This window comes from Eleutherodactylus coqui, unplaced genomic scaffold, assembly GCF_035609145.1.
Source record: "Eleutherodactylus coqui strain aEleCoq1 unplaced genomic scaffold, aEleCoq1.hap1 HAP1_SCAFFOLD_318, whole genome shotgun sequence".
NCBI classification, from domain to species: Eukaryota; Metazoa; Chordata; class Amphibia; order Anura; family Eleutherodactylidae; genus Eleutherodactylus; species Eleutherodactylus coqui.
This window is the reverse complement of record NW_027102142.1, coordinates 4,866-76,954: the sequence shown is the minus strand read 5'-3', so window position 1 is coordinate 76,954 and position 72,089 is coordinate 4,866. Positions and strand designations below refer to the sequence as shown.

General features: G+C 28.7%; 1 long non-coding RNA gene across 1 annotated transcript; it reads right to left on the bottom strand.

Annotated features, from left to right (window-relative positions):
* Positions 1–26,944: 26,944 nt before the first annotated feature.
* LOC136598620 (uncharacterized) lies at positions 26,945–30,922 on the bottom strand. The gene is made up of 3 exons (XR_010788809.1): positions 30,698–30,922; positions 29,439–29,604; positions 26,945–27,075 (listed from the first exon to the last, which is right to left on the bottom strand). It is a non-coding gene; the product is annotated as an uncharacterized lncRNA (long non-coding RNA).
* Positions 30,923–72,089: the final 41,167 nt, after the last annotated feature.

Sequence of the window (72,089 nt, the reverse complement as noted above, 5' to 3'; positions counted from 1 at the left end):
GTCATAATGCAAAATTCCATTGTGGGGTCATAATGTAAAATTCGATTAAGATGTCATAATGTAACATTCCATTATGATGTCATAATGTAACATTCCATTATGAAGTCATAATGTAACATTCCATTATGATGTCATAATGCAGAATTCCATTATGATGTCATAATGTAACACTCCATTATGATGTCATAATGTAGAATTCCATTATGATGTCATAATGTAACACTCCATTATGATGTCATAATGTAACATTCCATTATGATGTCATAATGCAAAATTCCATTATGATGCCATAATGCAAAATTCCATTATGATGTCATAATGTAACATTCCATTATGATGTCATAATGCAAAATTCCATTATGATGTCATAATGTAAAATTCCATTATGATGTCATAATGCAAAATTCCATTATGATATCATAATGTAACATTCCATTACGATGTCATAATGCAAAATTCCATTACGATGTCATAATGTAAAATTCCATTATGATGTCATAATGTAACATTCCATTATGATGTCATAATGCAAAATTCCATTATGATGTCATAATGTAAAATTCCATTATGATGTCATAAAGCAACATTCCATTATGATGTCATAATGCAAAATTCCATTATGATGTCATAATGTAAAATTCCATTATGATGTCATAATGCAAAATTCCATTATGATGTCATAATGCAACATTCCATTAGGATGTCATAATGCAAAATTCCATTATGATGTCATAATGCAACATCCCATTATGATGTCATAATGCAAAATTCCATTATGATGTCATAATGCAAAATTCCATTATGATATCATAATGTAAAATTCCATTATGATGTCATAATGCAAAATTCCATTACGATGTCATAATGTAAAATTCCATTATGATGTCATAATGTAACATTCCATTATGATGTAATAATGCAAAATTCCATTATGATGTCATAATGTGAAATTCCATTATGATGTCATAAAGCAACATTCCATTATGATGTCATAATGCAACATTCCATTATGATGTCATAATGCAACATTCCATTATGATGTCATAATGCATCATGCCATTATGATGTCATAATGCAAAATTCCATTATGATGTCATAATGCAAAATTCCATTATGATGTCATAATGTAAAATTCCATTATGATGTCATAATGTAAAATTCCATTATGATGTCATAAAGCAACATTCCATTATGATGTCATAATGCAAAATTCCATTATGATGTCATAATGTAAAATTCCATTATGATGTCATAATGCAACATTCCATTATGATGTCATAATGTAACATTCCATTATGATGTCATAATGCAAAATTCCATTATGATGTCATAATGTAAAATTCCATTATGTCATAATGTAAAATTCCATTATGATGTCATAATGCAACATTCCATTATGATGTCATAATGAAAATTCCATTATGATGTCATAAAGCAACATTCCATTATGATGTCATAATGCAAAATTCCATTATGATGTCATAATGATACATTCCATTATGATGTCATAATGTAACATTCCATTATGATGTCATAATGTAACATTCCATTATGATGTCATAATGCAACATTCCATTATGATGTCATAATGTAACATTCCATTATGATGTCATAATGCAACATTCCATTATGATGTCATAATGCAAAATTCCATTATGATGTCATAATGTAAAATTCCATTATGATGTCATAATGTAAAATTCCATTATGATGTCATAATGCAACATTCCATTATGATGTCATAATGTAACATTCCATTATGATGTCATAATGTAAAATTCCATTATGATGTCATAATGTAAAATTCCATTATGATGTCATAATGCAAAATTCCATTATGATGTCATAATGTAAAATTCCATTATGTCATAATGTAAAATTCCATTATGATGTCATAATGCAACATTCCATTATGATGTCATAATGCAAAATTCCATTATGATGTCATAATGTAACATTCCATTATGATGTCATAATGCAAAATTCCATTATGATGTCATAATGCAACATTCCATTATGATGTCATAAAGCAACATTCCATTATGATGTCATAATGCACAATTCCATTATGATGCCATAATGCAAAATTCCATTATGATGTCATAATGCAACATTCCATTATGATGCCATAATGCAAAATTCCATTATGATGTCATAATGTAACATTCCATTATGATGTCATAATGCAAAATTCCATTATGATGTCATAATGCAAAATTCCATTATGATGTCATAATGTAAAATTCCATTATGATGTATTAATGCAACATTCCATTATGATGTCATAATGCAAAACTCCATTATGATGTCATAATGTAACATTCCATTATGATGTCATAATGCAAAATTCCATTACGATGTCATAATGCAAAATTCCATTAAGATGTCATAATGTAAAATTCCATTATGATGTCATAAAGCAACATTCCATTATGATGTCATAATGCAAAATTCCATTATGATGTCATAATGCATCATTCCATTATGATGTCATAATGCAAAATTCCATTATGATGTCATAATGTAAAATTCCATTATAATGTCATAATGTAACATTCCATTATGATGTCATAATGTATCATTCCATTATGATGTCATAATGCAAAATTCCATTATGATGTCATAATGGAAAATTCCATTATGATGTCACAATGTAACATTCCATTATGATGTCATAATGCAAAATTCCATTATGATGTCATAATGTAACATTCCATTATGTTGTCATAATGCAAAATTCCATTATGATGTCATAATCCAAAATTCCATTATGATGCCATAATGTAAAATTCCATTATGATGTCATAATGCAAAATTCCATTATGATGTCATAATGCAAAATTCCATTATGATGTCATAATGCAAAATTCCATTATGATGTCATAATGCAAAATTCCATTATGATGTCATAGTGTAAAATTCCATTATGATGTCATAGTGTAAAATTCCATTATGATGTCATATTGCAAAATCCCATTATGATGCCATAATGCAAAATTCCATTATGATGTCATAATGTAAAATCCCATTATGATGTCATAATGCAAAATTCCATTATGATGTCATAATGCATCATTCCATTATGATGTCATAATGCAAAATTCCATTATTATGTCATAATGCAAAATTCCATTATGATATCATAATGTAAAATTCCATTATGATGTCATAATGCAAAATTCCATTATGATGTCATAATGTAACATTCCATTATGATGTCATAATGCAAAATTCCATTACGATGTCATAATGTAAAATTCCATTATAATGTCATAATGTAAAATTCCATTATAATGTCATAATGCAAAATTCCATTATGATGTCATAAAGCAACATTCCATTATGATGTCATAATGCAAAATTCCATTATGATGTCATAATGTAACATTCCATTATGATGTCATAATGCAAAATTCCATTATGATGTCATAATGTAAAATTCCATTATGATGTCATAAAGCAACATCCCATTATGATGTCATAATGCAAAATTCCATTATGATGTCATAATGTAACGTTCCATTATGATGTCATAATGCAAAATTCCATTATGATGTCATAATGTAACATTCCATTATGATGTCATAATGCAACATTCCATTATGATGTCATAATGCAACATTCCATTATGATGTCATTATGCAAAATTCCATTATGATGTCATAATGCATCATTCCATTATGATGCCATAATGCAAAATTCCATTATGATGTCATAATGCAAAATTCCATTATGATGTCATAATGTAACATCCCATTATGATGTCATAATGTAACATCCCATTATGATGTCATAATGTAACATTTCATTATGATGTCATAATGCAACATTCCATTATGATGTCATAATGCAACATTCCATTATGATGTCATAATGCATCATGCCATTATGATGTCATAATGCAAAATTCCATTATGATGTCATAATGCAAAATTCCATTATGATGTCATAATGCAAAATTCCATTATGATATCATAATGTAAAATTCCATTATGATGTCATAATGCAACATTCCATTATGATGTCATAATGCAAAATTCCATTATGATATCATAATGTAACATTCCATTATGATGTCATAATGTAACATTCCATTATGATGTCATAATGTAACATTCCATTATGATGTCATAATGCAAAATTCCATTACAATGGCATAATGTAAAATTCCATTATGATGTCATAATGTAACATTCCATTATGATGTCATAATGTAAAATTCCATTATGATGTCATAATGTAACATTCCATTATGATGTCATAATGTAAAATTCCATTATGATGTCATAAAGCAACATTCCATTATGATGTCATAATGCAAAATTCCATTATGATGTCATAATGTAACATTCCGTTATGATGTCATATTGCAAAATCCCATTACGATGTCATAATGCAACATTCCATTATGATGTCATAATTCAAAATTCCATTATGATGTCATAATGCATCATTCCATTATGATGTCACAATGCAAAATTCCATTATGATGTCATAATGTAAAATTCCATTATGATGTCATAATGCAAAATTCCATTATGATGTCATAATGCAACATTCCATTAGGATGTCATAATGCAAAATTCCATTATGATGTCATAATGCAACATCCCATTATGATGTCATAATGCAAAATTCCATTATGATGTCATAATGCAAAATTCCATTATGATATCATAATGTAAAATTCCATTATGATGTCATAATGCAAAATTCCATTATGATGTCATAATGCAACATTCCATAATGATGTCATAATGTAAAATTCCATTATGATGTCATAATGTAACATTCCATTATGATGTCATAATGTAAAATTCCATTATGATGTCATAATGCAAAATTCCATTACGATGTCATAATGTAAAATTCCATTATGATGTCATAATGTAACATTCCATTATGATGTAATAATGCAAAATTCCATTATGATGTCATAATGTGAAATTCCATTATGATGTCATAAAGCAACATTCCATTATGATGTCATAATGCAACATTCCATTATGATGTCATAATGCAACATTCCATTATGATGTCATAATGCATCATGCCATTATGATGTCATAATGCAAAATTCCATTATGATGTCATAATGCAAAATTCCATTATGATGTCATAATGTAAAATTCCATTATGATGTCATAATGTAAAATTCCATTATGATGTCATAAAGCAACATTCCATTATGATGTCATAATGCAAAATTCCATTATGATGTCATAATGTAAAATTCCATTATGATGTCATAATGCAACATTCCATTATGATGTCATAATGTAACATTCCATTATGATGTCATAATGCAAAATTCCATTATGATGTCATAATGTAAAATTCCATTATGTCATAATGTAAAATTCCATTATGATGTCATAATGCAACATTCCATTATGATGTCATAATGAAAATTCCATTATGATGTCATAAAGCAACATTCCATTATGATGTCATAATGCAAAATTCCATTATGATGTCATAATGTAACATTCCATTATGATGTCATAATGTAACATTCCATTATGATGTCATAATGTAACATTCCATTATGATGTCATAATGCAACATTCCATTATGATGTCATAATGCAACATTCCATTATGATGTCATAATGCAAAATTCCATTATGATGTCATAATGTAACATTCCATTATGATGTCATAATGCAACATTCCATTATGATGTCATAATGCAAAATTCCATTATGATGTCATAATGTAAAATTCCATTATGATGTCATAATGTAAAATTCCATTATGATGTCATAATGCAACATTCCATTATGATGTCATAATGTAACATTCCATTATGATGTCATAATGTAAAATTCCATTATGATGTCATAATGTAAAATTCCATTATGATGTCATAATGCAAAATTCCATTATGATGTCATAATGTAAAATTCCATTATGTCATAATGTAAAATTCCATTATGATGTCATAATGCAACATTCCATTATGATGTCATAATGCAAAATTCCATTATGATGTCATAATGTAACATTCCATTATGATGTCATAATGCAAAATTCCATTATGATGTCATAATGCAACATTCCATTATGATGTCATAATGCAAAATTCCATTATGATGTCATAATGCAAAATTCCATTATGATGTCATAATGCAATATTCCATTATGATGTCATAATGCAAAATTCCATTATGATGTCATAATGCAAAATTCCATTATGATGTCATAATGCAACATTCCATTATGATGTCATAATGCAAAATTCCATTATGATGTCATAATGCAACATCCCATTATGATGTCATAATGCAAAATTCCATTATGATGTCATAATGCAAAATTCCATTATGATATCATAATGTAAAATTCCATTATGATGTCATCATGTAACATTCCATTATGATGTCATAATGCAAAATTCCATTATGATGCCATAATGCAAAATTCCATTATGATGTCATAATGTAACATTCCATTATGATGTCATAATGCAAAATTCCTTTATGATGTCATAATGTAAAATTCCATTATGATGTCATAATGCAAAATTCCATTATGATATCATAATGTAACATTCCATTATGATGTCATAATGCAAAATTCCATTACGATGTCATAATGTAAAATTCAATTACGATGTCATAATGTAACATTCCATTATGATGTCATAATGCAAAATTCCATTATGATGTCATAATGTAAAATTCCATTATGATGTCATAAAGCAACATTCCATTATGATGTCATAATGCAACATTCCATTATGATGTCATAATGCAACATTCCATTATGATATCACAATGTAAAATTCCATTATGACGTCACAATGCAAAATTCCATTATGATGTCATAATGCAAAATTCCATTATGATATCATAATGTAAAATTCCATTATGATGTTATAATGCAAAATTCAATTATGATGTCATAATGCAAAATTCCATTATGATGTCATAATGTAACATTCCATTATGATGTCATAATGTAAAATTCCATTATGATGTCATAATGTAAAATGCCATTATGATGTCATAATGCAAAATTCCATTATGATGTCATAATGCATCATTCCATTATGATGTCATAATGCAAAATTCCATTATTATGTCATAATGCAAAATTCCATTATGATATCATAATGTAAAATTCCATTATGATGTCATAATGCAAAATTCCATTATGATGTCATAATGTAACATTCCATTATGATGTCATAATGCAAAATTCCATTACGATGTCATAATGTAAAATTCCATTATAATGTCATAATGTAAAATTCCATTATAATGTCATAATGCAAAATTCCATTATGATGTCATAAAGCAACATTCCATTATGATGTCATAATGCAAAATTCCATTATGATGTCATAATGTAACATTCCATTATGATGTCATAATGCAAAATTCCATTATGATGTCATAATGTAAAATTCCATTATGATGTCATAAAGCAACATCCCATTATGATGTCATAATGCAAAATTCCATTATGATGTCATAATGTAACGTTCCATTATGATGTCATAATGCAAAATTCCATTATGATGTCATAATGTAACATTCCATTATGATGTCATAATGCAACATTCCATTATGATGTCATAATGCAACATTCCATTATGATGTCATTATGCAAAATTCCATTATGATGTCATAATGCATCATTCCATTATGATGCCATAATGCAAAATTCCATTATGATGTCATAATGCAAAATTCCATTATGATGTCATAATGTAACATCCCATTATGATGTCATAATGTAACATCCCATTATGATGTCATAATGTAACATTTCATTATGATGTCATAATGCAACATTCCATTATGATGTCATAATGCAACATTCCATTATGATGTCATAATGCATCATGCCATTATGATGTCATAATGCAAAATTCCATTATGATGTCATAATGCAAAATTCCATTATGATGTCATAATGCAAAATTCCATTATGATATCATAATGTAAAATTCCATTATGATGTCATAATGCAACATTCCATTATGATGTCATAATGCAAAATTCCATTATGATATCATAATGTAACATTCCATTATGATGTCATAATGTAACATTCCATTATGATGTCATAATGTAACATTCCATTATGATGTCATAATGCAAAATTCCATTACAATGGCATAATGTAAAATTCCATTATGATGTCATAATGTAACATTCCATTATGATGTCATAATGTAAAATTCCATTATGATGTCATAATGTAACATTCCATTATGATGTCATAATGTAAAATTCCATTATGATGTCATAAAGCAACATTCCATTATGATGTCATAATGCAAAATTCCATTATGATGTCATAATGTAACATTCCGTTATGATGTCATATTGCAAAATCCCATTACGATGTCATAATGCAACATTCCATTATGATGTCATAATTCAAAATTCCATTATGATGTCATAATGCATCATTCCATTATGATGTCACAATGCAAAATTCCATTATGATGTCATAATGTAAAATTCCATTATGATGTCATAATGCAAAATTCCATTATGATGTCATAATGCAACATTCCATTAGGATGTCATAATGCAAAATTCCATTATGATGTCATAATGCAACATCCCATTATGATGTCATAATGCAAAATTCCATTATGATGTCATAATGCAAAATTCCATTATGATATCATAATGTAAAATTCCATTATGATGTCATAATGCAAAATTCCATTATGATGTCATAATGCAACATTCCATAATGATGTCATAATGTAAAATTCCATTATGATGTCATAATGTAACATTCCATTATGATGTCATAATGTAAAATTCCATTATGATGTCATAATGCAAAATTCCATTACGATGTCATAATGTAAAATTCCATTATGATGTCATAATGTAACATTCCATTATGATGTAATAATGCAAAATTCCATTATGATGTCATAATGTGAAATTCCATTATGATGTCATAAAGCAACATTCCATTATGATGTCATAATGCAACATTCCATTATGATGTCATAATGCAACATTCCATTATGATGTCATAATGCATCATGCCATTATGATGTCATAATGCAAAATTCCATTATGATGTCATAATGCAAAATTCCATTATGATGTCATAATGTAAAATTCCATTATGATGTCATAATGTAAAATTCCATTATGATGTCATAAAGCAACATTCCATTATGATGTCATAATGCAAAATTCCATTATGATGTCATAATGTAAAATTCCATTATGATGTCATAATGCAACATTCCATTATGATGTCATAATGTAACATTCCATTATGATGTCATAATGCAAAATTCCATTATGATGTCATAATGTAAAATTCCATTATGTCATAATGTAAAATTCCATTATGATGTCATAATGCAACATTCCATTATGATGTCATAATGAAAATTCCATTATGATGTCATAAAGCAACATTCCATTATGATGTCATAATGCAAAATTCCATTATGATGTCATAATGTAACATTCCATTATGATGTCATAATGTAACATTCCATTATGATGTCATAATGTAACATTCCATTATGATGTCATAATGCAACATTCCATTATGATGTCATAATGCAACATTCCATTATGATGTCATAATGCAAAATTCCATTATGATGTCATAATGTAACATTCCATTATGATGTCATAATGCAACATTCCATTATGATGTCATAATGCAAAATTCCATTATGATGTCATAATGTAAAATTCCATTATGATGTCATAATGTAAAATTCCATTATGATGTCATAATGCAACATTCCATTATGATGTCATAATGTAACATTCCATTATGATGTCATAATGTAAAATTCCATTATGATGTCATAATGTAAAATTCCATTATGATGTCATAATGCAAAATTCCATTATGATGTCATAATGTAAAATTCCATTATGTCATAATGTAAAATTCCATTATGATGTCATAATGCAACATTCCATTATGATGTCATAATGCAAAATTCCATTATGATGTCATAATGTAACATTCCATTATGATGTCATAATGCAAAATTCCATTATGATGTCATAATGCAAGATTCCATTATGATGTCATAAAGCAACATCCCATTATGATGTCATAATGCAAAATTCCATTATGATGTCATAATGTAACGTTCCATTATGATGTCATAATGCAAAATTCCATTATGATGTCATAATGTAACATTCCATTATGATGTCATAATGCAACATTCCATTATGATGTCATAATGCAACATTCCATTATGATGTCATTATGCAAAATTCCATTATGATGTCATAATGCATCATTCCATTATGATGCCATAATGCAAAATTCCATTATGATGTCATAATGCAAAATTCCATTATGATGTCATAATGTAACATCCCATTATGATGTCATAATGTAACATCCCATTATGATGTCATAATGTAACATTTCATTATGATGTCATAATGCAACATTCCATTATGATGTCATAATGCAACATTCCATTATGATGTCATAATGCATCATGCCATTATGATGTCATAATGCAAAATTCCATTATGATGTCATAATGCAAAATTCCATTATGATGTCATAATGCAAAATTCCATTATGATATCATAATGTAAAATTCCATTATGATGTCATAATGCAACATTCCATTATGATGTCATAATGCAAAATTCCATTATGATATCATAATGTAACATTCCATTATGATGTCATAATGTAACATTCCATTATGATGTCATAATGTAACATTCCATTATGATGTCATAATGCAAAATTCCATTACAATGGCATAATGTAAAATTCCATTATGATGTCATAATGTAACATTCCATTATGATGTCATAATGTAAAATTCCATTATGATGTCATAATGTAACATTCCATTATGATGTCATAATGTAAAATTCCATTATGATGTCATAAAGCAACATTCCATTATGATGTCATAATGCAAAATTCCATTATGATGTCATAATGTAACATTCCGTTATGATGTCATATTGCAAAATCCCATTACGATGTCATAATGCAACATTCCATTATGATGTCATAATTCAAAATTCCATTATGATGTCATAATGCATCATTCCATTATGATGTCACAATGCAAAATTCCATTATGATGTCATAATGTAAAATTCCATTATGATGTCATAATGCAAAATTCCATTATGATGTCATAATGCAACATTCCATTAGGATGTCATAATGCAAAATTCCATTATGATGTCATAATGCAACATCCCATTATGATGTCATAATGCAAAATTCCATTATGATGTCATAATGCAAAATTCCATTATGATATCATAATGTAAAATTCCATTATGATGTCATAATGCAAAATTCCATTATGATGTCATAATGCAACATTCCATAATGATGTCATAATGTAAAATTCCATTATGATGTCATAATGTAACATTCCATTATGATGTCATAATGTAAAATTCCATTATGATGTCATAATGCAAAATTCCATTACGATGTCATAATGTAAAATTCCATTATGATGTCATAATGTAACATTCCATTATGATGTAATAATGCAAAATTCCATTATGATGTCATAATGTGAAATTCCATTATGATGTCATAAAGCAACATTCCATTATGATGTCATAATGCAACATTCCATTATGATGTCATAATGCAACATTCCATTATGATGTCATAATGCATCATGCCATTATGATGTCATAATGCAAAATTCCATTATGCTGTCATAATGCAAAATTCCATTATGATGTCATAATGTAAAATTCCATTATGATGTCATAATGTAAAATTCCATTATGATGTCATAAAGCAACATTCCATTATGATGTCATAATGCAAAATTCCATTATGATGTCATAATGTAAAATTCCATTATGATGTCATAATGCAACATTCCATTATGATGTCATAATGTAACATTCCATTATGATGTCATAATGCAAAATTCCATTATGATGTCATAATGTAAAATTCCATTATGTCATAATGTAAAATTCCATTATGATGTCATAATGCAACATTCCATTATGATGTCATAATGAAAATTCCATTATGATGTCATAAAGCAACATTCCATTATGATGTCATAATGCAAAATTCCATTATGATGTCATAATGTAACATTCCATTATGATGTCATAATGTAACATTCCATTATGATGTCATAATGTAACATTCCATTATGATGTCATAATGCAACATTCCATTATGATGTCATAATGCAACATTCCATTATGATGTCATAATGCAAAATTCCATTATGATGTCATAATGTAACATTCCATTATGATGTCATAATGCAACATTCCATTATGATGTCATAATGCAAAATTCCATTATGATGTCATAATGTAAAATTCCATTATGATGTCATAATGTAAAATTCCATTATGATGTCATAATGCAACATTCCATTATGATGTCATAATGTAACATTCCATTATGATGTCATAATGTAAAATTCCATTATGATGTCATAATGTAAAATTCCATTATGATGTCATAATGCAAAATTCCATTATGATGTCATAATGTAAAATTCCATTATGTCATAATGTAAAATTCCATTATGATGTCATAATGCAACATTCCATTATGATGTCATAATGCAAAATTCCATTATGATGTCATAATGTAACATTCCATTATGATGTCATAATGCAAAATTCCATTATGATGTCATAATGCAACATTCCATTATGATGTCATAATGCAAAATTCCATTATGATGTCATAATGCAAAATTCCATTATGATGTCATAATGCAATATTCCATTATGATGTCATAATGCAAAATTCCATTATGATGTCATAATGCAAAATTCCATTATGATGTCATAATGCAACATTCCATTATGATGTCATAATGCAAAATTCCATTATGATGTCATAATGCAACATCCCATTATGATGTCATAATGCAAAATTCCATTATGATGTCATAATGCAAAATTCCATTATGATATCATAATGTAAAATTCCATTATGATGTCATCATGTAACATTCCATTATGATGTCATAATGCAAAATTCCATTATGATGCCATAATGCAAAATTCCATTATGATGTCATAATGTAACATTCCATTATGATGTCATAATGCAAAATTCCTTTATGATGTCATAATGTAAAATTCCATTATGATGTCATAATGCAAAATTCCATTATGATATCATAATGTAACATTCCATTATGATGTCATAATGCAAAATTCCATTACGATGTCATAATGTAAAATTCAATTACGATGTCATAATGTAACATTCCATTATGATGTCATAATGCAAAATTCCATTATGATGTCATAATGTAAAATTCCATTATGATGTCATAAAGCAACATTCCATTATGATGTCATAATGCAACATTCCATTATGATGTCATAATGCAACATTCCATTATGATATCACAATGTAAAATTCCATTATGACGTCACAATGCAAAATTCCATTATGATGTCATAATGCAAAATTCCATTATGATATCATAATGTAAAATTCCATTATGATGTTATAATGCAAAATTCAATTATGATGTCATTATGTAAAATCCCATTATGATGTCATAATGCAAAATTCCATTATGATGTCATAATGTAACATTCCATTATGATGTCATAATGTAAAATTCCATTATGATGTCATAATGTAAAATGCCATTATGATGTCATAATGCAAAATTCCATTATGATGTCATAATGTAACATTTCATTATGATGTCATAATGCAAAATTCCATTATGATGTCATAATGCAAAATTCCATTATGATGTCATAATGCAAAATTCCATTTTGATGTCATAATGTAACATTCCATTATGATGTCATAATGCAAAATTCCATTATGATGTCATAATGCAAAATTCCATTTTGATGTCATAATGTAACATTCCATTATGATGTCATAATGCAAAATTCCATTATGATGTCATAATGTAAAATTCCATTATGATGTCATAATGCAAAATTCCCTTTTGATGTCATAATGTAACATTCCATTATGATGTCATAATGCAAAATTCCCTTTTGATGTCATAATGTAACATTCCATTATGATGTCATAATGCAAAATTCCATTGTGGGGTCATAATGTAAAATTCGATTAAGATGTCATAATGTAACATTCCATTATGATGTCATAATGTAACATTCCATTATGAAGTCATAATGTAACATTCCATTATGATGTCATAATGCAGAATTCCATTATGATGTCATAATGTAACACTCCATTATGATGTCATAATGTAGAATTCCATTATGATGTCATAATGTAACACTCCATTATGATGTCATAATGTAACATTCCATTATGATGTCATAATGCAAAATTCCATTATGATGCCATAATGCAAAATTCCATTATGATGTCATAATGTAACATTCCATTATGATGTCATAATGCAAAATTCCATTATGATGTCATAATGTAAAATTCCATTATGATGTCATAATGCAAAATTCCATTATGATATCATAATGTAACATTCCATTACGATGTCATAATGCAAAATTCCATTACGATGTCATAATGTAAAATTCCATTATGATGTCATAATGTAACATTCCATTATGATGTAATAATGCAAAATTCCATTATGATGTCATAATGTAAAATTCCATTATGATGTCATAAAGCAACATTCCATTATGATGTCATAATGCAAAATTCCATTATGATGTCATAATGTAAAATTCCATTATGATGTCATAATGCAAAATTCCATTATGATGTCATAATGCAACATTCCATTAGGATGTCATAATGCAACATTCCATTATGATGTCATAATGCATCATGCCATTATGATGTCATAATGCAAAATTCCATTATGATGTCATAATGCAAAATTCCATTATGATGTCATAATGTAAAATTCCATTATGATGTCATAATGTAAAATTCCATTATGATGTCATAAAGCAACATTCCATTATGATGTCATAATGCAAAATTCCATTATGATGTCATAATGTAAAATTCCATTATGATGTCATAATGCAACATTCCATTATGATGTCATAATGTAACATTCCATTATGATGTCATAATGCAAAATTCCATTATGATGTCATAATGTAAAATTCCATTATGTCATAATGTAAAATTCCATTATGATGTCATAATGCAACATTCCATTATGATGTCATAATGAAAATTCCATTATGATGTCATAAAGCAACATTCCATTATGATGTCATAATGCAAAATTCCATTATGATGTCATAATGTAACATTCCATTATGATGTCATAATGTAACATTCCATTATGATGTCATAATGTAACATTCCATTATGATGTCATAATGCAACATTCCATTATGATGTCATAATGCAACATTCCATTATGATGTCATAATGCAAAATTCCATTATGATGTCATAATGTAACATTCCATTATGATGTCATAATGCAACATTCCATTATGATGTCATAATGCAAAATTCCATTATGATGTCATAATGTAAAATTCCATTATGATGTCATAATGTAAAATTCCATTATGATGTCATAATGCAACATTCCATTATGATGTCATAATGTAACATTCCATTATGATGTCATAATGTAAAATTCCATTATGATGTCATAATGTAAAATTCCATTATGATGTCATAATGCAAAATTCCATTATGATGTCATAATGTAAAATTCCATTATGTCATAATGTAAAATTCCATTATGATGTCATAATGCAACATTCCATTATGATGTCATAATGCAAAATTCCATTATGATGTCATAATGTAACATTCCATTATGATGTCATAATGCAAAATTCCATTATGATGTCATAATGCAACATTCCATTATGATGTCATAAAGCAACATTCCATTATGATGTCATAATGCACAATTCCATTATGATGCCATAATGCAAAATTCCATTATGATGTCATAATGCAACATTCCATTATGATGCCATAATGCAAAATTCCATTATGATGTCATAATGTAACATTCCATTATGATGTCATAATGCAAAATTCCATTATGATGTCATAATGCAAAATTCCATTATGATGTCATAATGTAAAATTCCATTATGATGTATTAATGCAACATTCCATTATGATGTCATAATGCAAAACTCCATTATGATGTCATAATGTAACATTCCATTATGATGTCATAATGCAAAATTCCATTACGATGTCATAATGCAAAATTCCATTAAGATGTCATAATGTAAAATTCCATTATGATGTCATAAAGCAACATTCCATTATGATGTCATAATGCAAAATTCCATTATGATGTCATAATGCATCATTCCATTATGATGTCATAATGCAAAATTCCATTATGATGTCATAATGTAAAATTCCATTATAATGTCATAATGTAACATTCCATTATGATGTCATAATGTATCATTCCATTATGATGTCATAATGCAAAATTCCATTATGATGTCATAATGGAAAATTCCATTATGATGTCACAATGTAACATTCCATTATGATGTCATAATGCAAAATTCCATTATGATGTCATAATGTAACATTCCATTATGTTGTCATAATGCAAAATTCCATTATGATGTCATAATCCAAAATTCCATTATGATGCCATAATGTAAAATTCCATTATGATGTCATAATGCAAAATTCCATTATGATGTCATAATGCAAAATTCCATTATGATGTCATAATGCAAAATTCCATTATGATGTCATAATGCAAAATTCCATTATGATGTCATAGTGTAAAATTCCATTATGATGTCATAGTGTAAAATTCCATTATGATGTCATATTGCAAAATCCCATTATGATGCCATAATGCAAAATTCCATTATGATGTCATAATGTAAAATCCCATTATGATGTCATAATGCAAAATTCCATTATGATGTCATAATGCATCATTCCATTATGATGTCATAATGCAAAATTCCATTATTATGTCATAATGCAAAATTCCATTATGATATCATAATGTAAAATTCCATTATGATGTCATAATGCAAAATTCCATTATGATGTCATAATGTAACATTCCATTATGATGTCATAATGCAAAATTCCATTACGATGTCATAATGTAAAATTCCATTATAATGTCATAATGTAAAATTCCATTATAATGTCATAATGCAAAATTCCATTATGATGTCATAAAGCAACATTCCATTATGATGTCATAATGCAAAATTCCATTATGATGTCATAATGTAACATTCCATTATGATGTCATAATGCAAAATTCCATTATGATGTCATAATGTAAAATTCCATTATGATGTCATAAAGCAACATCCCATTATGATGTCATAATGCAAAATTCCATTATGATGTCATAATGTAACGTTCCATTATGATGTCATAATGCAAAATTCCATTATGATGTCATAATGTAACATTCCATTATGATGTCATAATGCAACATTCCATTATGATGTCATAATGCAACATTCCATTATGATGTCATTATGCAAAATTCCATTATGATGTCATAATGCATCATTCCATTATGATGCCATAATGCAAAATTCCATTATGATGTCATAATGCAAAATTCCATTATGATGTCATAATGTAACATCCCATTATGATGTCATAATGTAACATCCCATTATGATGTCATAATGTAACATTTCATTATGATGTCATAATGCAACATTCCATTATGATGTCATAATGCAACATTCCATTATGATGTCATAATGCATCATGCCATTATGATGTCATAATGCAAAATTCCATTATGATGTCATAATGCAAAATTCCATTATGATGTCATAATGCAAAATTCCATTATGATATCATAATGTAAAATTCCATTATGATGTCATAATGCAACATTCCATTATGATGTCATAATGCAAAATTCCATTATGATATCATAATGTAACATTCCATTATGATGTCATAATGTAACATTCCATTATGATGTCATAATGTAACATTCCATTATGATGTCATAATGCAAAATTCCATTACAATGGCATAATGTAAAATTCCATTATGATGTCATAATGTAACATTCCATTATGATGTCATAATGTAAAATTCCATTATGATGTCATAATGTAACATTCCATTATGATGTCATAATGTAAAATTCCATTATGATGTCATAAAGCAACATTCCATTATGATGTCATAATGCAAAATTCCATTATGATGTCATAATGTAACATTCCGTTATGATGTCATATTGCAAAATCCCATTACGATGTCATAATGCAACATTCCATTATGATGTCATAATTCAAAATTCCATTATGATGTCATAATGCATCATTCCATTATGATGTCACAATGCAAAATTCCATTATGATGTCATAATGTAAAATTCCATTATGATGTCATAATGCAAAATTCCATTATGATGTCATAATGCAACATTCCATTAGGATGTCATAATGCAAAATTCCATTATGATGTCATAATGCAACATCCCATTATGATGTCATAATGCAAAATTCCATTATGATGTCATAATGCAAAATTCCATTATGATATCATAATGTAAAATTCCATTATGATGTCATAATGCAAAATTCCATTATGATGTCATAATGCAACATTCCATAATGATGTCATAATGTAAAATTCCATTATGATGTCATAATGTAACATTCCATTATGATGTCATAATGTAAAATTCCATTATGATGTCATAATGCAAAATTCCATTACGATGTCATAATGTAAAATTCCATTATGATGTCATAATGTAACATTCCATTATGATGTAATAATGCAAAATTCCATTATGATGTCATAATGTGAAATTCCATTATGATGTCATAAAGCAACATTCCATTATGATGTCATAATGCAACATTCCATTATGATGTCATAATGCAACATTCCATTATGATGTCATAATGCATCATGCCATTATGATGTCATAATGCAAAATTCCATTATGATGTCATAATGCAAAATTCCATTATGATGTCATAATGTAAAATTCCATTATGATGTCATAATGTAAAATTCCATTATGATGTCATAAAGCAACATTCCATTATGATGTCATAATGCAAAATTCCATTATGATGTCATAATGTAAAATTCCATTATGATGTCATAATGCAACATTCCATTATGATGTCATAATGTAACATTCCATTATGATGTCATAATGCAAAATTCCATTATGATGTCATAATGTAAAATTCCATTATGTCATAATGTAAAATTCCATTATGATGTCATAATGCAACATTCCATTATGATGTCATAATGAAAATTCCATTATGATGTCATAAAGCAACATTCCATTATGATGTCATAATGCAAAATTCCATTATGATGTCATAATGTAACATTCCATTATGATGTCATAATGTAACATTCCATTATGATGTCATAATGTAACATTCCATTATGATGTCATAATGCAACATTCCATTATGATGTCATATTGCAAAATCCCATTATGATGCCATAATGCAAAATTCCATTATGATGTCATAATGTAAAATCCCATTATGATGTCATAATGCAAAATTCCATTATGATGTCATAATGCATCATTCCATTATGATGTCATAATGCAAAATTCCATTATTATGTCATAATGCAAAATTCCATTATGATATCATAATGTAAAATTCCATTATGATGTCATAATGCAAAATTCCATTATGATGTCATAATGTAACATTCCATTATGATGTCATAATGCAAAATTCCATTACGATGTCATAATGTAAAATTCCATTATAATGTCATAATGTAAAATTCCATTATAATGTCATAATGCAAAATTCCATTATGATGTCATAAAGCAACATTCCATTATGATGTCATAATGCAAAATTCCATTATGATGTCATAATGTAACATTCCATTATGATGTCATAATGCAAAATTCCATTATGATGTCATAATGTAAAATTCCATTATGATGTCATAAAGCAACATCCCATTATGATGTCATAATGCAAAATTCCATTATGATGTCATAATGTAACGTTCCATTATGATGTCATAATGCAAAATTCCATTATGATGTCATAATGTAACATTCCATTATGATGTCATAATGCAACATTCCATTATGATGTCATAATGCAACATTCCATTATGATGTCATTATGCAAAATTCCATTATGATGTCATAATGCATCATTCCATTATGATGCCATAATGCAAAATTCCATTATGATGTCATAATGCAAAATTCCATTATGATGTCATAATGTAACATCCCATTATGATGTCATAATGTAACATCCCATTATGATGTCATAATGTAACATTTCATTATGATGTCATAATGCAACATTCCATTATGATGTCATAATGCAACATTCCATTATGATGTCATAATGCATCATGCCATTATGATGTCATAATGCAAAATTCCATTATGATGTCATAATGCAAAATTCCATTATGATGTCATAATGCAAAATTCCATTATGATATCATAATGTAAAATTCCATTATGATGTCATAATGCAACATTCCATTATGATGTCATAATGCAAAATTCCATTATGATATCATAATGTAACATTCCATTATGATGTCATAATGTAACATTCCATTATGATGTCATAATGTAACATTCCATTATGATGTCATAATGCAAAATTCCATTACAATGGCATAATGTAAAATTCCATTATGATGTCATAATGTAACATTCCATTATGATGTCATAATGTAAAATTCCATTATGATGTCATAATGTAACATTCCATTATGATGTCATAATGTAAAATTCCATTATGATGTCATAAAGCAACATTCCATTATGATGTCATAATGCAAAATTCCATTATGATGTCATAATGTAACATTCCGTTATGATGTCATATTGCAAAATCCCATTACGATGTCATAATGCAACATTCCATTATGATGTCATAATTCAAAATTCCATTATGATGTCATAATGCATCATTCCATTATGATGTCACAATGCAAAATTCCATTATGATGTCATAATGTAAAATTCCATTATGATGTCATAATGCAAAATTCCATTATGATGTCATAATGCAACATTCCATTAGGATGTCATAATGCAAAATTCCATTATGATGTCATAATGCAACATCCCATTATGATGTCATAATGCAAAATTCCATTATGATGTCATAATGCAAAATTCCATTATGATATCATAATGTAAAATTCCATTATGATGTCATAATGCAAAATTCCATTATGATGTCATAATGCAACATTCCATAATGATGTCATAATGTAAAATTCCATTATGATGTCATAATGTAACATTCCATTATGATGTCATAATGTAAAATTCCATTATGATGTCATAATGCAAAATTCCATTACGATGTCATAATGTAAAATTCCATTATGATGTCATAATGTAACATTCCATTATGATGTAATAATGCAAAATTCCATTATGATGTCATAATGTGAAATTCCATTATGATGTCATAAAGCAACATTCCATTATGATGTCATAATGCAACATTCCATTATGATGTCATAATGCAACATTCCATTATGATGTCATAATGCATCATGCCATTATGATGTCATAATGCAACATTCCATTATGATGTCATAATGCATCATGCCATTATGATGTCATAATGCAAAATTCCATTATGATGTCATAATGCAAAATTCCATTATGATGTCATAATGTAAAATTCCATTATGATGTCATAATGTAAAATTCCATTATGATGTCATAAAGCAACATTCCATTATGATGTCATAATGCAAAATTCCATTATGATGTCATAATGTAAAATTCCATTATGATGTCATAATGCAACATTCCATTATGATGTCATAATGTAACATTCCATTATGATGTCATAATGCAAAATTCCATTATGATGTCATAATGTAAAATTCCATTATGTCATAATGTAAAATTCCATTATGATGTCATAATGCAACATTCCATTATGATGTCATAATGAAAATTCCATTATGATGTCATAAAGCAACATTCCATTATGATGTCATAATGCAAAATTCCATTATGATGTCATAATGTAACATTCCATTATGATGTCATAATGTAACATTCCATTATGATGTCATAATGTAACATTCCATTATGATGTCATAATGCAACATTCCATTATGATGTCATAATGCAACATTCCATTATGATGTCATAATGCAAAATTCCATTATGATGTCATAATGTAACATTCCATTATGATGTCATAATGCAACATTCCATTATGATGTCATAATGCAAAATTCCATTATGATGTCATAATGTAAAATTCCATTATGATGTCATAATGTAAAATTCCATTATGATGTCATAATGCAACATTCCATTATGATGTCATAATGTAACATTCCATTATGATGTCATAATGTAAAATTCCATTATGATGTCATAATGTAAAATTCCATTATGATGTCATAATGCAAAATTCCATTATGATGTCATAATGTAAAATTCCATTATGTCATAATGTAAAATTCCATTATGATGTCATAATGCAACATTCCATTATGATGTCATAATGCAAAATTCCATTATGATGTCATAATGTAACATTCCATTATGATGTCATAATGCAAAATTCCATTATGATGTCATAATGCAACATTCCATTATGATGTCATAATGCAAAATTCCATTATGATGTCATAATGCAAAATTCCATTATGATGTCATAATGCAATATTCCATTATGATGTCATAATGCAAAATTCCATTATGATGTCATAATGCAAAATTCCATTATGATGTCATAATGCAACATTCCATTATGATGTCATAATGCAAAATTCCATTATGATGTCATAATGCAACATCCCATTATGATGTCATAATGCAAAATTCCATTATGATGTCATAATGCAAAATTCCATTATGATATCATAATGTAAAATTCCATTATGATGTCATCATGTAACATTCCATTATGATGTCATAATGCAAAATTCCATTATGATGCCATAATGCAAAATTCCATTATGATGTCATAATGTAACATTCCATTATGATGTCATAATGCAAAATTCCTTTATGATGTCATAATGTAAAATTCCATTATGATGTCATAATGCAAAATTCCATTATGATATCATAATGTAACATTCCATTATGATGTCATAATGCAAAATTCCATTACGATGTCATAATGTAAAATTCAATTACGATGTCATAATGTAACATTCCATTATGATGTCATAATGCAAAATTCCATTATGATGTCATAATGTAAAATTCCATTATGATGTCATAAAGCAACATTCCATTATGATGTCATAATGCAACATTCCATTATGATGTCATAATGCAACATTCCATTATGATATCATAATGTAAAATTCCATTATGATGTTATAATGCAAAATTCAATTATGATGTCATTATGTAAAATCCCATTATGATGTCATAATGCAAAATTCCATTATGATGTCATAATGTAACATTCCATTATGATGTCATAATGTAAAATTCCATTATGATGTCATAATGTAAAATGCCATTATGATGTCATAATGCAAAATTCCATTATGATGTCATAATGTAACATTTCATTATGATGTCATAATGCAAAATTCCATTATGATGTCATAATGCAAAATTCCATTATGATGTCATAATGCAAAATTCCATTTTGATGTCATAATGTAACATTCCATTATGATGTCATAATGCAAAATTCCATTATGATGTCATAATGCAAAATTCCATTTTGATGTCATAATGTAACATTCCATTATGATGTCATAATGCAAAATTCCATTATGATGTCATAATGTAAAATTCCATTATGATGTCATAATGCAAAATTCCCTTTTGATGTCATAATGTAACATTCCATTATGATGTCATAATGCAAAATTCCCTTTTGATGTCATAATGTAACATTCCATTATGATGTCATAATGCAAAATTCCATTGTGGGGTCATAATGTAAAATTCGATTAAGATGTCATAATGTAACATTCCATTATGATGTCATAATGTAACATTCCATTATGAAGTCATAATGTAACATTCCATTATGATGTCATAATGCAGAATTCCATTATGATGTCATAATGTAACACTCCATTATGATGTCATAATGTAGAATTCCATTATGATGTCATAATGTAACACTCCATTATGATGTCATAATGTAACATTCCATTATGATGTCATAATGCAAAATTCCATTATGATGCCATAATGCAAAATTCCATTATGATGTCATAATGTAACATTCCATTATGATGTCATAATGCAAAATTCCATTATGATGTCATAATGTAAAATTCCATTATGATGTCATAATGCAAAATTCCATTATGATATCATAATGTAACATTCCATTACGATGTCATAATGCAAAATTCCATTACGATGTCATAATGTAAAATTCCATTATGATGTCATAATGTAACATTCCATTATGATGTCATAATGCAAAATTCCATTATGATGTCATAATGTAAAATTCCATTATGATGTCATAAAGCAACATTCCATTATGATGTCATAATGCAAAATTCCATTATGATGTCATAATGTAAAATTCCATTATGATGTCATAATGCAAAATTCCATTATGATGTCATAATGCAACATTCCATTAGGATGTCATAATGCAAAATTCCATTATGATGTCATAATGCAACATCCCATTATGATGTCATAATGCAAAATTCCATTATGATGTCATAATGCAAAATTCCATTATGATATCATAATGTAAAATTCCATTATGATGTCATAATGCAAAATTCCATTATGATGTCATAATGCAACATTCCATAATGATGTCATAATGTAAAATTCCATTATGATGTCATAATGTAACATTCCATTATGATGTCATAATGTAAAATTCCATTATGATGTCATAATGCAAAATTCCATTACGATGTCATAATGTAAAATTCCATTATGATGTCATAATGTAACATTCCATTATGATGTAATAATGCAAAATTCCATTATGATGTCATAATGTGAAATTCCATTATGATGTCATAAAGCAACATTCCATTATGATGTCATAATGCAACATTCCATTATGATGTCATAATGCAACATTCCATTATGATGTCATAATGCATCATGCCATTATGATGTCATAATGCAAAATTCCATTATGATGTCATAATGCAAAATTCCATTATGATGTCATAATGTAAAATTCCATTATGATGTCATAATGTAAAATTCCATTATGATGTCATAAAGCAACATTCCATTATGATGTCATAATGCAAAATTCCATTATGATGTCATAATGTAAAATTCCATTATGATGTCATAATGCAACATTCCATTATGATGTCATAATGTAACATTCCATTATGATGTCATAATGCAAAATTCCATTATGATGTCATAATGTAAAATTCCATTATGTCATAATGTAAAATTCCATTATGATGTCATAATGCAACATTCCATTATGATGTCATAATGAAAATTCCATTATGATGTCATAAAGCAACATTCCATTATGATGTCATAATGCAAAATTCCATTATGATGTCATAATGTAACATTCCATTATGATGTCATAATGTAACATTCCATTATGATGTCATAATGTAACATTCCATTATGATGTCATAATGCAACATTCCATTATGATGTCATAATGCAACATTCCATTATGATGTCATAATGCAAAATTCCATTATGATGTCATAATGTAACATTCCATTATGATGTCATAATGCAACATTCCATTATGATGTCATAATGCAAAATTCCATTATGATGTCATAATGTAAAATTCCATTATGATGTCATAATGTAAAATTCCATTATGATGTCATAATGCAACATTCCATTATGATGTCATAATGTAACATTCCATTATGATGTCATAATGTAAAATTCCATTATGATGTCATAATGTAAAATTCCATTATGATGTCATAATGCAAAATTCCATTATGATGTCATAATGTAAAATTCCATTATGTCATAATGTAAAATTCCATTATGATGTCATAATGCAACATTCCATTATGATGTCATACAAGTAATACGGGAACAGCACTCACCACAGAACCAATAAGGTAGGACCCACAGATACAGAGCTGCCAGCTACAGCAGGAGTCTGGATCAATAGACTCCACAAAAGTGTCATCCAAGTTGTAGATATGTTGTAGCAGCAATAATGATGCAGGAGTTATGCCAAAAAAGTCTTTATTCCTCTGTGCAACGTTTCGATCATTCAATGATCTTTGTCAAGCATACCACAAACCCAAAGTGCATGACTTATATAACAAACATAATTAAAATATACAGAACAGCTGGTAATTAACACATATGTTACCAATAAACATGCAAGCTGCCGATCTCCATGGCGTCCGGCTTCCTGTGTCTCTCCTATGTCCTTAGCTGGATACTGAGCATGTGCGGGAGTACAGAAATCTCGCGAGATTACATGTTCTGCAGTGTCACAGCACAGAGTTCACATCCCTATAGCTAGCATAGTGTGGGTGATGTCATAATCACGTTCTCATACTCAAATATCGCGGGATTTCGTGTTCAACAGTGTCCAAGCACAAAGTTCTCATCCCTATAGCTAGCATAGTGTGGGTGATGTCATAATCACGTTCTCATACCCAAGTATCGCGAGATTTCGGATTGCAGCTAAAGACAACCCAAAGCATCTCTTTAAAGAAGAGTATAATACTTATTGCATAATATATACCCAGGACTGATCCATGGTACATAAATATAGCCTCCGCATATGTCATATAGTAGTCAAAACAGCACTCAGACACACAGTAAATGTCTATGTAAATATCTACAATATCTCCTACTGCAGAGAATCACATAGAAGACCCTAAGTAGAGCAGGAGATCAACCATAATGCGCCCCTTAGTCCTATGCCAGAAGGTCATGATGCAGAAAATCTGCTTAAAAGGGCAAGGGGCTCATTGTATGACAAAATAGTACTGCCAGGCTAAATCAGCCTAAAGTACAATTAATCTAACTATGTTTTTATGGTCAATTAGTCTGATCTAATAGACATAGTGCTTATCACAATGCATCACCCAACCCATAAAGGATGATTATAACAACAGAATCTCCGTATATTTGTTCGTGAGAAATAGTTTTATTGAATTACATAAAGAAATAATGTCGAGTCAAAAAGGAACAAAGCTGCATGAATTTAAAGTGACAGCCGGACACCAAGGAAACGGAACGCCAGACATTACCACTGTATCTGTAAAAAATACAAAAAAGAGACATGTGAGTTAAAATCAATACATAACCGTGGATAGAGGCTATATCAGAGTATATATACAGTCTAGAAAAAATGATTTAGAGAAATGGGGTCACCGGATATTCCATGTTCAAACCCCTGGGAGCAAGAGTATCCAATTCGTGAATCCATCTGAGTTCTTTACGTTTAAGCTGATTGACACGATCCCCTCCTCTAGGGAGTGGGGCGACCCAGTCGATTACCCTAAACCTTAATTGATTTACTGCATGTCCTTTATCAAGAAAGTGTTTAGGGATAGGTAGATCAGTTTTTTTGGTTCTTATTGTACTCTTATGATTTGTGATCCGACTGCGTACTTCCAACGTGGTCTCTCCTACATACCCTAGACCGCAGGGACATGTAATGAGGTAAATTACAAAGGATGAGGTGCAGGTAAATCTCTCTCTTAGCTGATATTTTTTGGCAGTGTAGGGATGTCGGAAATGATCACCTTTCAGCATGTTGTTACAGCAAGTGCATGTTAAGCACGGAAAATTGCCTTTCTTAAAGGGAAGGAATGTGTGTTGAATCAAACCACCTCTAGGGGGCACCAAAGGGCTCACTAAACTATCTCTCAGGTTACGACCCCTTTTATACGCTAACATCGGAGGTCGTTCGAATTCAGGAATACCCTTACAAAAATCGCTAATAATGGGCCAATGCCTCAAAAGGATGTTTTTAATCTTCCCACTCGCTGGACCGAATGTGGAGATGAAGGGGATTCTAGATTGTTTAGGTGCCTGGGTTTTATCCATTAGGAGATCACTCCTATTGACATTCTTAATTCTATCACGTGCTGATTTTAGCAATGTAGCGGGGTACCCTCTCTGTATAAACTTAGTACACATTTCCTCAAGCCGGATATCAATCCTTGAATCATTTGTGATGCGCCGGACACGTAAAAGTTGTGACCATGGTAGGGAATTGAGCATTTGCCTCGGATGGTTACTATTGTAGTACAGCAATGAGTTTCTATCAGTCTCTTTAACAAATAAATCAGTAGTCAGTCTAGCGCCCTCCTTCAGGACCATAACATCCAGAAAATTTATGCTAACATATGAATGCACCATCGTGAATTTGAGTTCCGGGAAAATGTTATTAATAAAGCACTCAAAAGCTTCCAATTCTAACACAGAACCTTTCCATAGCATAAAGATATCGTCAATGTAGCGGTACCAGCACTCCACTCTATGCCAATGTTCAGAGGTGTAGATGAATTGTTCCTCACAGAATCGCATGAACATATTGGCATAGGTGGGCGCTACATTCGAGCCCATCGCGGTGCCCTGTCGCTGCCGGTAGTACACCCCCGCAAACAAAAAATAATTGTTAGCAAGGATGTACTCCAGCAGCGACAGGGCAAACCGCTGGCTTCCTACAGACAGAGTAGATTTATCAAGAAAATGTTTTACAGCCAAGAGGCCACGAGTGTGCATGATAGAAGTATATAGACTGACTACGTCAAAGGTGACGAGAATGGTAGACTCAGTAATAGTGGAGTTGTTCAATTTTCTCATAAAGTCACCAGTGTCTTTGAGGTATGATGTAGCTTCTTCGGCGAAATGTCTAAGAATTTTGTCTAAGAAACGTGCACTCGGGGAAAAAAGAGAGTCACAACCTGCCACAATGGGCCTGCCAGGAGGATGGGATAAGTCCTTGTGAATCTTTGGTAACGTATAAAATGCTGGGGTGATAGGATGTGCCACATCCAAAAATTTCCGTAGGGGACTGTCAATTATCCCTTCTATCAATGCATCCTCTAGCATGATGCGCAGTTGTACTTGAAACCTGGGGGTGGGGTCACCTCCCAGCTTCTCGTACACTTGCGCATCCATCAATTGGCGGTCAATCTCTGAGCAGTAGTAGGTGGCATCCATTATGACCACCGCCCCACCTTTATCCGCAGGTTTAATTACTACGGATTTGTCTTTAGACAGATTACACAGGGCTTGGAATTCAGATCTAGTAAGATTAGAACCAATCCTGGATCTAGATTTCAAGGTTTCTGACTTCAGTCGTGAAATATCCCTTAGGACAAGAGCTGAATAAGTATCAATAGCATGATTCGTTGTTGGCGGTGAAAAGTAACTCTTATTACGTAAACCTATGTTATTAAGGGAAAAATACTCAGTGGGAGATGGAGTAACTAGAGAAGATACATTAGATTGTGATCCAAAGTAATGTTTCAGATTAAGTGTCCTGAAGAACCGACGTAGTTGGAGATCCAACTCAAACCAGTCCGTGTCATTAGACGGGCAGAAGGACAAGCCTTTTGCTAGAATAGAGATCTCAACATCAGATAGTATTTTAGAAGAAATATTTACCACGATTTCCTGATTCACATTTTCTTCTGTGCCGGCGGAAGCTGCCAATGGGGAGGGCGCATAGTTGTATCCCTGCTTCTTCCTAGTCCTGGAGTGTCTCTTCCCCCCTCTGCGCCGGACGGGCCGGGGGCCTCCTTTCTCTTGAAACGTGTCCTTGAATGGATTCCTAAAAAAGAAGAAGATGTAGAAGCAGGTGGATCAGTTAGGGCTCCTCCCCTAGATGTATCGTCTGTGGAGTCAGAGCCAGCCGTTGAGAAATCAGGTCCCATCCTCTGTTTAGGGAAACGTCTTTTTGATCTTATTCTCCGCGGTGCGTTACCAGAATACAACGTATCCCTTTGTTTGGTGTACTGCCAATTAAAAACTCTTTTCTGAGTGTAGTCGTCTAGGTCACGGAACCATTTAGTACGTTTCGAATTCTCCAGATCTTCTTTATATTTAGACAGTATTGGTGCTTTACTCATGTAAAACGCATCACAGTCCTGTGGAGGCATTTTATCAGATAGTATCTTCTCTGTTTCAGCGATTCTTTTTTTATAGGTCTCAATCTCAATTTGCAAAAACTCCAGATTGAGCAAAATAATATCAAAAGCGAACTTATTCACTATAGCTGTAAATTTCGTACAGAAAGCCTCATTGCCCGGCATCAGAGTGGGGCGAACATGAGGACGTAGACCTCGCGGAATACGTTTTACTCTATAGTATTCGCTTAATGTTGATAGATGTAATGAAAGAGAAATCGCTTTCTTCTTATCTGCTTCCCAGCGTTTGCATAGATTATCAATAGAAGGTGTACTTAAAAAAGCAGTATCACATCTCAAATTTATCATGATGTTACTTGCCTCATCCTCAGTGTATGTAAAAGTAGTCGAGGAACCCGGTGCATCATCCGGAAAAATCTCCATTGTATCGGGTCAACTTTAGGGGGTGCACGTACCCTAGATCCAAAGAACTGCATACAAGTAATACGGGAACAGCACTCACCACAGAACCAATAAGGTAGGACCCACAGATACAGAGCTGCCAGCTACAGCAGGAGTCTGGATCAATAGACTCCACAAAAGTGTCATCCAAGTTGTAGATATGTTGTAGCAGCAATAATGATGCAGGAGTTATGCCAAAAAAGTCTTTATTCCTCTGTGCAACGTTTCGATCATTCAATGATCTTTGTCAAGCATACCACAAACCCAAAGTGCATGACTTATATAACAAACATAATTAAAATATACAGAACAGCTGGTAATTAACACATATGTTACCAATAAACATGCAAGCTGCCGATCTCCATGGCGTCCGGCTTCCTGTGTCTCTCCTATGTCCTTAGCTGGATACTGAGCATGTGCGGGAGTACAGAAATCTCGCGAGATTACATGTTCTGCAGTGTCACAGCACAGAGTTCACATCCCTATAGCTAGCATAGTGTGGGTGATGTCATAATCACGTTCTCATACCCAAGTATCGCGAGATTTCGGATTGCAGCTAAAGACAACCCAAAGCATCTCTTTAAAGAAGAGTATAATACTTATTGCATAATATATACCCTGGGTATATATTATGCAATAAGTATTATACTCTTCTTTAAAGAGATGCTTTGGGTTGTCTTTAGCTGCAATCCGAAATCTCGCGATACTTGGGTATGAGAACGTGATTATGACATCACCCACACTATGCTAGCTATAGGGATGAGAACTTTGTGCTTGGACACTGTTGAACACGAAATCCCGCGATATTTGAGTATGAGAACGTGATTATGACATCACCCACACTATGCTAGCTATAGGGATGTGAACTCTGTGCTGTGACACTGCAGAACATGTAATCTCGCGAGATTTCTGTACTCCCGCACATGCTCAGTATCCAGCTAAGGACATAGGAGAGACACAGGAAGCCGGACGCCATGGAGATCGGCAGCTTGCATGTTTATTGGTAACATATGTGTTAATTACCAGCTGTTCTGTATATTTTAATTATGTTTGTTATATAAGTCATGCACTTTGGGTTTGTGGTATGCTTGACAAAGATCATTGAATGATCGAAACGTTGCACAGAGGAATAAAGACTTTTTTGGCATAACTCCTGCATCATTATTGCTGCTACAACATATCTACAACCATTATGATGTCATAATGCAAAATTCCATTATGATGTCATAATGTAACATTCCATTATGATGTCATAATGCAACATTCCATTATGATGTCATAATGCAACATTCCATTATGATGTCATAAAGCAACATTCCATTATGATGTCATAATGCACAATTCCATTATGATGCCATAATGCAAAATTCCATTATGATGTCATAATGCAACATTCCATTATGATGCCATAATGCAAAATTCCATTATGATGTCATAATGTAACATTCCATTATGATGTCATAATGCAAAATTCCATTATGATGTCATAATGCAAAATTCCATTATGATGTCATAATGTAAAATTCCATTATGATGTATTAATGCAACATTCCATTATGATGTCATAATGCAAAACTCCATTATGATGTCATAATGTAACATTCCATTATGATGTCATAATGCAAAATTCCATTACGATGTCATAATGCAAAATTCCATTAAGATGTCATAATGTAAAATTCCATTATGATGTCATAAAGCAACATTCCATTATGATGTCATAATGCAAAATTCCATTATGATGTCATAATGCATCATTCCATTATGATGTCATAATGCAAAATTCCATTATGATGTCATAATGTAAAATTCCATTATAATGTCATAATGTAACATTCCATTATGATGTCATAATGTATCATTCCATTATGATGTCATAATGCAAAATTCCATTATGATGTCATAATGGAAAATTCCATTATGATGTCACAATGTAACATTCCATTATGATGTCATAATGCAAAATTCCATTATGATGTCATAATGTAACATTCCATTATGTTGTCATAATGCAAAATTCCATTATGATGTCATAATCCAAAATTCCATTATGATGCCATAATGTAAAATTCCATTATGATGTCATAATGCAAAATTCCATTATGATGTCATAATGCAAAATTCCATTATGATGTCATAATGCAAAATTCCATTATGATGTCATAATGCAAAATTCCATTATGATGTCATAGTGTAAAATTCCATTATGATGTCATAGTGTAAAATTCCATTATGATGTCATATTGCAAAATCCCATTATGATGCCATAATGCAAAATTCCATTATGATGTCATAATGTAAAATCCCATTATGATGTCATAATGCAAAATTCCATTATGATGTCATAATGCATCATTCCATTATGATGTCATAATGCAAAATTCCATTATTATGTCATAATGCAAAATTCCATTATGATATCATAATGTAAAATTCCATTATGATGTCATAATGCAAAATTCCATTATGATGTCATAATGTAACATTCCATTATGATGTCATAATGCAAAATTCCATTACGATGTCATAATGTAAAATTCCATTATAATGTCATAATGTAAAATTCCATTATAATGTCATAATGCAAAATTCCATTATGATGTCATAAAGCAACATTCCATTATGATGTCATAATGCAAAATTCCATTATGATGTCATAATGTAACATTCCATTATGATGTCATAATGCAAAATTCCATTATGATGTCATAATGTAAAATTCCATTATGATGTCATAAAGCAACATCCCATTATGATGTCATAATGCAAAATTCCATTATGATGTCATAATGTAACGTTCCATTATGATGTCATAATGCAAAATTCCATTATGATGTCATAATGTAACATTCCATTATGATGTCATAATGCAACATTCCATTATGATGTCATAATGCAACATTCCATTATGATGTCATTATGCAAAATTCCATTATGATGTCATAATGCATCATTCCATTATGATGCCATAATGCAAAATTCCATTATGATGTCATAATGCAAAATTCCATTATGATGTCATAATGTAACATCCCATTATGATGTCATAATGTAACATCCCATTATGATGTCATAATGTAACATTTCATTATGATGTCATAATGCAACATTCCATTATGATGTCATAATGCAACATTCCATTATGATGTCATAATGCATCATGCCATTATGATGTCATAATGCAAAATTCCATTATGATGTCATAATGCAAAATTCCATTATGATGTCATAATGCAAAATTCCATTATGATATCATAATGTAAAATTCCATTATGATGTCATAATGCAACATTCCATTATGATGTCATAATGCAAAATTCCATTATGATATCATAATGTAACATTCCATTATGATGTCATAATGTAACATTCCATTATGATGTCATAATGTAACATTCCATTATGATGTCATAATGCAAAATTCCATTACAATGGCATAATGTAAAATTCCATTATGATGTCATAATGTAACATTCCATTATGATGTCATAATGTAAAATTCCATTATGATGTCATAATGTAACATTCCATTATGATGTCATAATGTAAAATTCCATTATGATGTCATAAAGCAACATTCCATTATGATGTCATAATGCAAAATTCCATTATGATGTCATAATGTAACATTCCGTTATGATGTCATATTGCAAAATCCCATTACGATGTCATAATGCAACATTCCATTATGATGTCATAATTCAAAATTCCATTATGATGTCATAATGCATCATTCCATTATGATGTCACAATGCAAAATTCCATTATGATGTCATAATGTAAAATTCCATTATGATGTCATAATGCAAAATTCCATTATGATGTCATAATGCAACATTCCATTAGGATGTCATAATGCAAAATTCCATTATGATGTCATAATGCAACATCCCATTATGATGTCATAATGCAAAATTCCATTATGATGTCATAATGCAAAATTCCATTATGATATCATAATGTAAAATTCCATTATGATGTCATAATGCAAAATTCCATTATGATGTCATAATGCAACATTCCATAATGATGTCATAATGTAAAATTCCATTATGATGTCATAATGTAACATTCCATTATGATGTCATAATGTAAAATTCCATTATGATGTCATAATGCAAAATTCCATTACGATGTCATAATGTAAAATTCCATTATGATGTCATAATGTAACATTCCATTATGATGTAATAATGCAAAATTCCATTATGATGTCATAATGTGAAATTCCATTATGATGTCATAAAGCAACATTCCATTATGATGTCATAATGCAACATTCCATTATGATGTCATAATGCAACATTCCATTATGATGTCATAATGCATCATGCCATTATGATGTCATAATGCAAAATTCCATTATGATGTCATAATGCAAAATTCCATTATGATGTCATAATGTAAAATTCCATTATGATGTCATAATGTAAAATTCCATTATGATGTCATAAAGCAACATTCCATTATGATGTCATAATGCAAAATTCCATTATGATGTCATAATGTAAAATTCCATTATGATGTCATAATGCAACATTCCATTATGATGTCATAATGTAACATTCCATTATGATGTCATAATGCAAAATTCCATTATGATGTCATAATGTAAAATTCCATTATGTCATAATGTAAAATTCCATTATGATGTCATAATGCAACATTCCATTATGATGTCATAATGAAAATTCCATTATGATGTCATAAAGCAACATTCCATTATGATGTCATAATGCAAAATTCCATTATGATGTCATAATGTAACATTCCATTATGATGTCATAATGTAACATTCCATTATGATGTCATAATGTAACATTCCATTATGATGTCATAATGCAACATTCCATTATGATGTCATAATGCAACATTCCATTATGATGTCATAATGCAAAATTCCATTATGATGTCATAATGTAACATTCCATTATGATGTCATAATGCAACATTCCATTATGATGTCATAATGCAAAATTCCATTATGATGTCATAATGTAAAATTCCATTATGATGTCATAATGTAAAATTCCATTATGATGTCATAATGCAACATTCCATTATGATGTCATAATGTAACATTCCATTATGATGTCATAATGTAAAATTCCATTATGATGTCATAATGTAAAATTCCATTATGATGTCATAATGCAAAATTCCATTATGATGTCATAATGTAAAATTCCATTATGTCATAATGTAAAATTCCATTATGATGTCATAATGCAACATTCCATTATGATGTCATAATGCAAAATTCCATTATGATGTCATAATGTAACATTCCATTATGATGTCATAATGCAAAATTCCATTATGATGTCATAATGCAACATTCCATTATGATGTCATAAAGCAACATTCCATTATGATGTCATAATGCACAATTCCATTATGATGCCATAATGCAAAATTCCATTATGATGTCATAATGCAACATTCCATTATGATGCCATAATGCAAAATTCCATTATGATGTCATAATGTAACATTCCATTATGATGTCATAATGCAAAATTCCATTATGATGTCATAATGCAAAATTCCATTATGATGTCATAATGTAAAATTCCATTATGATGTATTAATGCAACATTCCATTATGATGTCATAATGCAAAACTCCATTATGATGTCATAATGTAACATTCCATTATGATGTCATAATGCAAAATTCCATTACGATGTCATAATGCAAAATTCCATTAAGATGTCATAATGTAAAATTCCATTATGATGTCATAAAGCAACATTCCATTATGATGTCATAATGCAACATTCCATTATGATGTCATAATGCAAAATTCCATTATGATGTCATAATGTAACATTCCATTATGATGTCATAATGCAAAATTCCATTATGATGTCATAATGCAACATTCCATTATGATGTCATAAAGCAACATTCCATTATGATGTCATAATGCACAATTCCATTATGATGCCATAATGCAAAATTCCATTATGATGTCATAATGCAACATTCCATTATGATGCCATAATGCAAAATTCCATTATGATGTCATAATGTAACATTCCATTATGATGTCATAATGCAAAATTCCATTATGATGTCATAATGCAAAATTCCATTATGATGTCATAATGTAAAATTCCATTATGATGTATTAATGCAACATTCCATTATGATGTCATAATGCAAAACTCCATTATGATGTCATAATGTAACATTCCATTATGATGTCATAATGCAAAATTCCATTACGATGTCATAATGCAAAATTCCATTAAGATGTCATAATGTAAAATTCCATTATGATGTCATAAAGCAACATTCCATTATGATGTCATAATGCAAAATTCCATTATGATGTCATAATGCATCATTCCATTATGATGTCATAATGCAAAATTCCATTATGATGTCATAATGTAAAATTCCATTATAATGTCATAATGTAACATTCCATTATGATGTCATAATGTATCATTCCATTATGATGTCATAATGCAAAATTCCATTATGATGTCATAATGGAAAATTCCATTATGATGTCACAATGTAACATTCCATTATGATGTCATAATGCAAAATTCCATTATGATGTCATAATGTAACATTCCATTATGTTGTCATAATGCAAAATTCCATTATGATGTCATAATCCAAAATTCCATTATGATGCCATAATGTAAAATTCCATTATGATGTCATAATGCAAAATTCCATTATGATGTCATAATGCAAAATTCCATTATGATGTCATAATGCAAAATTCCATTATGATGTCATAATGCAAAATTCCATTATGATGTCATAGTGTAAAATTCCATTATGATGTCATAGTGTAAAATTCCATTATGATGTCATATTGCAAAATCCCATTATGATGCCATAATGCAAAATTCCATTATGATGTCATAATGTAAAATCCCATTATGATGTCATAATGCAAAATACCATTATGATGTCATAATGCATCATTCCATTATGATGTCATAATGCAAAATTCCATTATTATGTCATAATGCAAAATTCCATTATGATATCATAATGTAAAATTCCATTATGATGTCATAATGCAAAATTCCATTATGATGTCATAATGTAACATTCCATTATGATGTCATAATGCAAAATTCCATTACGATGTCATAATGTAAAATTCCATTATAATGTCATAATGTAAAATTCCATTATAATGTCATAATGCAAAATTCCATTATGATGTCATAAAGCAACATTCCATTATGATGTCATAATGCAAAATTCCATTATGATGTCATAATGTAACATTCCATTATGATGTCATAATGCAAAATTCCATTATGATGTCATAATGTAAAATTCCATTATGATGTCATAAAGCAACATCCCATTATGATGTCATAATGCAAAATTCCATTATGATGTCATAATGTAACGTTCCATTATGATGTCATAATGCAAAATTCCATTATGATGTCATAATGTAACATTCCATTATGATGTCATAATGCAACATTCCATTATGATGTCATAATGCAACATTCCATTATGATGTCATTATGCAAAATTCCATTATGATGTCATAATGCATCATTCCATTATGATGCCATAATGCAAAATTCCATTATGATGTCATAATGCAAAATTCCATTATGATGTCATAATGTAACATCCCATTATGATGTCATAATGTAACATCCCATTATGATGTCATAATGTAACATTTCATTATGATGTCATAATGCAACATTCCATTATGATGTCATAATGCAACATTCCATTATGATGTCATAATGCATCATGCCATTATGATGTCATAATGCAAAATTCCATTATGATGTCATAATGCAAAATTCCATTATGATGTCATAATGCAAAATTCCATTATGATATCATAATGTAAAATTCCATTATGATGTCATAATGCAACATTCCATTATGATGTCATAATGCAAAATTCCATTATGATATCATAATGTAACATTCCATTATGATGTCATAATGTAACATTCCATTATGATGTCATAATGTAACATTCCATTATGATGTCATAATGCAAAATTCCATTACAATGGCATAATGTAAAATTCCATTATGATGTCATAATGTAACATTCCATTATGATGTCATAATGTAAAATTCCATTATGATGTCATAATGTAACATTCCATTATGATGTCATAATGTAAAATTCCATTATGATGTCATAAAGCAACATTCCATTATGATGTCATAATGCAAAATTCCATTATGATGTCATAATGTAACATTCCGTTATGATGTCATATTGCAAAATCCCATTACGATGTCATAATGCAACATTCCATTATGATGTCATAATTCAAAATTCCATTATGATGTCATAATGCATCATTCCATTATGATGTCACAATGCAAAATTCCATTATGATGTCATAATGTAAAATTCCATTATGATGTCATAATGCAAAATTCCATTATGATGTCATAATGCAACATTCCATTAGGATGTCATAATGCAAAATTCCATTATGATGTCATAATGCAACATCCCATTATGATGTCATAATGCAAAATTCCATTATGATGTCATAATGCAAAATTCCATTATGATATCATAATGTAAAATTCCATTATGATGTCATAATGCAAAATTCCATTATGATGTCATAATGCAACATTCCATAATGATGTCATAATGTAAAATTCCATTATGATGTCATAATGTAACATTCCATTATGATGTCATAATGTAAAATTCCATTATGATGTCATAATGCAAAATTCCATTACGATGTCATAATGTAAAATTCCATTATGATGTCATAATGTAACATTCCATTATGATGTAATAATGCAAAATTCCATTATGATGTCATAATGTGAAATTCCATTATGATGTCATAAATAGAGATGAGCGAACGTGTTCTTAACGAACACTTACGCACCCAGACACCGGCTTATCCGAGGACTTCAGTGTCCGCGCGTAAGTATTCGGCCGGCGCCGGGCGGCGGGGGGAGGTGCGGCGGCGCGGGCGGCAGCAGCGGGGAACAGGGGGGAGCCCTCTCTCTCTCCCTCTCCCCCCCACTCCCCGCCGCACCCCCCCGCGCTGCCACGGCGACCCCCGAACTTTTTTCGCCCGAGCACGGAATTGCTCGCAAAGTTCGGTGCTCGGGTGAAAAGGGGCGGAGCCGAACACGTTCGCTCATCTCTAGTCATAAAGCAACATTCCATTATGATGTCATAATGCAACATTCCATTATGATGTCATAATGCAACATTCCATTATGATGTCATAATGCATCATGCCATTATGATGTCATAATGCAACATTCCATTATGATGTCATAAAGCAACATCCCATTATGATGTCATAATGCAAAATTCCATTATGATGTCATAATGTAACGTTCCATTATGATGTCATAATGCAAAATTCCATTATGATGTCATAATGTAACATTCCATTATGATGTCATAATGCAACATTCCATTATGATGTCATAATGCAACATTCCATTATGATGTCATTATGCAAAATTCCATTATGATGTCATAATGCATCATTCCATTATGATGCCATAATGCAAAATTCCATTATGATGTCATAATGCAAAATTCCATTATGATGTCATAATGTAACATCCCATTATGATGTCATAATGTAACATCCCATTATGATGTCATAATGTAACATTTCATTATGATGTCATAATGCAACATTCCATTATGATGTCATAATGCAACATTCCATTATGATGTCATAATGCATCATGCCATTATGATGTCATAATGCAAAATTCCATTATGATGTCATAATGCAAAATTCCATTATGATGTCATAATGCAAAATTCCATTATGATATCATAATGTAAAATTCCATTATGATGTCATAATGCAACATTCCATTATGATGTCATAATGCAAAATTCCATTATGATATCATAATGTAACATTCCATTATGATGTCATAATGTAACATTCCATTATGATGTCATAATGTAACATTCCATTATGATGTCATAATGCAAAATTCCATTACAATGGCATAATGTAAAATTCCATTATGATGTCATAATGTAACATTCCATTATGATGTCATAATGTAAAATTCCATTATGATGTCATAATGTAACATTCCATTATGATGTCATAATGTAAAATTCCATTATGATGTCATAAAGCAACATTCCATTATGATGTCATAATGCAAAATTCCATTATGATGTCATAATGTAACATTCCGTTATGATGTCATATTGCAAAATCCCATTACGATGTCATAATGCAACATTCCATTATGATGTCATAATTCAAAATTCCATTATGATGTCATAATGCATCATTCCATTATGATGTCACAATGCAAAATTCCATTATGATGTCATAATGTAAAATTCCATTATGATGTCATAATGCAAAATTCCATTATGATGTCATAATGCAACATTCCATTAGGATGTCATAATGCAAAATTCCATTATGATGTCATAATGCAACATCCCATTATGATGTCATAATGCAAAATTCCATTATGATGTCATAATGCAAAATTCCATTATGATATCATAATGTAAAATTCCATTATGATGTCATAATGCAAAATTCCATTATGATGTCATAATGCAACATTCCATAATGATGTCATAATGTAAAATTCCATTATGATGTCATAATGTAACATTCCATTATGATGTCATAATGTAAAATTCCATTATGATGTCATAATGCAAAATTCCATTACGATGTCATAATGTAAAATTCCATTATGATGTCATAATGTAACATTCCATTATGATGTAATAATGCAAAATTCCATTATGATGTCATAATGTGAAATTCCATTATGATGTCATAAAGCAACATTCCATTATGATGTCATAATGCAACATTCCATTATGATGTCATAATGCAACATTCCATTATGATGTCATAATGTAAAATTCCATTATGATGTCATAATGTAAAATTCCATTATGATGTCATAATGCAAAATTCCATTATGATGTCATAATGTAAAATTCCATTATGTCATAATGTAAAATTCCATTATGATGTCATAATGCAACATTCCATTATGATGTCATAATGCAAAATTCCATTATGATGTCATAATGTAACATTCCATTATGATGTCATAATGCAAAATTCCATTATGATGTCATAATGCAACATTCCATTATGATGTCATAAAGCAACATTCCATTATGATGTCATAATGCACAATTCCATTATGATGCCATAATGCAAAATTCCATTATGATGTCATAATGCAACATTCCATTATGATGCCATAATGCAAAATTCCATTATGATGTCATAATGTAACATTCCATTATGATGTCATAATGCAAAATTCCATTATGATGTCATAATGCAAAATTCCATTATGATGTCATAATGTAAAATTCCATTATGATGTATTAATGCAACATTCCATTATGATGTCATAATGCAAAACTCCATTATGATGTCATAATGTAACATTCCATTATGATGTCATAATGCAAAATTCCATTACGATGTCATAATGCAAAATTCCATTAAGATGTCATAATGTAAAATTCCATTATGATGTCATAAAGCAACATTCCATTATGATGTCATAATGCAACATTCCATTATGATGTCATAATGCAAAATTCCATTATGATGTCATAATGTAACATTCCATTATGATGTCATAATGCAAAATTCCATTATGATGTCATAATGCAACATTCCATTATGATGTCATAAAGCAACATTCCATTATGATGTCATAATGCACAATTCCATTATGATGCCATAATGCAAAATTCCATTATGATGTCATAATGCAACATTCCATTATGATGCCATAATGCAAAATTCCATTATGATGTCATAATGTAACATTCCATTATGATGTCATAATGCAAAATTCCATTATGATGTCATAATGCAAAATTCCATTATGATGTCATAATGTAAAATTCCATTATGATGTATTAATGCAACATTCCATTATGATGTCATAATGCAAAACTCCATTATGATGTCATAATGTAACATTCCATTATGATGTCATAATGCAAAATTCCATTACGATGTCATAATGCAAAATTCCATTAAGATGTCATAATGTAAAATTCCATTATGATGTCATAAAGCAACATTCCATTATGATGTCATAATGCAAAATTCCATTATGATGTCATAATGCATCATTCCATTATGATGTCATAATGCAAAATTCCATTATGATGTCATAATGTAAAATTCCATTATAATGTCATAATGTAACATTCCATTATGATGTCATAATGTATCATTCCATTATGATGTCATAATGCAAAATTCCATTATGATGTCATAATGGAAAATTCCATTATGATGTCACAATGTAACATTCCATTATGATGTCATAATGCAAAATTCCATTATGATGTCATAATGTAACATTCCATTATGTTGTCATAATGCAAAATTCCATTATGATGTCATAATCCAAAATTCCATTATGATGCCATAATGTAAAATTCCATTATGATGTCATAATGCAAAATTCCATTATGATGTCATAATGCAAAATTCCATTATGATGTCATAATGCAAAATTCCATTATGATGTCATAATGCAAAATTCCATTATGATGTCATAGTGTAAAATTCCATTATGATGTCATAGTGTAAAATTCCATTATGATGTCATATTGCAAAATCCCATTATGATGCCATAATGCAAAATTCCATTATGATGTCATAATGTAAAATCCCATTATGATGTCATAATGCAAAATTCCATTATGATGTCATAATGCATCATTCCATTATGATGTCATAATGCAAAATTCCATTATTATGTCATAATGCAAAATTCCATTATGATATCATAATGTAAAATTCCATTATGATGTCATAATGCAAAATTCCATTATGATGTCATAATGTAACATTCCATTATGATGTCATAATGCAAAATTCCATTACGATGTCATAATGTAAAATTCCATTATAATGTCATAATGTAAAATTCCATTATAATGTCATAATGCAAAATTCCATTATGATGTCATAAAGCAACATTCCATTATGATGTCATAATGCAAAATTCCATTATGATGTCATAATGTAACATTCCATTATGATGTCATAATGCAAAATTCCATTATGATGTCATAATGTAAAATTCCATTATGATGTCATAAAGCAACATCCCATTATGATGTCATAATGCAAAATTCCATTATGATGTCATAATGTAACGTTCCATTATGATGTCATAATGCAAAATTCCATTATGATGTCATAATGTAACATTCCATTATGATGTCATAATGCAACATTCCATTATGATGTCATAATGCAACATTCCATTATGATGTCATTATGCAAAATTCCATTATGATGTCATAATGCATCATTCCATTATGATGCCATAATGCAAAATTCCATTATGATGTCATAATGCAAAATTCCATTATGATGTCATAATGTAACATCCCATTATGATGTCATAATGTAACATCCCATTATGATGTCATAATGTAACATTTCATTATGATGTCATAATGCAACATTCCATTATGATGTCATAATGCAACATTCCATTATGATGTCATAATGCATCATGCCATTATGATGTCATAATGCAAAATTCCATTATGATGTCATAATGCAAAATTCCATTATGATGTCATAATGCAAAATTCCATTATGATATCATAATGTAAAATTCCATTATGATGTCATAATGCAACATTCCATTATGATGTCATAATGCAAAATTCCATTATGATATCATAATGTAACATTCCATTATGATGTCATAATGTAACATTCCATTATGATGTCATAATGTAACATTCCATTATGATGTCATAATGCAAAATTCCATTACAATGGCATAATGTAAAATTCCATTATGATGTCATAATGTAACATTCCATTATGATGTCATAATGTAAAATTCCATTATGATGTCATAATGTAACATTCCATTATGATGTCATAATGTAAAATTCCATTATGATGTCATAAAGCAACATTCCATTATGATGTCATAATGCAAAATTCCATTATGATGTCATAATGTAACATTCCGTTATGATGTCATATTGCAAAATCCCATTACGATGTCATAATGCAACATTCCATTATGATGTCATAATTCAAAATTCCATTATGATGTCATAATGCATCATTCCATTATGATGTCACAATGCAAAATTCCATTATGATGTCATAATGTAAAATTCCATTATGATGTCATAATGCAAAATTCCATTATGATGTCATAATGCAACATTCCATTAGGATGTCATAATGCAAAATTCCATTATGATGTCATAATGCAACATCCCATTATGATGTCATAATGCAAAATTCCATTATGATGTCATAATGCAAAATTCCATTATGATATCATAATGTAAAATTCCATTATGATGTCATAATGCAAAATTCCATTATGATGTCATAATGCAACATTCCATAATGATGTCATAATGTAAAATTCCATTATGATGTCATAATGTAACATTCCATTATGATGTCATAATGTAAAATTCCATTATGATGTCATAATGCAAAATTCCATTACGATGTCATAATGTAAAATTCCATTATGATGTCATAATGTAACATTCCATTATGATGTAATAATGCAAAATTCCATTATGATGTCATAATGTGAAATTCCATTATGATGTCATAAAGCAACATTCCATTATGATGTCATAATGCAACATTCCATTATGATGTCATAATGCAACATTCCATTATGATGTCATAATGCATCATGCCATTATGATGTCATAATGCAAAATTCCATTATGATGTCATAATGCAAAATTCCATTATGATGTCATAATGTAAAATTCCATTATGATGTCATAATGTAAAATTCCATTATGATGTCATAATGCAACATTCCATTATGATGTCATAATGTAACATTCCATTATGATGTCATAATGCAAAATTCCATTATGATGTCATAATGTAAAATTCCATTATGTCATAATGTAAAATTCCATTATGATGTCATAATGCAACATTCCATTATGATGTCATAATGAAAATTCCATTATGATGTCATAAAGCAACATTCCATTATGATGTCATAATGCAAAATTCCATTATGATGTCATAATGTAACATTCCATTATGATGTCATAATGTAACATTCCATTATGATGTCATAATGTAACATTCCATTATGATGTCATAATGCAACATTCCATTATGATGTCATAATGCAACATTCCATTATGATGTCATAATGCAAAATTCCATTATGATGTCATAATGTAACATTCCATTATGATGTCATAATGCAACATTCCATTATGATGTCATAATGCAAAATTCCATTATGATGTCATAATGTAAAATTCCATTATGATGTCATAATGTAAAATTCCATTATGATGTCATAATGCAACATTCCATTATGATGTCATAATGTAACATTCCATTATGATGTCATAATGTAAAATTCCATTATGATGTCATAATGTAAAATTCCATTATGATGTCATAATGCAAAATTCCATTATGATGTCATAATGTAAAATTCCATTATGTCATAATGTAAAATTCCATTATGATGTCATAATGCAACATTCCATTATGATGTCATAATGCAAAATTCCATTATGATGTCATAATGTAACATTCCATTATGATGTCATAATGCAAAATTCCATTATGATGTCATAATGCAACATTCCATTATGATGTCATAAAGCAACATTCCATTATGATGTCATAATGCACAATTCCATTATGATGCCATAATGCAAAATTCCATTATGATGTCATAATGCAACATTCCATTATGATGCCATAATGCAAAATTCCATTATGATGTCATAATGTAACATTCCATTATGATGTCATAATGCAAAATTCCATTATGATGTCATAATGCAAAATTCCATTATGATGTCATAATGTAAAATTCCATTATGATGTATTAATGCAACATTCCATTATGATGTCATAATGCAAAACTCCATTATGATGTCATAATGTAACATTCCATTATGATGTCATAATGCAAAATTCCATTACGATGTCATAATGCAAAATTCCATTAAGATGTCATAATGTAAAATTCCATTATGATGTCATAAAGCAACATTCCATTATGATGTCATAATGCAAAATTCCATTATGATGTCATAATGCATCATTCCATTATGATGTCATAATGCAAAATTCCATTATGATGTCATAATGTAAAATTCCATTATAATGTCATAATGTAACATTCCATTATGATGTCATAATGTATCATTCCATTATGATGTCATAATGCAAAATTCCATTATGATGTCATAATGGAAAATTCCATTATGATGTCACAATGTAACATTCCATTATGATGTCATAATGCAAAATTCCATTATGATGTCATAATGTAACATTCCATTATGTTGTCATAATGCAAAATTCCATTATGATGTCATAATCCAAAATTCCATTATGATGCCATAATGTAAAATTCCATTATGATGTCATAATGCAAAATTCCATTATGATGTCATAATGCAAAATTCCATTATGATGTCATAATGCAAAATTCCATTATGATGTCATAATGCAAAATTCCATTATGATGTCATAGTGTAAAATTCCATTATGATGTCATAGTGTAAAATTCCATTATGATGTCATATTGCAAAATCCCATTATGATGCCATAATGCAAAATTCCATTATGATGTCATAATGTAAAATCCCATTATGATGTCATAATGCAAAATTCCATTATGATGTCATAATGCATCATTCCATTATGATGTCATAATGCAAAATTCCATTATTATGTCATAATGCAAAATTCCATTATGATATCATAATGTAAAATTCCATTATGATGTCATAATGCAAAATTCCATTATGATGTCATAATGTAACATTCCATTATGATGTCATAATGCAAAATTCCATTACGATGTCATAATGTAAAATTCCATTATAATGTCATAATGTAAAATTCCATTATAATGTCATAATGCAAAATTCCATTATGATGTCATAAAGCAACATTCCATTATGATGTCATAATGCAAAATTCCATTATGATGTCATAATGTAACATTCCATTATGATGTCATAATGCAAAATTCCATTATGATGTCATAATGTAAAATTCCATTATGATGTCATAAAGCAACATCCCATTATGATGTCATAATGCAAAATTCCATTATGATGTCATAATGTAACGTTCCATTATGATGTCATAATGCAAAATTCCATTATGATGTCATAATGTAACATTCCATTATGATGTCATAATGCAACATTCCATTATGATGTCATAATGCAACATTCCATTATGATGTCATTATGCAAAATTCCATTATGATGTCATAATGCATCATTCCATTATGATGCCATAATGCAAAATTCCATTATGATGTCATAATGCAAAATTCCATTATGATGTCATAATGTAACATCCCATTATGATGTCATAATGTAACATCCCATTATGATGTCATAATGTAACATTTCATTATGATGTCATAATGCAACATTCCATTATGATGTCATAATGCAACATTCCATTATGATGTCATAATGCATCATGCCATTATGATGTCATAATGCAAAATTCCATTATGATGTCATAATGCAAAATTCCATTATGATGTCATAATGCAAAATTCCATTATGATATCATAATGTAAAATTCCATTATGATGTCATAATGCAACATTCCATTATGATGTCATAATGCAAAATTCCATTATGATATCATAATGTAACATTCCATTATGATGTCATAATGTAACATTCCATTATGATGTCATAATGTAACATTCCATTATGATGTCATAATGCAAAATTCCATTACAATGGCATAATGTAAAATTCCATTATGATGTCATAATGTAACATTCCATTATGATGTCATAATGTAAAATTCCATTATGATGTCATAATGTAACATTCCATTATGATGTCATAATGTAAAATTCCATTATGATGTCATAAAGCAACATTCCATTATGATGTCATAATGCAAAATTCCATTATGATGTCATAATGTAACATTCCGTTATGATGTCATATTGCAAAATCCCATTACGATGTCATAATGCAACATTCCATTATGATGTCATAATTCAAAATTCCATTATGATGTCATAATGCATCATTCCATTATGATGTCACAATGCAACATTCCATTATGATGTCATAATGCAAAATTCCATTATGATGTCATAATGTAAAATTCCATTATGATGTCATAAAGCAACATTCCATTATGATGTCATAATGCAAAATTCCATTATGATGTCATAATGTAACATTCCATTATGATGTCATAATGCAAAATTCCATTATGATGTCATAATGCAACATTCCATTATGATGTCATAATGCAAAATTCCATTATGATGTCATAATGCAACATCCCATTATGATGTCATAATGCAAAATTCCATTATGATGTCATAATGCAAAATTCCATTATGATATCATAATGTAAAATTCCATTATGATGTCATCATGTAACATTCCATTATGATGTCATAATGCAAAATTCCATTATGATGCCATAATGCAAAATTCCATTATGATGTCATAATGTAACATTCCATTATGATGTCATAATGCAAAATTCCATTATGATGTCATAATGTAAAATTCCATTATGATGTCATAATGCAAAATTCCATTATGATATCATAATGTAACATTCCATTATGATGTCATAATGCAAAATTCCATTACGATGTCATAATGTAAAATTCAATTATGATGTCATAATGTAACATTCCATTATGATGTCATAATGCAAAATTCCATTATGATGTCATAATGTAAAATTCCATTATGATGTCATAAAGCAACATTCCATTATGATGTCATAATGCAACATTCCATTATGATGTCATAATGCAACATTCCATTATGATATCACAATGTAAAATTCCATTATGATGTCATAATGCAAAATTCCATTATGATGTCATAATGCAAAATTCCATTATGATATCATAATGTAAAATTCCATTATGATGTTATAATGCAAAATTCAATTATGATGTCATTATGTAAAATCCCATTATGATGTCATAATGCAAAATTCCATTATGATGTCATAATGTAACATTCCATTATGATGTCATAATGTAACATTCCATTATGATGTCATAATGTAAAATTCCATTATGATGTCATAATGTAAAATGCCATTATGATGTCATAATGCAAAATTCCATTATGATGTCATAATGTAACATTTCATTATGATGTCATAATGCAAAATTCCATTATGATGTCATAATGCAAAATTCCATTATGATGTCATAATGTAAAATTCCATTATGATGTCATAATGCAAAATTCCTTTTGATGTCATAATGTAACATTCCATTATGATGTCATAATGCAAAATTCCATTATGATGTCATAATGTAACATTCCATTATGATGTCATAATGCAACATTCCATTATGATGTCATAATGCAAAATTCCATTATGATGTCATAATGTAAAATTCCATTATGATGTCATAATGTAAAATTCCATTATGATGTCATAATGCAACATTCCATTATGATGTCATAATGTAACATTCCATTATGATGTCATAATGTAAAATTCCATTATGATGTCATAATGAAAATTCCATTATGATGTCATAAAGCAACATTCCATTATGATGTCATAATGCAAAATTCCATTATGATGTCATAATGTAACATTCCATTATGATGTCATAATGTAACATTCCATTATGATGTCATAATGTAACATTCCATTATGATGTCATAATGCAACATTCCATTATGATGTCATAATGCAACATTCCATTATGATGTCATAATGCAACATTCCATTATGATGTCATAATGTAACATTCCATTATGATGTCATAATGCAACATTCCATTATGATGTCATAATGCAAAATTCCATTATGATGTCATAATGTAAAATTCCATTATGATGTCATAATGTAAAATTCCATGATGATGTCATAATGCAACATTCCATTATGATGTCATAATGTAACATTCCATTATGATGTCATAATGTAAAATTCCATTATGATGTCATAATGTAAAATTCCATTATGATGTCATAATGCAAAATTCCATTATGATGTCATAATGTAAAATTCCATTATGTCATAATGTAAAATTCCATTATGATGTCATAATGCAACATTCCATTATGATGTCATAATGCAAAATTCCATTATGATGTCATAATATAACATTCCATTATGATGTCATAATGCAAAATTCCATTATGATGTCATAATGCAAGATTCCATTATGATGTCATAAAGCAACATTCCATTATGATGTCATAATGCACAATTCCATTATGATGCCATAATGCAAAATTCCATTATGATGTCATAATGCAACATTCCATTATGATGCCATAATGCAAAATTCTATTATGATGTCATAATGTAACATTCCATTATGATGTCATAATGCAAAATTCCATTATGATGTCATAATGCAAAACTCCATTATGATGTCATAATGTAACATTCCATTATGATGTCATAATGCAAAATTCCATTACGATGTCATAATGCAAAATTCCATTAAGATGTCATAATGTAAAATTCCATTATGATGTCATAAAGCAACATTCCATTATGATGTCATAATGCAAAATTCCATTATGATGTCATAATGCATCATTCCATTATGATGTCATAATGCAAAATTCCATTATGATGTCATAATGTAAAATTCCATTATAATGTCATAATGTAACATTCCATTATGATGTCATAATGTATCATTCCATTATGATGTCATAATGCAAAATTCCATTATGATGTCATAATGGAAAATTCCATTATGATGTCACAATGTAACATTCCATTATGATGTCATAATGCAAAATTCCATTATGATGTCATAATGTAACATTCCATTATGTTGTCATAATGCAAAATTCCATTATGATGTCATAATCCAAAATTCCATTATGATGCCATAATGTAAAATTCCATTATGATGTCATAATGCAAAATTCCATTATGATGTCATAATGCAAAATTCCATTATGATGTCATAATGCAAAATTCCATTATGATGTCATAGTGTAAAATTCCATTATGATGTCATATTGCAAAATCCCATTATGATGCCATAATGCAAAATTCCATTATGATGTCATAATGTAAAATCCCATTATGATGTCATAATGCAAAATTCCATTATGATGTCATAATGCATCATTCCATTATGATGTCATAATGCAAAATTCCATTATTATGTCATAATGCAAAATTCCATTATGATATCATAATGTAAAATTCCATTATGATGTCATAATGCAAAATTCCATTACGATGTCATAATGTAACATTCCATTATGATGTCATAATGCAAAATTCCATTACGATGTCATAATGTAAAATTCCATTATAATGTCATAATGTAAAATTCCATTATAATGTCATAATGCAAAATTCCATTATGATGTCATAAAGCAACATTCCATTATGATGTCATAATGCAAAATTCCATTATGATGTCATAATGTAACATTCCATTATGATGTCATAATGCAAAATTCCATTATGATGTCATAATGTAAAATTCCATTATGATGTCATAATGCATCATTCCATTATGATGCCATAATGCAAAATTCCATTATGATGTCATAATGTAAAATTCCATTATGATGTCATAATGAAAATTCCATTATGATGTCATAATGTAACATCCCATTATGATGTCATAATGTAACATTCCATTATGATGTCATAATGCAACATTCCATTATGATGTCATAATGCAACATTCCATTATGATGTCATAATGCATCATGCCATTATGATGTCATAATGCAAAATTCCATTATGATGTCATAATGTAAAATTCCATTATGATGTCATAATGAAAATTCCATTATGATGTCATAAAGCAACATTCCATTATGATGTCATAATGCAAAATTCCATTATGATGTCATAATGTAAAATTCCATTATGATGTCATAATGCAACATTCCATTATGATGTCATAATGCAACATTCCATTATGATGTCATAATGTAAAATTCCATTATGATGTCATAATGTAACATTCCATTATGATGTCATAATGTAACATTCCATTATGATGTCATAATGTAACATTCCATTATGATGTCATAATGCAACATTCCATTATGATGTCATAATGCAACATTCCATTATGATGTCATAATGCAAAATTCCATTATGATGTCATAATGTAACATTCCATTATGATGTCATAATGCAACATTCCATTATGATGTCATAATGCAAAATTCCATTATGATGTCATAATGTAAAATTCCATTATGATTTCATAATGTAAAATTCCATTATGATGTCATAATGCAACATTCCATTATGATGTCATAATGTAACATTCCATTATGATGTCATAATGTAAAATTCCATTATGATGTCATAATGTAAAATTCCATTATGATGTCATAATGCAAAATTCCATTATGATGTCATAATGTAAAATTCCATTATGTCATAATGTAAAATTCCATTATGATGTCATAATGCAACATTCCATTATGATGTCATAATGCAAAATTCCATTATGATGTCATAATGCAACATTCCATTATGATGTCATAAAGCAACATTCCATTATGATGTCATAATGCACAATTCCATTATGATGCCATAATGCAAAATTCCATTATGATGTCATAATGCAACATTCCATTATGATGCCATAATGCAAAATTCCATTATGATGTCATAATGCAAAATTCCATTATGATGTCATAATGTAAAATTCCATTATGATGTCTTAATGCAACATTCCATTATGATGTCATAATGCAAAACTCCATTATGATGTCATAATGTAACATTCCATTATGATGTCATAATGCAAAATTCCATTACGATGTCATAATGCAAAATTCCATTAAGATGTCATAATGTAAAATTCCATTATGATGTCATAAAGCAACATTCCATTATGATGTCATAATGCAACATTCCATTATGATGTCATAATGCAACATTCCATTATGATGTCATAATGCAAAATTCCATTATGATGTCATAATGCATCATTCCATTATGATGTCATAATGCAAAATTCCATTATGATGTCATAATGCAAAATTCCATTATGATGTCATAATGCAATATTCCATTATGATGTCATAATGCAAAATTCCATTATGATGTCATAATCCAAAATTCCATTATGATGCCATAATGTAAAATTCCATTATGATGTCATAATGCAAAATTCCATTATGATGTCATAATGCAAAATTCCATTATGATGTCATAATGCAAAATTCCATTATGATGTCATAGTGTAAAATTCCATTATGATGTCATATTGCAAAATCCCATTATGATGCCATAATGCAAAATTCCATTATGATGTCATAATGTAAAATCCCATTATGATGTCATAATGCAAAATTCCATTATGATGTCATAATGCATCATTCCATTATGATGTCATAATGCAAAATTCCATTATTATGTCATAATGCAAAATTCCATTATGATATCATAATGTAAAATTCCATTATGATGTCATAATGCAAAATTCCATTACGATGTCATAATGTAACATTCCATTATGATGTCATAATGCAAAATTCCATTACGATGTCATAATGTAAAATTCCATTATAATGTCATAATGTAAAATTCCATTATAATGTCATAATGCAAAATTCCATTATGATGTCATAAAGCAACATTCCATTATGATGTCATAATGCAAAATTCCATTATGATGTCATAATGTAACATTCCATTATGATGTCATAATGCAAAATTCCATTATGATGTCATAATGTAAAATTCCATTATGATGTCATAAAGCAACATTCCATTATGATGTCATAATGCAAAATTCCATTATGATGTCATAATGTAACGTTCCATTATGATGTCATAATGCAAAATTCCATTATGATGTCATAATGTAACATTCCATTATGATGTCATAATGCAACATTCCATTATGATGTCATAATGCAACATTCCATTATGATGTCATTATGCAAAATTCCATTATGATGTCATAATGCATCATTCCATTATGATGCCATAATGCAAAATTCCATTATGATGTCATAATGTAAAATTCCATTATGATGTCATAATGAAAATTCCATTATGATGTCATAATGTAACATCCCATTATGATGTCATAATGTAACATTCCATTATGATGTCATAATGCAACATTCCATTATGATGTCATAATGCAACATTCCATTATGATGTCATAATGCATCATGCCATTATGATGTCATAATGCAAAATTCCATTATGATGTCATAATGTAAAATTCCATTATGATGTCATAATGAAAATTCCATTATGATGTCATAAAGCAACATTCCATTATGATGTCATAATGCAAAATTCCATTATGATGTCATAATGTAAAATTCCATTATGATGTCATAATGCAACATTCCATTATGATGTCATAATGCAACATTCCATTATGATGTCATAATGTAAAATTCCATTATGATGTCATAATGTAACATTCCATTATGATGTCATAATGTAACATTCCATTATGATGTCATAATGTAACATTCCATTATGATGTCATAATGCAACATTCCATTATGATGTCATAATGCAACATTCCATTATGATGTCATAATGCAAAATTCCATTATGATGTCATAATGTAACATTCCATTATGATGTCATAATGCAACATTCCATTATGATGTCATAATGCAAAATTCCATTATGATGTCATAATGTAAAATTCCATTATGATTTCATAATGTAAAATTCCATTATGATGTCATAATGCAACATTCCATTATGATGTCATAATGTAACATTCCATTATGATGTCATAATGTAAAATTCCATTATGATGTCATAATGTAAAATTCCATTATGATGTCATAATGCAAAATTCCATTATGATGTCATAATGTAAAATTCCATTATGTCATAATGTAAAATTCCATTATGATGTCATAATGCAACATTCCATTATGATGTCATAATGCAAAATTCCATTATGATGTCATAATGCAACATTCCATTATGATGTCATAAAGCAACATTCCATTATGATGTCATAATGCACAATTCCATTATGATGCCATAATGCAAAATTCCATTATGATGTCATAATGCAACATTCCATTATGATGCCATAATGCAAAATTCCATTATGATGTCATAATGCAAAATTCCATTATGATGTCATAATGTAAAATTCCATTATGATGTCTTAATGCAACATTCCATTATGATGTCATAATGCAAAACTCCATTATGATGTCATAATGCAAAATTCCATTACGATGTCATAATGCAAAATTCCATTAAGATGTCATAATGTAAAATTCCATTATGATGTCATAAAGCAACATTCCATTATGATGTCATAATGCAACATTCCATTATGATGTCATAATGCAACATTCCATTATGATGTCATAATGCAAAATTCCATTATGATGTCATAATGCATCATTCCATTATGATGTCATAATGCAAAATTCCATTATGATGTCATAATGCAAAATTCCATTATGATGTCATAATGCAATATTCCATTATGATGTCATAATGCAAAATTCCATTATGATGTCATAATGCAAAATTCCATTATGATGTCATAATGCAAAATTCCATTATGATGTCATAATGCAACATTCCATTATGATGTCATAATGCAAAATTCCATTATGATGTCATAATGCAACATCCCATTATGATGTCATAATGCAAAATTCCATTATGATGTCATAATGCAAAATTCCATTATGATATCATAATGTAAAATTCCATTATGATGTCATCATGTAACATTCCATTATGATGTCATAATGCAAAATTCCATTATGATGCCATAATGCAAAATTCCATTATGATGTCATAATGTAACATTCCATTATGATGTCATAATGCAAAATTCCTTTATGATGTCATAATGTAAAATTCCATTATGATGTCATAATGCAAAATTCCATTATGATATCATAATGTAACATTCCATTATGATGTCATAATGCAAAATTCCATTACGATGTCATAATGTAAAATTCAATTACGATGTCATAATGTAACATTCCATTATGATGTCATAATGCAAAATTCCATTATGATGTCATAATGTAAAATTCCATTATGATGTCATAAAGCAACATTCCATTATGATGTCATAATGCAACATTCCATTATGATGTCATAATGCAACATTCCATTATGATATCACAATGTAAAATTCCATTATGATGTCACAATGCAAAATTCCATTATGATGTCATAATGCAAAATTCCATTATGATATCATAATGTAAAATTCCATTATGATGTTATAATGCAAAATTCAATTATGATGTCATTATGTAAAATCCCATTATGATGTCATAATGCAAAATTCCATTATGATGTCATAATGTAACATTCCATTATGATGTCATAATGTAAAATTCCATTATGATGTCATAATGTAAAATGCCATTATGATGTCATAATGCAAAATTCCATTATGATGTCATAATGTAACATTTCATTATGATGTCATAATGCAAAATTCCATTATGATGTCATAATGCAAAATTCCATTTTGATGTCATAATGTAACATTCCATTATGATGTCATAATGCAAAATTCCATTATGATGTCATAATGCAAAATTCCATTTTGATGTCATAATGTAACATTCCATTATGATGTCATAATGCAAAATTCCATTATGATGTCATAATGTAAAATTCCATTATGATGTCATAATGCAAAATTCCCTTTTGATGTCATAATGTAACATTCCATTATGATGTCATAATGCAAAATTCCCTTTTGATGTCATAATGTAACATTCCATTATGATGTCATAATGTAACATTCCATTATGAAGTCATAATGTAACATTCCATTATGATGTCATAATGCAGAATTCCATTATGATGTCATAATGTAACACTCCATTATGATGTCATAATGTAACATTCCATTATGATGTCATAATGCAAAATTCCATTATGATGCCATAATGCAAAATTCCATTATGATGTCATAATGTAACATTCCATTATGATGTCATAATGCAAAATTCCATTATGATGTCATAATGTAAAATTCCATTATGATGTCATAATGCAAAATTCCATTATGATATCATAATGTAACATTCCATTATGATGTCATAATGCAAAATTCCATTACGATGTCATAATGTAAAATTCCATTATGATGTCATAATGTAACATTCCATTATGATGTCATAATGCAAAATTCCATTATGATGTCATAATGTAAAATTCCATTATGATGTCATAAAGCAACATTCCATTATGATGTCATAATGCAAAATTCCATTATGATGTCATAATGTAAAATTCCATTATGATGTCATAATGCAAAATTCCATTATGATGTCATAATGCAACATTCCATTATGATGTCATAATGCAAAATTCCATTATGATGTCATAATGCAACATCCCATTATGATGTCATAATGCAAAATTCCATTATGATGTCATAATGCAAAATTCCATTATGATATCATAATGTAAAATTCCATTATGATGTCATAATGCAAAATTCCATTATGATGTCATAATGCAACATTCCATAATGATGTCATAATGTAAAATTCCATTATGATGTCATAATGTAACATTCCATTATGATGTCATAATGTAAAATTCCATTATGATGTCATAATGCAAAATTCCATTACGATGTCATAATGTAAAATTCCATTATGATGTCATAATGTAACATTCCATTATGATGTCATAATGCAAAATTCCATTATGATGTCATAATGTAAAATTCCATTATGATGTCATAAAGCAACATTCCATTATGATGTCATAATGCAACATTCCATTATGATGTCATAATGCAACATTCCATTATGATGTCATAATGCATCATGCCATTATGATGTCATAATGCAAAATTCCATTATGATGTCATAATGCAAAATTCCATTATGATGTCATAATGTAAAATTCCATTATGATGTCATAATGTAAAATTCCATTATGATGTCATAAAGCAACATTCCATTATGATGTCATAATGCAAAATTCCATTATGATGTCATAATGTAAAATTCCATTATGATGTCATAATGCAACATTCCATTATGATGTCATAATGTAACATTCCATTATGATGTCATAATGCAAAATTCCATTATGATGTCATAATGTAAAATTCCATTATGTCATAATGTAAAATTCCATTATGATGTCATAATGCAACATTCCATTATGATGTCATAATGAAAATTCCATTATGATGTCATAAAGCAACATTCCATTATGATGTCATAATGCAAAATTCCATTATGATGTCATAATGTAACATTCCATTATGATGTCATAATGTAACATTCCATTATGATGTCATAATGTAACATTCCATTATGATGTCATAATGCAACATTCCATTATGATGTCATAATGCAACATTCCATTATGATGTCATAATGCAACATTCCATTATGATGTCATAATGTAACATTCCATTATGATGTCATAATGCAACATTCCATTATGATGTCATAATGCAAAATTCCATTATGATGTCATAATGTAAAATTCCATTATGATGTCATAATGTAAAATTCCATTATGATGTCATAATGCAACATTCCATTATGATGTCATAATGTAACATTCCATTATGATGTCATAATGTAAAATTCCATTATGATGTCATAATGTAAAATTCCATTATGATGTCATAATGCAAAATTCCATTATGATGTCATAATGTAAAATTCCATTATGTCATAATGTAAAATTCCATTATGATGTCATAATGCAACATTCCATTATGATGTCATAATGCAAAATTCCATTATGATGTCATAATGTAACATTCCATTATGATGTCATAATGCAAAATTCCATTATGATGTCATAATGCAACATTCCATTATGATGTCATAAAGCAACATTCCATTATGATGTCATAATGCACAATTCCATTATGATGCCATAATGCAAAATTCCATTATGATGTCATAATGCAACATTCCATTATGATGCCATAATGCAAAATTCCATTATGATGTCATAATGTAACATTCCATTATGATGTCATAATGCAAAATTCCATTATGATGTCATAATGCAAAATTCCATTATGATGTCATAATGTAAAATTCCATTATGATGTATTAATGCAACATTCCATTATGATGTCATAATGCAAAACTCCATTATGATGTCATAATGTAACATTCCATTATGATGTCATAATGCAAAATTCCATTACGATGTCATAATGCAAAATTCCATTAAGATGTCATAATGTAAAATTCCATTATGATGTCATAAAGCAACATTCCATTATGATGTCATAATGCAAAATTCCATTATGATGTCATAATGTAAAATTCCATTATAATGTCATAATGTAACATTCCATTATGATGTCATAATGTATCATTCCATTATGATGTCATAATGCAAAATTCCATTATGATGTCATAATGGAAAATTCCATTATGATGTCACAATGTAACATTCCATTATGATGTCATAATGCAAAATTCCATTATGATGTCATAATGTAACATTCCATTATGTTGTCATAATGCAAAATTCCATTATGATGTCATAATCCAAAATTCCATTATGATGCCATAATGTAAAATTCCATTATGATGTCATAATGCAAAATTCCATTATGATGTCATAATGCAAAATTCCATTATGATGTCATAATGCAAAATTCCATTATGATGTCATAATGCAAAATTCCATTATGATGTCATAATGTAAAATTCCATTATGATGTCATAGTGTAAAATTCCATTATGATGTCATATTGCAAAATCCCATTATGATGCCATAATGCAAAATTCCATTATGATGTCATAATGTAAAATCCCATTATGATGTCATAATGCAAAATTCCATTATGATGTCATAATGCATCATTCCATTATGATGTCATAATGCAAAATTCCATTATTATGTCATAATGCAAAATTCCATTATGATATCATAATGTAAAATTCCATTATGATGTCATAATGCAAAATTCCATTATGATGTCATAATGTAACATTCCATTATGATGTCATAATGCAAAATTCCATTACGATGTCATAATGTAAAATTCCATTATAATGTCATAATGTAAAATTCCATTATAATGTCATAATGCAAAATTCCATTATGATGTCATAAAGCAACATTCCATTATGATGTCATAATGCAAAATTCCATTATGATGTCATAATGTAACATTCCATTATGATGTCATAATGCAAAATTCCATTATGATGTCATAATGTAAAATTCCATTATGATGTCATAAAGCAACATCCCATTATGATGTCATAATGCAAAATTCCATTATGATGTCATAATGTAACGTTCCATTATGATGTCATAATGCAAAATTCCATTATGATGTCATAATGTAACATTCCATTATGATGTCATAATGCAACATTCCATTATGATGTCATAATGCAACATTCCATTATGATGTCATTATGCAAAATTCCATTATGATGTCATAATGCATCATTCCATTATGATGCCATAATGCAAAATTCCATTATGATGTCATAATGCAAAATTCCATTATGATGTCATAATGTAACATCCCATTATGATGTCATAATGTAACATCCCATTATGATGTCATAATGTAACATTCCATTATGATGTCATAATGCAACATTCCATTATGATGTCATAATGCAACATTCCATTATGATGTCATAATGCATCATGCCATTATGATGTCATAATGCAAAATTCCATTATGATGTCATAATGCAAAATTCCATTATGATGTCATAATGCAAAATTCCATTATGATATCATAATGTAAAATTCCATTATGATGTCATAATGCAACATTCCATTATGATGTCATAATGCAAAATTCCATTATGATATCATAATGTAACATTCCATTATGATGTCATAATGTAACATTCCATTATGATGTCATAATGTAACATTCCATTATGATGTCATAATGCAAAATTCCATTACAATGGCATAATGTAAAATTCCATTATGATGTCATAATGTAACATTCCATTATGATGTCATAATGTAAAATTCCATTATGATGTCATAATGTAACATTCCATTATGATGTCATAATGTAAAATTCCATTATGATGTCATAAAGCAACATTCCATTATGATGTCATAATGCAAAATTCCATTATGATGTCATAATGTAACATTCCGTTATGATGTCATATTGCAAAATCCCATTACGATGTCATAATGCAACATTCCATTATGATGTCATAATTCAAAATTCCATTATGATGTCATAATGCATCATTCCATTATGATGTCACAATGCAACATTCCATTATGATGTCATAATGCAAAATTCCATTATGATGTCATAATGTAAAATTCCATTATGATGTCATAAAGCAACATTCCATTATGATGTCATAATGCAAAATTCCATTATGATGTCATAATGTAACATTCCATTATGATGTCATAATGCAAAATTCCATTATGATGTCATAATGCAACATTCCATTATGATGTCATAATGCAAAATTCCATTATGATGTCATAATGCAACATCCCATTATGATGTCATAATGCAAAATTCCATTATGATGTCATAATGCAAAATTCCATTATGATATCATAATGTAAAATTCCATTATGATGTCATCATGTAACATTCCATTATGATGTCATAATGCAAAATTCCATTATGATGCCATAATGCAAAATTCCATTATGATGTCATAATGTAACATTCCATTATGATGTCATAATGCAAAATTCCATTATGATGTCATAATGCAAAATTCCATTTTGATGTCATAATGTAACATTCCATTATGATGTCATAATGCAAAATTCCATTATGATGTCATAATGTAAAATTCCATTATGATGTCATAATGCAAAATTCCCTTTTGATGTCATAATGTAACATTCCATTATGATGTCATAATGCAAAATTCCCTTTTGATGTCATAATGTAACATTCCATTATGATGTCATAATGCAAAATTCCATTGTGGGGTCATAATGTAAAATTCGATTAAGATGTCATAATGTAACATTCCATTATGATGTCATAATGTAACATTCCATTATGAAGTCATAATGTAACATTCCATTATGATGTCATAATGCAGAATTCCATTATGATGTCATAATGTAACACTCCATTATGATGTCATAATGTAACATTCCATTATGATGTCATAATGCAAAATTCCATTATGATGCCATAATGCAAAATTCCATTATGATGTCATAATGTAACATTCCATTATGATGTCATAATGCAAAATTCCTTTATGATGTCATAATGTAAAATTCCATTATGATGTCATAATGCAAAATTCCATTATGATATCATAATGTAACATTCCATTATGATGTCATAATGCAAAATTCCATTACGATGTCATAATGTAAAATTCAATTACGATGTCATAATGTAACATTCCATTATGATGTCATAATGCAAAATTCCATTATGATGTCATAATGTAAAATTCCATTATGATGTCATAAAGCAACATTCCATTATGATGTCATAATGCAACATTCCATTATGATGTCATAATGCAACATTCCATTATGATATCACAATGTAAAATTCCATTATGATGTCACAATGCAAAATTCCATTATGATGTCATAATGCAAAATTCCATTATGATATCATAATGTAAAATTCCATTATGATGTTATAATGCAAAATTCAATTATGATGTCATTATGTAAAATCCCATTATGATGTCATAATGCAAAATTCCATTATGATGTCATAATGTAACATTCCATTATGATGTCATAATGTAAAATTCCATTATGATGTCATAATGTAAAATGCCATTATGATGTCATAATGCAAAATTCCATTATGATGTCATAATGTAACATTTCATTATGATGTCATAATGCAAAATTCCATTATGATGTCATAATGCAAAATTCCATTTTGATGTCATAATGTAACATTCCATTATGATGTCATAATGCAAAATTCCATTATGATGTCATAATGCAAAATTCCATTTTGATGTCATAATGTAACATTCCATTATGATGTCATAATGCAAAATTCCATTATGATGTCATAATGTAAAATTCCATTATGATGTCATAATGCAAAATTCCCTTTTGATGTCATAATGTAACATTCCATTATGATGTCATAATGCAAAATTCCCTTTTGATGTCATAATGTAACATTCCATTATGATGTCATAATGTAACATTCCATTATGAAGTCATAATGTAACATTCCATTATGATGTCATAATGCAGAATTCCATTATGATGTCATAATGTAACACTCCATTATGATGTCATAATGTAACATTCCATTATGATGTCATAATGCAAAATTCCATTATGATGCCATAATGCAAAATTCCATTATGATGTCATAATGTAACATTCCATTATGATGTCATAATGCAAAATTCCATTATGATGTCATAATGTAAAATTCCATTATGATGTCATAATGCAAAATTCCATTATGATATCATAATGTAACATTCCATTATGATGTCATAATGCAAAATTCCATTACGATGTCATAATGTAAAATTCCATTATGATGTCATAATGTAACATTCCATTATGATGTCATAATGCAAAATTCCATTATGATGTCATAATGTAAAATTCCATTATGATGTCATAAAGCAACATTCCATTATGATGTCATAATGCAAAATTCCATTATGATGTCATAATGTAAAATTCCATTATGATGTCATAATGCAAAATTCCATTATGATGTCATAATGCAACATTCCATTATGATGTCATAATGCAAAATTCCATTATGATGTCATAATGCAACATCCCATTATGATGTCATAATGCAAAATTCCATTATGATGTCATAATGCAAAATTCCATTATGATATCATAATGTAAAATTCCATTATGATGTCATAATGCAAAATTCCATTATGATGTCATAATGCAACATTCCATAATGATGTCATAATGTAAAATTCCATTATGATGTCATAATGTAACATTCCATTATGATGTCATAATGTAAAATTCCATTATGATGTCATAATGCAAAATTCCATTACGATGTCATAATGTAAAATTCCATTATGATGTCATAATGTAACATTCCATTATGATGTCATAATGCAAAATTCCATTATGATGTCATAATGTAAAATTCCATTATGATGTCATAAAGCAACATTCCATTATGATGTCATAATGCAACATTCCATTATGATGTCATAATGCAACATTCCATTATGATGTCATAATGCATCATGCCATTATGATGTCATAATGCAAAATTCCATTATGATGTCATAATGCAAAATTCCATTATGATGTCATAATGTAAAATTCCATTATGATGTCATAATGTAAAATTCCATTATGATGTCATAAAGCAACATTCCATTATGATGTCATAATGCAAAATTCCATTATGATGTCATAATGTAAAATTCCATTATGATGTCATAATGCAACATTCCATTATGATGTCATAATGTAACATTCCATTATGATGTCATAATGCAAAATTCCATTATGATGTCATAATGTAAAATTCCATTATGTCATAATGTAAAATTCCATTATGATGTCATAATGCAACATTCCATTATGATGTCATAATGAAAATTCCATTATGATGTCATAAAGCAACATTCCATTATGATGTCATAATGCAAAATTCCATTATGATGTCATAATGTAACATTCCATTATGATGTCATAATGTAACATTCCATTATGATGTCATAATGTAACATTCCATTATGATGTCATAATGCAACATTCCATTATGATGTCATAATGCAACATTCCATTATGATGTCATAATGCAACATTCCATTATGATGTCATAATGTAACATTCCATTATGATGTCATAATGCAACATTCCATTATGATGTCATAATGCAAAATTCCATTATGATGTCATAATGTAAAATTCCATTATGATGTCATAATGTAAAATTCCATTATGATGTCATAATGCAACATTCCATTATGATGTCATAATGTAACATTCCATTATGATGTCATAATGTAAAATTCCATTATGATGTCATAATGTAAAATTCCATTATGATGTCATAATGCAAAATTCCATTATGATGTCATAATGTAAAATTCCATTATGTCATAATGTAAAATTCCATTATGATGTCATAATGCAACATTCCATTATGATGTCATAATGCAAAATTCCATTATGATGTCATAATGTAACATTCCATTATGATGTCATAATGCAAAATTCCATTATGATGTCATAATGCAACATTCCATTATGATGTCATAAAGCAACATTCCATTATGATGTCATAATGCACAATTCCATTATGATGCCATAATGCAAAATTCCATTATGATGTCATAATGCAACATTCCATTATGATGCCATAATGCAAAATTCCATTATGATGTCATAATGTAACATTCCATTATGATGTCATAATGCAAAATTCCATTATGATGTCATAATGCAAAATTCCATTATGATGTCATAATGTAAAATTCCATTATGATGTATTAATGCAACATTCCATTATGATGTCATAATGCAAAACTCCATTATGATGTCATAATGTAACATTCCATTATGATGTCATAATGCAAAATTCCATTACGATGTCATAATGCAAAATTCCATTAAGATGTCATAATGTAAAATTCCATTATGATGTCATAAAGCAACATTCCATTATGATGTCATAATGCAAAATTCCATTATGATGTCATAATGTAAAATTCCATTATAATGTCATAATGTAACATTCCATTATGATGTCATAATGTATCATTCCATTATGATGTCATAATGCAAAATTCCATTATGATGTCATAATGGAAAATTCCATTATGATGTCACAATGTAACATTCCATTATGATGTCATAATGCAAAATTCCATTATGATGTCATAATGTAACATTCCATTATGTTGTCATAATGCAAAATTCCATTATGATGTCATAATCCAAAATTCCATTATGATGCCATAATGTAAAATTCCATTATGATGTCATAATGCAAAATTCCATTATGATGTCATAATGCAAAATTCCATTATGATGTCATAATGCAAAATTCCATTATGATGTCATAATGCAAAATTCCATTATGATGTCATAATGTAAAATTCCATTATGATGTCATAGTGTAAAATTCCATTATGATGTCATATTGCAAAATCCCATTATGATGCCATAATGCAAAATTCCATTATGATGTCATAATGTAAAATCCCATTATGATGTCATAATGCAAAATTCCATTATGATGTCATAATGCATCATTCCATTATGATGTCATAATGCAAAATTCCATTATTATGTCATAATGCAAAATTCCATTATGATATCATAATGTAAAATTCCATTATGATGTCATAATGCAAAATTCCATTATGATGTCATAATGTAACATTCCATTATGATGTCATAATGCAAAATTCCATTACGATGTCATAATGTAAAATTCCATTATAATGTCATAATGTAAAATTCCATTATAATGTCATAATGCAAAATTCCATTATGATGTCATAAAGCAACATTCCATTATGATGTCATAATGCAAAATTCCATTATGATGTCATAATGTAACATTCCATTATGATGTCATAATGCAAAATTCCATTATGATGTCATAATGTAAAATTCCATTATGATGTCATAAAGCAACATCCCATTATGATGTCATAATGCAAAATTCCATTATGATGTCATAATGTAACGTTCCATTATGATGTCATAATGCAAAATTCCATTATGATGTCATAATGTAACATTCCATTATGATGTCATAATGCAACATTCCATTATGATGTCATAATGCAACATTCCATTATGATGTCATTATGCAAAATTCCATTATGATGTCATAATGCATCATTCCATTATGATGCCATAATGCAAAATTCCATTATGATGTCATAATGCAAAATTCCATTATGATGTCATAATGTAACATCCCATTATGATGTCATAATGTAACATCCCATTATGATGTCATAATGTAACATTCCATTATGATGTCATAATGCAACATTCCATTATGATGTCATAATGCAACATTCCATTATGATGTCATAATGCATCATGCCATTATGATGTCATAATGCAAAATTCCATTATGATGTCATAATGCAAAATTCCATTATGATGTCATAATGCAAAATTCCATTATGATATCATAATGTAAAATTCCATTATGATGTCATAATGCAACATTCCATTATGATGTCATAATGCAAAATTCCATTATGATATCATAATGTAACATTCCATTATGATGTCATAATGTAACATTCCATTATGATGTCATAATGTAACATTCCATTATGATGTCATAATGCAAAATTCCATTACAATGGCATAATGTAAAATTCCATTATGATGTCATAATGTAACATTCCATTATGATGTCATAATGTAAAATTCCATTATGATGTCATAATGTAACATTCCATTATGATGTCATAATGTAAAATTCCATTATGATGTCATAAAGCAACATTCCATTATGATGTCATAATGCAAAATTCCATTATGATGTCATAATGTAACATTCCGTTATGATGTCATATTGCAAAATCCCATTACGATGTCATAATGCAACATTCCATTATGATGTCATAATTCAAAATTCCATTATGATGTCATAATGCATCATTCCATTATGATGTCACAATGCAACATTCCATTATGATGTCATAATGCAAAATTCCATTATGATGTCATAATGTAAAATTCCATTATGATGTCATAAAGCAACATTCCATTATGATGTCATAATGCAAAATTCCATTATGATGTCATAATGTAACATTCCATTATGATGTCATAATGCAAAATTCCATTATGATGTCATAATGCAACATTCCATTATGATGTCATAATGCAAAATTCCATTATGATGTCATAATGCAACATCCCATTATGATGTCATAATGCAAAATTCCATTATGATGTCATAATGCAAAATTCCATTATGATATCATAATGTAAAATTCCATTATGATGTCATCATGTAACATTCCATTATGATGTCATAATGCAAAATTCCATTATGATGCCATAATGCAAAATTCCATTATGATGTCATAATGTAACATTCCATTATGATGTCATAATGCAAAATTCCATTATGATGTCATAATGCAAAATTCCATTTTGATGTCATAATGTAACATTCCATTATGATGTCATAATGCAAAATTCCATTATGATGTCATAATGTAAAATTCCATTATGATGTCATAATGCAAAATTCCCTTTTGATGTCATAATGTAACATTCCATTATGATGTCATAATGCAAAATTCCCTTTTGATGTCATAATGTAACATTCCATTATGATGTCATAATGCAAAATTCCATTGTGGGGTCATAATGTAAAATTCGATTAAGATGTCATAATGTAACATTCCATTATGATGTCATAATGTAACATTCCATTATGAAGTCATAATGTAACATTCCATTATGATGTCATAATGCAGAATTCCATTATGATGTCATAATGTAACACTCCATTATGATGTCATAATGTAACATTCCATTATGATGTCATAATGCAAAATTCCATTATGATGCCATAATGCAAAATTCCATTATGATGTCATAATGTAACATTCCATTATGATGTCATAATGCAAAATTCCATTATGATGTCATAATGTAAAATTCCATTATGATGTCATAATGCAAAATTCCATTATGATATCATAATGTAACATTCCATTATGATGTCATAATGCAAAATTCCATTACGATGTCATAATGTAAAATTCCATTATGATGTCATAATGTAACATTCCATTATGATGTCATAATGCAAAATTCCATTATGATGTCATAATGTAAAATTCCATTATGATGTCATAAAGCAACATTCCATTATGATGTCATAATGCAAAATTCCATTATGATGTCATAATGTAAAATTCCATTATGATGTCATAATGCAAAATTCCATTATGATGTCATAATGCAACATTCCATTATGATGTCATAATGCAAAATTCCATTATGATGTCATAATGCAAAATTCCATTATGATGTCATAATGCAAAATTCCATTATGATGTCATAATGTAAAATTCCATTATGATGTCATAGTGTAAAATTCCATTATGATGTCATATTGCAAAATCCCATTATGATGCCATAATGCAAAATTCCATTATGATGTCATAATGTAAAATCCCATTATGATGTCATAATGCAAAATTCCATTATGATGTCATAATGCATCATTCCATTATGATGTCATAATGCAAAATTCCATTATTATGTCATAATGCAAAATTCCATTATGATATCATAATGTAAAATTCCATTATGATGTCATAATGCAAAATTCCATTATGATGTCATAATGTAACATTCCATTATGATGTCATAATGCAAAATTCCATTACGATGTCATAATGTAAAATTCCATTATAATGTCATAATGTAAAATTCCATTATAATGTCATAATGCAAAATTCCATTATGATGTCATAAAGCAACATTCCATTATGATGTCATAATGCAAAATTCCATTATGATGTCATAATGTAACATTCCATTATGATGTCATAATGCAAAATTCCATTATGATGTCATAATGTAAAATTCCATTATGATGTCATAAAGCAACATCCCATTATGATGTCATAATGCAAAATTCCATTATGATGTCATAATGTAACGTTCCATTATGATGTCATAATGCAAAATTCCATTATGATGTCATAATGTAACATTCCATTATGATGTCATAATGCAACATTCCATTATGATGTCATAATGCAACATTCCATTATGATGTCATTATGCAAAATTCCATTATGATGTCATAATGCATCATTCCATTATGATGCCATAATGCAAAATTCCATTATGATGTCATAATGCAAAATTCCATTATGATGTCATAATGTAACATCCCATTATGATGTCATAATGTAACATCCCATTATGATGTCATAATGTAACATTCCATTATGATGTCATAATGCAACATTCCATTATGATGTCATAATGCAACATTCCATTATGATGTCATAATGTAACATTCCATTATGATGTCATAATGCAACATTCCATTATGATGTCATAATGCAACATTCCATTATGATGTCATAATGCAAAATTCCATTATGATGTCATAATGTAACATTCCATTATGATGTCATAATGCAACATTCCATTATGATGTCATAATGCAAAATTCCATTATGATGTCATAATGTAAAATTCCATTATGATTTCATAATGTAAAATTCCATTATGATGTCATAATGCAACATTCCATTATGATGTCATAATGTAACATTCCATTATGATGTCATAATGTAAAATTCCATTATGATGTCATAATGTAAAATTCCATTATGATGTCATAATGCAAAATTCCATTATGATGTCATAATGTAAAATTCCATTATGTCATAATGTAAAATTCCATTATGATGTCATAATGCAACATTCCATTATGATGTCATAATGCAAAATTCCATTATGATGTCATAATGCAACATTCCATTATGATGTCATAAAGCAACATTCCATTATGATGTCATAATGCACAATTCCATTATGATGCCATAATGCAAAATTCCATTATGATGTCATAATGCAACATTCCATTATGATGCCATAATGCAAAATTCCATTATGATGTCATAATGCAAAATTCCATTATGATGTCATAATGTAAAATTCCATTATGATGTCTTAATGCAACATTCCATTATGATGTCATAATGCAAAACTCCATTATGATGTCATAATGTAACATTCCATTATGATGTCATAATGCAAAATTCCATTACGATGTCATAATGCAAAATTCCATTAAGATGTCATAATGTAAAATTCCATTATGATGTCATAAAGCAACATTCCATTATGATGTCATAATGCAACATTCCATTATGATGTCATAATGCAACATTCCATTATGATGTCATAATGCAAAATTCCATTATGATGTCATAATGCATCATTCCATTATGATGTCATAATGCAAAATTCCATTATGATGTCATAATGCAAAATTCCATTATGATGTCATAATGCAATATTCCATTATGATGTCATAATGCAAAATTCCATTATGATGTCATAATCCAAAATTCCATTATGATGCCATAATGTAAAATTCCATTATGATGTCATAATGCAAAATTCCATTATGATGTCATAATGCAAAATTCCATTATGATGTCATAATGCAAAATTCCATTATGATGTCATAGTGTAAAATTCCATTATGATGTCATATTGCAAAATCCCATTATGATGCCATAATGCAAAATTCCATTATGATGTCATAATGTAAAATCCCATTATGATGTCATAATGCAAAATTCCATTATGATGTCATAATGCATCATTCCATTATGATGTCATAATGCAAAATTCCATTATTATGTCATAATGCAAAATTCCATTATGATATCATAATGTAAAATTCCATTATGATGTCATAATGCAAAATTCCATTACGATGTCATAATGTAACATTCCATTATGATGTCATAATGCAAAATTCCATTACGATGTCATAATGTAAAATTCCATTATAATGTCATAATGTAAAATTCCATTATAATGTCATAATGCAAAATTCCATTATGATGTCATAAAGCAACATTCCATTATGATGTCATAATGCAAAATTCCATTATGATGTCATAATGTAACATTCCATTATGATGTCATAATGCAAAATTCCATTATGATGTCATAATGTAAAATTCCATTATGATGTCATAAAGCAACATTCCATTATGATGTCATAATGCAAAATTCCATTATGATGTCATAATGTAACGTTC